Source organism: Coregonus lavaretus, assembly GCF_964263955.1.
Source record: "Coregonus lavaretus genome assembly, chromosome: 17".
NCBI classification, from domain to species: Eukaryota; Metazoa; Chordata; class Actinopteri; order Salmoniformes; family Salmonidae; genus Coregonus; species Coregonus lavaretus.
Window position 1 is genome coordinate 14599770 of NC_140004.1, and position 72089 is coordinate 14671858.

The 72089-nt window shown below is 42.7% G+C and overlaps 2 protein-coding genes across 2 annotated transcripts; one reads left to right on the plus strand and one right to left on the minus strand.

Moving 5' to 3' along the window:
• Positions 1-1412: 1412 nt before the first annotated feature.
• On the minus strand, positions 1413-4558 carry LOC311144642 (LIM/homeobox protein Lhx6-like; the record flags this gene model as incomplete). Its single annotated transcript, XM_084180691.1, has 7 exons — positions 1413-1495; positions 1722-1902; positions 2072-2167; positions 2364-2464; positions 2747-2967; positions 3956-4077; positions 4346-4558. 7 exons carry the CDS (start codon positions 4556-4558, stop codon positions 1413-1415), a joined length of 1017 nt encoding a protein of 338 aa, XP_084036817.1.
• Positions 4559-19884: 15326 nt separating this feature from the next.
• LOC311144229 (prostaglandin G/H synthase 1-like) lies at positions 19885-44374 on the plus strand. The gene is made up of 11 exons (XM_084180235.1): positions 19885-20081; positions 20177-20266; positions 23845-23961; positions 30363-30503; positions 33194-33337; positions 33483-33664; positions 35562-35645; positions 38619-38865; positions 39455-39741; positions 42537-42684; positions 43886-44374. The coding sequence occupies exons 1-11, from the start codon at positions 19988-19990 to the stop codon at positions 44233-44235; spliced, it is 1884 nt and encodes a 627-aa protein (XP_084036361.1). The 5' UTR covers positions 19885-19987; the 3' UTR covers positions 44236-44374.
• The last annotated feature ends 27715 nt before the right edge of the window (positions 44375-72089 follow it).

The following is a 72089-nucleotide window of genomic DNA, read 5'->3' on the forward strand; positions in this document are numbered from 1 at the left end:
TTCACTTCAATTTTATAAGGCAAAGAATAACAGGTAGTATAACATGTTGAAGCATTGTTCTGCTTTTTATCAAGGTGCCATTAGCTGAATTTTTCTCTCATTTTGTCAAATTCTAAGATATCAAGGAAAACTGACCGTCGACCTTCTTGAAGAGAGCATTAAATTGGAAAGGTGGGAATTGATCCAGTCAAAGTGTTAAAACAGATAACTGACTGGGGTCCCTAACAAAGGAAACGGTCAGGACTATATTTTCCTGAGATTATTATTCCGTTTTTTGCCACAAATGCAGCTTGAGTGCTGCCAATCAATACAACAATTTCAGATTATCACAGTTAAATTGATTTACGGAATTAAACAGAGTGCTAGATCAATACTATCCACAGAGTTAAACGATTTAAATGGTTCTTGCCATCAGATTGATTGTTGCGGCCGTTAAACACATAGGGAGTAAATTGGGGACCCTCAACCTGTAGCTTCATCATTACATACCTATGAATATTGGTGTTAAATATAGGTTATAAAGGATACTTGGCCTTTACCGGGTGTCCTAATGGATTTAATGTTGTTCAATGAGTGTAAGGTGCTTCTATCAGCGGGGTGAGTGGGTGGGTGTGTGGATGTGTGCACGTGCGTTAGTGAAATAATAAGTTAAAATGTGTATTTTATTTTCAGCACAGCATTCTCCCTATTACACAAGAGTATGGGATTTAAATCCTTCATGTCTGGCTGAAAAAACAGTGTTTTATTTCTATGTGAATTTATGTGAAATTATCTATTTTTCAACAGATCTATTTTTCCAACACTCTTTTAGGCACATTTTATTACATCGGTAAAATATATACAATTTACAATAAATGAATTCTTTAATTTGAAAGCATTTTTAAAAGTGCTTCTAGGTGAAGTATCTTTTTGAATAAATAAAGTGACACAAGCTGTCCATTTTACAAGCAAAATAAGTAAATACAACACACAAAACCGTCTCTCTCTAAACACACAAGATCAGAAGAGTGTTCATCCTCACCTCACACAGAAATACGTAGTCCATGCATGGGAGGGTTTTATACAGGAAAACAAGCAGAAAAAAGTCATATTTAAAACGATTGGAAGAGTCTTCCTGTTCCTCACCCTGGTCCTGGAGATCCAACTCATGGATGGGTGGTGTAATCTGGTCCTGATGATTACCACATTTGTATTGAACTGGGATGTTTTTCCACCTAAAGTCTAGCTGTGTTTATAAAACCGTCAATCCATTTGAATATGTGATATCTCCACCTCTGCAGACTATGGAGACAGTAAAAGTCCTCTTGTATAGTTAAATGGAAGAGACAAATGTTGAAATGTTCTCAAATTTTTGGGATGGAAAGGTCCGCGAGAGAGACGGCTTGTGGAGGAGGTGGTCTCAGGGGCATTACTTAGTGGCTGATGGGTAACTGTGGTAAGGTCATGCCTGGGTGGATGAGGTGGTTAGGGGACGACAGCATTGAGAAGGGATGACCTGTGCACAGGAAGCAACAGAAAAAATAATAATATATTAAACGCAATAACACTAAATACATCCCACAAGAAGCCATAGGGGATTTGAAATTGAAATCCACTATGGGCAGAATCATATATTTGATAATGTTCATTGGTAGAGTAAAAAAGTAGAAAATTCTGTTAGAGCCAAAGTCACCTCAATGTACATGTATGTTTTGTCCATCGAGAGGGAGGAACCAACTCACTGTCTATATATCCATGCAGAGCCAGCAGGTGTGGTCTGTCAGGACTGCTGAAGGGGGAGTAGAGGTTGTCTGGCAGTGAGGGGGGCAATCTGGAGTGGGGGTAAGGGGCGCCCTGGAGGTGACCGTTGTGCTGGGGTGGAGGGTGCTTTTTATGCCTTGCTCTGCAGTTTTGAAACCAAACCTATTGAAAATGTAACGTTACTAAAGATCGTTGAATGGTGTATGCAAGAAGTAATCTGGTAAAGATTAATTATTTTATTATATCATATTATCTATTTTATTACATCTTACATTCATTTTCAATATGTCTAACAACATTACACCCACTAGTTTGATATTATCATACATACTTGAATGACCCGTCTGCTCAGTCCTGTCATGTCTGCCAGCTTCTGTAGGGTCTGGGTATCAGGGTTGTTGTCTTGGTAAAACTGAGACTGCATCACCTGCGAACACACAGAGCAAACTCAGTCATGAAGCTACATATTCATCTGAATATTCACTGAATCAAGCGAATTCAGTCAGACAGTCACATTCATCTAAAACTACCATTCACCCTGTCACTCCGTCTCTCTCCGTCACACACAAATACTGTGGATACTTTCACAGACACTCACACACATAAACACACACCTACCGTACCTGTAGTTGCTCAGCGCTGAAGGAAGTGCGTGCTCTCTTGGCTGGTTTGGGTTGGCCATCCTGATCAGAGGGCAAGGCTCCCTCCAAAGTGAGACCTGTCCCTAAGTCCCAGGAACAAGAAGGAAAGAAACATCACCACACAGTGTAATATTGTTCATTTTATAACTAACCTGAAAGAGATCATACACATGCAATTTGTGCAGGTGCTGGATATCAAAACATAAATTCCTAGGGGTAAGACATGTATGACACAAATTATGTCTGAATTCTTCCCCAATACAGTTTCCCTCAGGGACGAATCCGGACTTGAGAATCGCATACATGGCTCATATTTGGGTTCCTTACTCCCTGACATTGTCTGAGACACCCGTCTGAAGACGTACCGTTCTCTGCCGCTCTCTGGAGGTTCTCCACCATGGTGTCGTAGTGGACTCGACACAGCACCCTGCCCTCCACCAGACCAAACTCCTCCCCTGTGGACAGCTGCCTCTTACAGGTGTAGCAGGCGAAGCAGGCCAGGTGGTACACACTGCCCCGTGCCCGCCGCACCCAGTCACTGGCAAACACATGGCGCCCGCACTGGCTACACTTGGTGCCAAACCTACTGTGATGAGACAGAGAGGAGAAGGGTGCATTGTTAGTAGTCTTTCACTGCTACTAGTTAAAGTAAATGTGTAATCCACGGAAATGTTTTGCAGGCCAGAAATAGAAAGAAACTCTTATTGTAAAAGATTACCTACAGCATTGCTTTTCCAAACTAATTTCACTTTAGTCAAATATAATTGAGCCTACTGTTCATTAAAACAATAACAGCAACAGCAATATGATAACAATAAATATATAATTATAGAATAATTATAATATAACAATAAATAGCGTTTAATTAGTTGACATTCTACAAATAGCCTATGTATAACGAAAATGTGAACTTTCTGTGAGTGAGAAAACTAGCCCTTCATAAATTAAACAATATTTTAGCAATGGCCCTGGTCGAAGGAGGGAATGATGTATTGATAAATGAAGAACAACGAAAACGAATGGCTTAAATTTAGTGATCTCAAAGTTGTAAGAATCATGATTGAGAGTAAACATTTTGATAATGTCCACCACATTATCAGTAAAGACAATTATTTAAATATATCTAAAGAAGAGAAAAACATTCCGAAGTAACTTTGACAAAAAATGGGTATTGGGTGTAAAAGTATGCATATTTATGATGTTATAAATGGGCTATGGGTTTATTCGGTTAGCTTCGTTAACAGATTTGCATTTGTTTTTGCTTTAATAAAGGTCATGCGTGTCATTGAATTTATGTGATTTAGATGTTACAACGACAAAAAAATGTACAGTCCAATCCTGTTAAATTGCCCCAAGACATAACGAAAGATTTGTCTTGACACAATGTATTTTTTGTAAAATAAAATCTATATACCAACGGAACAGAATATGAATAGGATAGGCTCAATATGGTCAATCTTGAAAGATCTCCCTGCAATATGATGTGATAAGTAATCAATTGTTTGTGAACATTAGAGCCAAACATAGAACATAGCCTACATTTTAAGGAAAACAAATAGCAAAATTTACCCTACCTGAAATAATCCAATTTGCAAAAGATTTCTTTGTTTTTGATGTAGCAGCTATTGTGCTGACGTAATGATACTCTGCAGACTGAACACTCCAGACATCCCACGTGCCAATTCAAATTGTTTACCTGCCATGAGAAATAAATACTCGTAGTAATGATAATAATAATAATAATAATAATAATAATAATAATAATAATAATAATAATAATAATAATAATAATAATAATAATAATAATAATAATAATTTGTTCGGGGTACTTATTCTATAAAGTGGAAATAATGTGAAAGATTATGCAAATATGCATCCAACTTGTGAGGAAGAAATAGGGTTGAAATTGAATCGTAAATGATACTTGATTTGACCGGTGTAATAAAAGGCATTATAATGCTCACCTTCAGTAGATATCTGTCTTGGATCTCTGTGCCGCAGCTGGCACACTGGTTTTTCCCGGTGGACCGAACCGGCGTCGGGGAGTCCAGGGTCGGAGGCGAGCACATTGACGGTGTTACCGGAGGACTGGGCAGGAGAGGAGCCTCGACTTTCACATCCTCGTGAGGCTCCCCGTCCGAGTGAGACTGAGGTTTGGGATAGATTTTTCTTGTCATAATCTTATAGCGCCCGGGATGCAAGGTAAAAGGCCTATAGATTCGTATGAATTACATGACAAGCCCTCGTAGGATACAAGAAAACAAACATTGTATAAAGTAGGCCTAAATGCAAAAAAATGGCTTTCTACAACATTATGCTACTGAAAACAAAACTTTAAATGCCTGTCACAAAAGTAAACTATGAAAATGGGGTTGGGAAATTAAAAAAGGTAGTCCAAGTTCGGCCAAGTCTCCTATGATCATGTCGAAGTTCCTATTTTGATTCAATAAAATCATTGATGGCTTATGTTTTAATAACTCACCATTATTAAGCTATTCTGTTTGTGGAGAAACAGCCCTGCAGATGAAGCCTGGAGCTGCGCCTGAAGTCTGCTCTGAGCGCTGCTCTGCTTTGCGCATTAGGCTACGCATCCCTACCAACCCATACCGCAAGCTATATCCGGTGCAAAACAATGAATAATACTTTCTCCGGCATTTAAATCCTGGCAACAAAAGATAATTTTGATGAAGCAATTAGAATTAGGATTTCTTTTTCCCTTTATGCACAACCCGAAGGCTACCTCCTAAAATAATCGCATAGCCTAATAGATCCCATGCAATCGAAAGTACTGAAAAGATGGACTACCTGCAATTAGTGATGGCTTCAAATGCTCGAGATTAGAAGTAGCCAGAGTGTCAATTTCAACTGTCAATCAGAGAAGGCATCGCGCCACCAGAATAATTGCATATTTTTATTTTAATAGCCGTAATCGAAAATCGAATTTCTGTACACAAGACTAGGATGTGAAGAGGCTCTTGAACATCGCACTATTCATAGGAGACAATGTACATAACTTGCAGCTGATCATGAAGCATAAAGGAGCGTGATTGTCTAGGCTTCGTTTATGATAGGCCACTTGAAGCTCTCTTGGTGATTATAACGGTATTCAAGAGTGCCAAAAATCTGGGTTTGGGTGGGATTCAGAATCCATTTTGGCCTTCGTTTAAACGAAATTAGGCTAGCACAAATGTGAAATATGTTTATAATTGTCATTAAACATAGGCTGGAGCGTAGAAAACAAATAGCCAATCGGCTAGGATATTTCAGAGAGCAGCGACAGCAAATAAGTATTCACTTGCAAAGAGTCGATAGCCTACACAGCATAGGCACATTCTCAAATTATATGTCATGTGATTTACCTGCTCAACGAAAACATTGTCTAATAAAACTTTATTCTCCTCCGGGTGTGGGGACAGAGCTTCATTTTTCCAGTACATGCAGGAGACCCGTTAACACTGTTGAGAGACAGGCGGTATCCAAATCGGTCCCGGGATGGGTTCAGTAGCGAATTATGATTTTACTCATGAAAAATTACAAACAGCAAAATGCATTTTCCCTGGCTCCAAACTCCATAAATATAAGTTGTATTATCTAGGACAGTTAGCCTTTTTTGGGTTAGCCTATTGCCACTGCCTGTTGGTGTTTCTTTCCAAGATACAGTCCTTTGCATTATGTTGTTGAAGCTGCAGCCACTTTCTCTGAATTAGCCCAAATCCAGTGAGCCGTGGCGTGCGATATATCCGCATGCGCTGAGTTGGGTAGGCCTATCCCGCGCGCTCTGCACGGTGTCAGTCGGTGCGTTCAACAAATTCTGCGACCCGTGTCCATTCAAGAAAGCTCTTGAGCGGCTGGAAACGGGCAATCACTAGTCCTTCTGGCACTCCCCCTCCACCTCTTCAAAATGGAAGTTACTCCCCGTCTGCTTTGAGAAGAATATGAATAGGTGGGTGGCAAAAAGAGCAGAATTCAGAATTTTTGGCATGCAACAGATGCATAAATATGAGATATACAGTTGATTAAATAAATACCATAATGTAAAATATAAAAATGTGGGTTTAGAAAAACGTAGAACATGTTTTTTCACATTCACATTGTCTGCAGTATGCATACTTGGGATGATTTGAGGATTGAATCAGCTGAATGCATACATTCTTGCTAACCCAAAAGATACTGAAAATGTTCAAATACACATAATATCAAACAAAAAAATTTGGTCTACTTATTTGGTCTGGTTTCTTAAATTTAAAAAATCCCTCAATATAAGTGGACATGTCAGAAGTGTGTGTGTTCCATCAAAGGATGCCTCCCCATAAAACCATGCCTCCCACCTTTCATGTAGAGAGAACACACTGCAAACAGTGTTCAAAGTGTTTGTGAGGACATTGAGTGTTCCTTGGAGGTATCATGTGTTGCACATTGGGATCGTTTCAGGAACCTCCATTGATTTAGGCCTGCTTACTTGTTCTGAAAACAAATAAACAAAGGTGATTAAGTATGAACTGGAGGAGCGTCATTGTCCAGAGTGTTAAAACAATCTATTCAACTGTTTCCCAGTGGTGTTTCAATTCAGGGGAGTGTCACTTTCCCAGACTCAACCTGCAAGCCATCCATGCAGCTCTGTAATGGCACAGCATGGGATTGTCAGTAACAGGCTTTTGCTGTCTCCTTCAGTCCTTCTATATTATGAAGTAGAATATTCATGCAATTAACTGTAACCTATGATCTTACTGTAATACATTCAAATAGAATAGATGACTCTCTCTTCTCTGTTTAGTCATTCTGTAGTCTCGGAAATCCCAGACCTATGCTGGAACATTGTTCACATTGTGGGAGGCAACCCGTATGCCTAAAGAGACTAGTCATTCTGCACTGCATCCATTTCTTCGATTTTGCTTCTTCAGCTGCTGCTCTAAGGACTTACTGTAAATCAACGAAATCATGAAGTGTGTTAAAAGATTGGCTGTAACCTCAGATAATAGGAAAGGTCACTGATGGGGATGTGTCACCTGCTGCATCATGTGCTGTTCTGTGGATGTGAGAGATGAGGTGCAGTGACATGACCGTGTTCCTGTAGAATATATCTGTCCATGTTCCACATAGAAAATAAGTATTCAGTCCCCCACCTCAAAAACAACAACCTGCATAACACATGCTGAAGCCATCACAGTCACTGAACAGGCCCCAGTGGACAGTCCATGGGTCAGTACGTCGACGATGGATTACATGTGTCGTTGGCTCTGTGTGAACGCATGCGTAAGATGAAGAGGGGTTATTTGAGGACGATATTTATTTGTGCGTTCAGTGCTTAGAGGGAAATTATCAGCATTAAGGAGGCGTTCTATTGTTGCTCTTGGAAAATAAGTAAGCTTGAACAACATGTTCTAATCTGTCAGTCTTTCAGTATGTAACAGGTAAACTAGGTTCTTGTTGAAGCGGTACATCATTATTTGAGGTGACAGGGGAGAGATGAGATTCAGACCTTTATGTGAAGATATTACAGATCCTCTCATCAAGATAGCTATTTTCTCTAATGCCCATTCCTGTAGGCTACGGTATATGCTTTGTTCTGAGTGGGTGAAACAAACAGCCCCATCTCCTGGTTAATACCAGATATCACAGATTGCCACTGCACAATCAATGTATTACTAGTGTAGTCCAAAACTGTTATACTAGTCTAGTACAGGATTTGCAATAGCTTTCAGCTCAGGTTTACTGAAAAGTATCTAATTAAAGTTGGCCTCTATATCAAGAAATGTTTCAGCAGTTTTTGACCGGATGTCTATGTGGATGTCTATGTCCCCAGCATAATGTGGAACAAGGCTCACTAAAGTATGTTGATGTTTCCTGTGCAGTTGAGGTAAACTCAGACCCCTCTGTAACGTTCGAGGTTTTTCCCCCTGATGGTGTCGATTACAAACGTCCTGCACACACACACACACACACACACACACACACACACACACACACACACACACACACACACACACACACACACACACACACACACACACACACACACACACACACACACACACACACAGCCTAAAGCCAAGTGACAGAATGACAGATGCTCTGCTTGGCATGTTTGCTGAAAGAAAATGTTCTGGGAAGGAGGCAGCGAAGCCCAAACCCAACACTGGACCCTTATCTTGTTTCTGTAGTACCTCTGCCACTGTGGGCTTGTTTCACCATACAACACACTGAAAACATTATGGAAATGGAAATGATGGGTGAACCAATGGGTGTTGGCAGTTGTATTATGTTCATATTTTAATTGGTCAGTTATTGTAGAGCAAAAAAATACACGTTTGTTCTTGCTTACTTTACATTTTTTGAATTCAATATATTTCAGTCAGCCCCCTTTTGGGTACTTTTTTGGGTAAGCACCGCAGCTCATATCCAGCTTTTTCTATATTTTTGGTTTGGTGCGGAGATTTCTGAACTTTATTGTAATGGAAATTACTCAAAACTGATCTCTGATAAGTAAGCTAACTAATGAGTGGACACTTGTTGCCTTTATAATGACATATTGAATTGTGTCCTGGTACAGATGCTGGCCCATGGTTGTCCATGGCCAGTAATAAGGTTAGTTGGGTCGTTGAAACATCCCCATGAGGAGTTTACTGTAACACTGGGCTGGCGCTGCTCTCAGAATAAAAAACCTCTAGATGAGGTCCTGCATGCGGCCAACCTTTCAACAAACGAAGGAAATAACACTTTACACCAACTCTCTCTCTGAAGCATTGTTGTACTGTAAGTGGACAAAAATACTCTCCAGTCATTAGACAAGTTTATTTGAACGACAGACCAGGATAAATGGTGGGTTTTTCAGCACTTGGGCTCCATATGACAGCAATTTAAGGGCATTGTGTATCTTGGCCCGAGTCGGGAGCCCATGATGGATGACAGCAGAGAAAATCACCAGCCGCTGGCTCCAACACAGACATGCAAATTGCTTTCAGCTGATTGCTTTATTTCAGTTTATATTTATCAAGTGTATTACAGTATGCCTCCGTGTTTATGACTAGGAGGCAGCCGATAGGTTGGAGCTGAGCTATAAGGAGAGTTCATGTTTTTTATCTGAAGGATGTAAAATATACAGGCTGTAAGTGGACTCTGTAAATATGGTAATAATTTGTCCACTCGTTTTGGGGGTCCTGTGCAGGTGTCCAGGTGACTAACTGATGGACTGACTGACTGTCAACCGCTGTGGTAAACATTGACACAGTTATTGTATTGCAGAAATCCTGCCTTTGGTAAACATACAAGCCCTAACCCCAGCCCCAGTCCTAACCACAGCCCTAACCCCAGCCCCGGCCCCAGTCCTAACCTCAGCCCCAGCCTCAGATATGTGTGGAGTGGGGTTGGGGTCAGGGGTCAGCTACTTACACAATCAGGTAACTAGCTTCAGGAGGAAAATTGTTTCCTTCCGACACTTACCTACGGTGACCTGAGCAATTCACAGTGAAACAAGCCCTAATCAGAAGAAAAAACCCTTGGGTCCACACGCAGCATGTCCAGAATACACCCTGGCACTGAGCAATCCCCCTCAAAACAGGGCGTCTTTGAGTTCAAGTGTTTAAACTGTCAGATCATATCGGCTCAACTTGGAGATTATTTGTGCAGCAGGCCATTGTATGTTTGTTTTAATGCCGGCTGCAATATCCTGCTCCTCCTGTTGATCCTAACAACTCAGAGTGTATCAAATCTAGCACTGTCAAGGAGAGGTGGCCGAGGCTTGACACTCTTACACTCTAAACAACCAGAGGGAATACTCAAGGTGGGACAGGAAGAGAGGAGTGTTTATAAGAGTGGGACTGGATAGAGTCTGTAACCTGGACCACAATCAGAGTCATTTCTCCTCCACAGCAGTTGAGTCCCCCTGGTCATTTGCCACTGTTGAGAAGGAGATGAAACATGTGATACCAGTCTACACCCTTCAACTGCCCAGCACAGGAATAGTTATAGGCAATTGGACATTTATCAGGGACTGAGGGGCAAAGACGTTAATTGACAGGCCATACACTCTCTGTGTAGAATTTTGGACACACATCATGAAGTGATATAACCCACAGAGTAGACAACCAAAGTGCTACAGCAAATGAGCAACTCATGTTCTTCTGTGTGTATTGTGTTTTGATGCACACTGAGCAGAGACAATCCCTAAATGACTGCTTCACTCATTTCCTTTGAACGCCTTACCCCAGGCTCTTACGGCACGGCCTTCCTCTTGGAGCTCACATTGACTACATTATAATGAGGGGCCTCTGTGTTTTCTTACAGTGAAGTGTGCCAACTATCGGACAGATGATAAATGCGCACAATACTGGCTCCCCATTCAGCCTACAGATCATTACACACTACACACCGCAGGACTGGGTGGGGGATGCTCCTACTAGCAGCACTATATTTTGTTTGGTGACGATATACTCTTAGGCTATACGTTGACTAGACTTCCTGTCTTTATAAGACATTTTGAATTGTCACTTGTGTTGTAGACATCATTATATATGTCAACCTAAACTGAGTGCACAAAACATTAGGAACATCTTCCTAATATTGAGCTGCACCCCCTTTTGCCCTAAGAACAGCCTAAATTCGTCGGGGCATGGACTCTACGATGTGTTCAAAGGCACTTAAATATTTAGTCTTGCCCATTCACCCTCGGAATGGTACACATACACAATCCATGTCTCAATTGTCTCCAGGTTTAAAAATCCTTTTTTAACCTGTCTCCTCACCTTCATCTACACTGATGGAAGTGGAATTAACAGGTGACATCAATAAGGGATCATAGCTTTCACCTGGAATCACCTGGCCAGTTTTCTACACTCAGTGTATATAAAGCATGTAAACCTATATAAACTCAAGTTGATCCTCTTACAAACTCACAAAGTATCAAAATGGGGAGAGGGCACCTTATGAAGTCGGGGACCACCTACTACACTAGAAATCCCACACCACTTCTCCAAAGAGGGCCATCAATGTACTTCTGTCCTCCCCCCAAAAAAGAGAAGAAATAATTTCGAATCAGCTGCTTCTCCTCACAGTTGTTACAAATGAGACTCGGAGGGCCTCTTAGAGCACCAGCGCAGTGTGGCTCTGTCGTAAACCCCATCTGAGATAATACATGATGCTCCCCACCACCACCAGAAACCATCAGTTAAAACTGAAGAGTCAGTCCACTCCGTTCGCTCACCAACTGGACAGGAAGTCTGCTAATCTGAAATCTGATCCAGGGGGAAGGAAGGGCTCAGGAACCAGCCTTCAGTGCTTTCACCAATCATATTCATCACCAGACCAGGCCGCCCGGGTCCAGACTCATTAAGCTACGCTGCTGCTCTTAACTAAACATCTATTCCATAAAATAAATGCTTCCAGGTTACTCAGTCACAGTCAGAGCCCAGGTCGGAGACGTATCACGCATCTGATCTCAATTACTGCTGCCTGGGAGACCTATAGGAGCTTTTATATGAGCCAAATAGTGCAGTGTGGCCATTTTAACCAATAGAGAGAGTATAGCCCTATTCAGATACGGTATGAGCATTTTTTTCATGCATCTTGAAAAGGGGGAAATTATTATTTGATAATTGGTTCCCGGTGCTTTTCATTCCTTTTTATATCCATCACGAGATGATTGTCATTTTGCTGCTGCGAGCTCAATTTGGAGAAACATCAGACATAGTCAAGTTCAGACTGATTGTTCTGAGGTGAATAGAATAGAAACATTCTAATTCTATGGTGTGCACTATACAATCACAAACAGTCCAGAGGGAACTGTATTGGCACAGTTTATTTGGAAATCAATTAGTTTCACTCGCAATACTCCAGTGGTCAGATTTTAAATTCCCATTTTGTGATAAGCCTAAGAAAGAGAAAAGCTGCGTAACATGTGTCTCTTCTCCCTGATGGAGAGCCAGTCATTTTCAGAATGGATGTATTACTGACACAGTCTTGGACATGAAGGATACAGGACCAGCTGGGTCTCCTCTTTCTCCTGCAGTCTCTGGGCTGAAGAGTGACGCAGCTCCCCCTTTCTCTCTCTCGCTCCCCCTTTCGCTCTCTCCCCTTTCTCTCTCTCCCCTTTCTCTCTCTCCCCTTCTCTCTCTCTCTCTCTCTCTCTCTCTCTCTCTCTCTCTCTCTCTCTCTCTCTCTCTCTCTCTCTCAGAACATACCAAATTAATTTGGCAGACTCAGAGGGTTGGGATTGGCTCATGCTTGGGCTCCATTGAAAGACCATAGAGTTAGATAGAGGACTATATATGGATAAAACTCGTTTTGGCATGGACATTGCCATTGAGGGCTTCCACTATTTTAAAGTAGTCAACTGGGTGGTTCTTCCTATGGGTTAAGGAAGGATCACATTATTACATCCGGTCATCAGGAGGGATCAGGCAATTAATTATACCCGTGAACAAACTGTAGGTGGCAGCTCAGTTGGTAGAGCATGGCGCTTGCAACGCCAGGGTTGTGGGTTCGTTTCCCACGGGGGCCAGTATGAAAAAATAAAATAATGTATGCACTCACTAACTGTATGTCGCTCTGGATAAGAGTGTCTGCTAAATGACTAAAATGTAATGTAAATTGCCAACCTTGGCTTTATACCTGTTGAAACAACACACTCTACGTGGCAGTATGCACCCTTTCATAGAAGTTGTTGAAGAAGAAAATTGACCACTTCAAAATGGAGATTGCCTCAATGATGCTGCCCTTGCGTTCACAGACACCATACTGGGACATATATAAAGATGCTCTCTCGATCATTCTCGACTATGCTGATGATGACTTTTTAAAGTATTGAAAGACCACGACTCCCTCTATTGGATTATTGTAGTTTATCTAGGGATACATTTTAATAGTCTAAAGTATTTTTGTCTCATTTTCTTAACATGCACTGATGTGAAATAACTTCCCGAAGCAACTATATACACACACAAGTCATTTTCATTCATGTCTATCTCAGTTGCATTATGCCGACACACATTAAATAACATGTTTGTAATACTTATCTGTGTATTTGTTAGCACTGCTCACATAATCCATGCATCCCTGCACTTTATTCCATGATCATATAGCAGAAGTTTGTAGTAGGGAAAGGCCTCCCGACACATTCATTTTGCCAGCACATCTTAATGCATATCATTGTTATGTATTATCATTGCATATGTATCATATGTATGTGTGTATATACAAACTATTTCAAAGAAATACATATTTATATAAGCTAATTATGTTATCTTTATAGTAAATATTTACTATAAATATTTCCATTGTAAATTCCCACCCTAAATGGTGACTCCGTAAGTACCTGCTGCCTCCGTTCCAATCCTGGGCCACCTTACAATGAAGACGAAAACGACGATAATGAGGAAGATGATAATGAATTTTGGGGTGTGTAATTTGCAACATTCAGGGATATTGCAATTGCGAGAAAAGCAAGTATCCATACTTGCATGAAGTATCTACGAAGGGTAAGGCTCTTAGAACAACCAATAGATGGAGCCAGTAAGCTACATTGCACACTAGCCAAGGTGTTGAGTAGGCTGCACCAGAGACACTATATAATGATGAGAAGGGCTTGTCTCCGTCCTAACAACGGGAGTCATTGTCCCAAAGGCGGGAAGGCAGGCGTTCTGCTTATCAGTCTGCATATCGGTCTCGTTATCGCCAGTCTGCCCCCTCAGATTTGTCGTGTTTAAAAAATATTTAGTATATAGAAAATAAAAATAAAACATTAAAAAAAAACATGTATATATTTATTTATATATTCTATTTGGTTCCCAATCTCCCAACCACATAACTAGCTACCAATAATCAATTTCAGGCTTTCAATCAAGTTAGAGTTGCTAGCTTGTATGAATATCTTAGCTGGCATGCCTGCTGGCAAGGATGGTAGACTTTAGAAAAGCAAGCAAAAACAAAATGCACTGAATAAGACTCACATTTTAGCAGATATGCAGAGAAGCATATTTGGTTTCTTTAAAAAAAGAACCAGTCATGAGGAAACAGGCAGCTCAAGAGGTATGCTTACATGTGCAGAAAAATATACACATTTTTTACATAGAATTAGGCATAATGATTACAGCTCTAGATTGCAGGAAAAAGCTGCTTGAGAAATGCAACATTCTCCAATTTAAGGATATGGGGCCTAGACCACCCCTCAGCCATCCTCACATATTTTATTCCCACTCGGATTTTTGGGGTGCATGATGCCCCTACTTATCGCTGTATTTTCGCGTGGACAGATTTTGACGGGAGTGGACCCTCTCGCTCCGCCTCTTCCTCTCTGGAGTCGTTGTTGCAAAGGCAGAAAGGCAGGCAAGATCAGGTGGGAACATTCTAGCCAATCAGAGGGCAGATACGCATGTGCGAATTTTTTTCTCTCAAAGTTGCGGAGATGCCATGTGCGTCCACTTATATCAGTACATTTGTAACAACCTAAACATTACGTCATTTCTATTCGATCAAATAAGCCTCTCTTAACAAATTACCAATCACATTTTTTGTAGACCAAATTCAAAACTCTCTCATAGACCGCCATACAAAAAATCTCCACTTGGTCTGCTTATTGTTATATTCTCATATAGGAAGATTTTTAAGGGAGTGGAGCCTCTTGTTTCGCCTCTCCCTCTCTGTCTGCATTTATATATGGTCCTCCCAGACCGTTGGCCTGGAGTAGGATTAGATAGGGTTAATGAAATAGAGGAATGGGGTGGTGTTCTTTCAGGTGTTTTGTTGTTGTGAGAGCTAATAGTTGGTAGGGTAATTTTCCTTTTCCTTTTTCCCAATTTTGTATTACCGGAAAGTAATGTAGGTAGGCCGTGACTGGCCTCACACTCCAGTACAGTAGGAGGCGGTGTAAGCACCTAAAAGTTGGATGCGATCTGCAAACCCAATCCCAAAGAAGAAGAAGAAGAAGAAGAAGAAGAAGTCCCATGTGTCATACTGACCTAACGCTCTATTTCGTGTGGGAGACCTTGCTTTGCGGGCCGGCTAGGCTGATGCGTAGATGTTCGGATGGAAAAAAGATGGCGGAAGCGGATGATGAAGTGGATTCTGAATCTAATGGTGGTAGAATCAAGGAGAATTAGGAAAACGGAGCAAAGTAGAGTACAGTGATGAGAATGTCACTTCGTATCTTGTAGAAGTACGGTTTGTAAATGAGGAGCAGCTGATAGAATTACCAATCTTGAGGATTCCATTTGAGATATCCAAACTGGTGGAGAGAGTGCTGGGTAAAGTGAAGGCTGTGAGGATCACGAGAGGCAGGCTGGTTTTGATTTTTTGTGGTTCTGAGGATCAGAAGAAACGTGTGTTGCGTCTCACCCGATTTGATAAGTGTGAAATGTCGTGTGTGTCTCCTAGGAACAGGGCACCCCTCAAGGGGGTTATATCTGGAGTCTCGTGTGAAGTAGTTGTTGAAGAGATGAAAAATATTCCTGGAGTGATTGATGCACGTCGGATGACTCGTGTGGTGAATGAAGAAAAAGTGAAGAGTCTATCTGTTCTTTTGTTTTTTGATATGGAGTCTCTCCCTACTGAAGTGCAGTTAGGGTATATTAACTACAGAGTCAGAGCATTTATCCCAAGGCCAATGCAGTGTGATCATTGTAAAGCTTTTGGTCATGTTTAAAGTGTTTGCAGAAGCGAGATGTCGAGATGTCCAAGTTGTGTAAAAGATCATATGATGTGTTATAAAAGTGATGAAAATTGTGACATGTTGCAATTGTGGTGGGAACCATGAAGCCACATCTTTTGAATGCCCCACAAGGGTGAAAGAGAATGAGGTGGCCAAAGTCAGGGCTATCCAGAGCATATCATATGCAGCAGCTGTTAAAAGGGTTAAGGGTTTGAATGGTGCACTTGAAGAGTCCATGGTTGGATAGGCCTTCACTGCAGGCTGCAGGGGTTGCCTTTCACCAGCAGGACCCTGATATTTTAAAGGTTAAGAAGGTGGACTTGGTGGCCTTTATAGCTATGGTGATAAATGGCACTGCCAAGGTGGAGAGGTCCAGGAAGATAGAAACCATTGTGGAAGCGGCAGAGCGGTTCCTGGGGCTGAAAGATTTCTCAGCGAAGGAGTTACATGGAATATTGTCACAAGCCGTACCACCCTATCAGGCCCTAGAGCCTGAGAAGGGAGATATGGAGAATTGAAAGAAGGAAGAAGTGGGAGTTTTGTTTTGTTTTGTCAATGTACTATTTTTATTTGGGTGGATTAAGTTATGGCGCCGGAGGAGATGGCTGCCGTTTTACGTGCTCCTAACCAATTGTGCTATTGTGTGTGTTTTCTCGTGTTATTTGTAACTTATTTTGTACATAATGTTTCTGCCAATGTCTCTTATGACCGAAAGGAGCTTCTGGATATCAGGACAGCAATTACTCACCTCGTACTGGATGAAGATTTTTTATTTAACGAGTCGGACGCGAAGGATTTTCTTCAGACAAACGACAAGGCCCAAATCCCCGTCATTCGCATGAGAAAGAGACGGAGATATCGGGGACGTAGGTCGGGGTGCCTTGTAAGGATCCGACAGCGAGTGGGTAATCTCCCTCTACCATCAGTCCTATTAGCCAATGTTCAATCATCGGATAACAAAATAGACAAACTACGATCACGGATATCCTACCAACGGGACATAAAAAGCGGTAATATCTTATGTTTGACCGAGTCGTGGCTGAATGACGACATGGATAACATACAGCTGGCGGGATATATGCTGCATCGGCAAGATAGAACAAGCTGCCTCCAGTAAGACAAGGGGTGGCGGTCTGTTTATATTTGTAAACAACAGCTGGTGCACGAAATCTAATATTAAGGAAGTCTCAAGGTTTTGCTCACCTGAGGTAGAGTATCTCATGATAAGTTGTAAGAGTTTTCATCTATATTTTTCGTAGCTGTCTACTTACCACCACAAACGGATGCTGGCACTAAGGCCACACTAAATGAGCTGTATAAGGCCATAAGCAAACAGGAAAACGCTCATCCAGAGGCAGCGCTCCTAGTGGCCAGGGACTTTAATGCAGGGAAACTTAAATCTGTTTGACCTCATTTCTACCAGCATGTTAAATGTGCAACCAGAGGAAAAAAAAACTCCAGACCACCTTTACTCCACACACAGAGACGCATACAAAGCTCTCCCTTGCCCTCCATTTGGAAAATCTGACCACAACTCTATCCTCCTGATTCCTGCTTTTAAGCAAAAACTAAAGCAGGAAGCACCATTGACTCGGTGCTAAGCTACAGGACTGTTTTGCTAGCACAGACTGGAATATGTTCCAGGATTCTTCCGATGTCATTGAGGAGTACACCACATCAGTCACTGGCTTCATCATGAAGTGCATCGATGACGTCGTCCCCACAGTGACCGTACGTACATACCTCAACCAGAAGCCATGGATTACAGGCAACATCCGCACTGAGCTAAAGGGTAGAGCTGCCGCTTTCAAGGAGCGGGACTCTAATCCGGATGCTTATAAGACATCCCGCTATGCCCTCTGACGAACCATCAAACAGGCAATACAGGACTAAGATTCAATCGTACTACACCGGCTCTGATGCTCGTCGGATGTGGCAGGGCTTGAAAACTATTACAGACTACAAAGGGAAGCACAGCCGCGAGCTGCACAGTGACACAAGCCTATCAGACGAGCCCCTCAGCCTACCAGACGAGCCCCTCAGGGGTGCGTGCTCAGTCCCCTCCTGTACTTCCTGTTCACCCATGACTGCATGGCCAGGCATGACTCCAACACCATCATTAAGTTTGCCGACGACACAACAGTGGTAGGCCTGATCACCGACAATGATGGGAGGAGGTCAGAGACCTGGCCGTGTGGTGCCAGGCTAACAACCTCTCCCTCAAAGACAAAGAAGATGATTGTGGACTACCGTGTAGCTCAGTTGGTAGAGCATGGCGCTTGCAACGCCAGGGTTGTGGGTTCGATTCCCACGGGGGGCCAGTATGAAAAAAAAATTTATGCACTCACTAACTGTAAGTCGCTCTGGATAAGAGCGTCTGCTAATGACTAAAAATGTAAAAAATGTACAGGAAAAAGAAGAGGACCGAGCACACCCCCATTCTCATCGACAGGGCTGTAGTGGAGCAGGTTGAGAGTGTAGTGTCTGAGGAATTATGACTTTGCTAACGTTTCAAAGTGGAACCTGAGAGGATGTTTATTCAGTTTTAGAGGGAGCAGTTTTGTGGGGACACACCATAGAACAGAAGAAGTCTGTTGTGTGGAGACAGGTGATTGGTCTGTAGGGGAACACCCATATCAGATTACATAGAATATATACCACAGTTAGGACAGAGGAGAAGCAGAATAATCATATTAGAGATGGGGCGATTATTCTCCGGGTATCTGCAGGTATCTGTAAATCGACGCTGTAACCCTTTGCTATGAATAAACCTTATGATGAAAATACAGCGTCAGCGGTTCTCCTTGTTATCACAGCATAATTAGCAACGCTTGCTCGACACAACAAGAGCTTCAAGTTCCTTGGTGTCCACATCACCAACAAACTATCATGGTCCAAACACACCAAGACAGTCGTGAAGAGGACACGACAAATCCTATTCCCCCTCAGGAGACTGAAAAGATTTGGCATGTGTCCTCAGATCCTCAAAAAGTTATACAGCTGCACCATCGAGAGCATCCTGACTGGTTGCATCACTGCCTGGTATGGCAACTGCTCGGCCTCCGACCGCAAGGCACTACAGAGGGTACTGCGTACGGCCCAGTACATCACTGGGGCCAAGCTTCCTGCCATCCAGGACCGCTACACCAGGCAGTGTCAGAGGAAGGCCCTAAAATTGTCAAAGACTCCAGCCACCCTAGTCATAGACTGTTCTCTCTGCTACCGCACGGCAAGCGGTACCGGAGCGCCAAGTCTAGGTCCAAAAGGCTTCTTAACAGCTTCTACCCCCAAGCCATAAGACTACTGAACAGCTAATCAAATGGCTACCTGGACTATTTGCATTGTCTCTCTCTCCCTCCAACACACCCATCTTTTACGCTGCTGCTACTCTCTGTTTATTATCTATGCATAGTCACTTTAACTCAACCTACATGTACATATTACCTCAATTACCTCGACTAACCTGTGCCCCCGCACATTGAGTACCCCCTGTATATTGCCTCGCTATTTTTTAGTTCTCTTTTTTTTTACTTAACACTTATTTTTCTTCAAACTGCATTGTTGGTTAAGGGCTTGTAAGTAAGCATTTCACTGTAAGGTCTACACGTGTTGTATTCGGCGCATGCGACAAATACAATTTGATTTGATTTATCAGGTATGCATTTTTTTATTTTTTTTACCTTGTTTTGGTTTCAACCGTCCAGTTGGTGGCGGCAATACACCTTTTTGAGGTTGTAGTCCACCATAAAACCCACAGAAGAAGAAAAAGAACGTGTCTTACTGAAGTGAACCAGGAGATGGGGAGGATGCTTACAATTTGTTTCGTCCCTACATAAATGAACTTTCACAACTACTGTCGCGCAGTCACAAAGTCAAGTATGCAATTCTGTGTGACTTGTTTTTTTTAGATGGTATCCAAAGCCTTTCCAACCAGAAAATACATCGTATTGGTTATGTGTATTTCTTTATGATTGCAGCCTATACATATATTATTTTGTGCTTCTGTGCTGGGAAGAGCGCGCGCGCTGAATGTGCTTATGCAGTAAATCTTACAATGAGAGGTGAGTTTTTGACAAAATGTTTTTTTTACAATGGCACCAAACCTTCAGATTATTTTTGTCTTTGTCATTAATTCACGTTAATAATTGTGTTTTAGAGTGCCTCGTGTTCGTCTGGGCATGTATCCTGCTGCTAAGGTTACCAACATGTCGCGGGGAGGAAGTCAAAGACGCCAGTGCAAATGTTGGTAGGTGTCTAGTACCTTATATTATTTCAACCTATAGCAGGGATGGGCAACTGGTGGAATTTGCTTTAAAAATGCATTTAATGGTTTCTACGCTCCACGGCAAAATGTGTAAATTGCAGGAAATTTATCTGCTGTCAAGAGTGGGGCGGCTAAATTGTTTTGCTCGCAGGGTGGGGGGGCAAAAGGCTAGGCCGACTCCGACAAAAGACCTGGGCCGACTACATTGGTATGGATATAGGTAACCCCATCAAAGTTGCCCATCCCTGACCTATAGTGTCATTACTATCTAGTATCAATATGTTGAAATTCTATCAACTTGATTATATGAGAGGTATACAATTATTTAAAACTGCTGAAAATAATATCCAAAACATCTCTAAAGAGCACATCGTATCCAGTGGCGGCTCCTGAAAAAAAAAAAATTATCAGGGGGGGCAATTTTTCTGATGATTTAGGTGACCTACACACATTTAAAAAAAGATATGTCCAGCAACAACATGAAGACAGGGGCAGCATATAAGTCAATACCAGAAGCATTTATTGACTGATCTCAAAAGTGTTGGCTTACAAAAGCAAAATAAGTTATCACAGTAAAAATAATCAAGGGTGTTCTTTCACATTCCTCAACACTGCATAAACAATATGCATTTCCATAAAACACCTCATCTAATTGTGCCACAAAGTTGACAAGTCCAAGAAAAATACCAGGGTTGGTGGAGCCCTCAGTTTCATCTTTGCCTCGCAAAGCTAACTCAAACACTCCGCAAAACTTCACACACTGGATTAGCCGGCTGAGGATGTGGCGGTTCTTGCTAACCTCATCGTTGTGGCGGCGGACAGCTAGCCTGTATCCCTCATCCAGTTGAGTGGCAATGTTCACTCTCCCCAAAGCAGACAATCTCAAACAGCTATCCATGTGGGTCTTTGACAGCTCATGTTTCTTAATCTTTTCTGAAAGATGGTGCATGTCCGTTACACCAGTCGCTGTCCAAGCGGTGCTGTCTGCCGTGCCGCCTTCAGGGTGAAAGAGTAAGCAGGGGTAGCAGAAGACTGCATTAGCTACATCGCAGCCTGCTAGCCAGGTTTTTCGTTCGTACCAATTTTTGGAAAATCCTCGGGTGTAGGACTTTCCCCCTTTAGTAGAAACCTGTTGAATTATTAAATTTGGTCTGGGAGGTCCTAATTGTTTCGTTGCCAATTTATCTTGATTTGTTCGCCGACAAAAAGGAACTTCTTTCAAAGAGACAATCGAGTTGCACTGAACACTAGCCATCTTGACAGTAGTACGTGAATTGATTGACGCTGCTACCCGCTCTTTTCTTAGTTACGTTCATGGTTATGTTACGTATGACGAAAGCGCGTAAGTGCAAGCCCTCCCGGAACCCATAGAGATTGTATTGAAAGCTCTGATATTTGAAAAAAAAAGATTTTACATGAGAGTCTATGAGAGACTTCTGGGGCGATTTTCAACCTGACTGAAATCGGGGTTGCGGGGCCATTTGAAGCACGACTTTAGCCTGATTGGACATTTAGTGGCAGATCAGATGTCTAGATTAGAACACTGATAACTACTGTTGCCGTGACATAATTGATTAGAAAAAAAATCCCTTCCTTTTCCCGTTTGGCAGTGCGTCGCCCATATCGCCCTAATGAACACACCGCCCCTGATCGTATCTTTACATTTTCCAAAGTATACACCATTAATATGAAGCTAAAATGAACAGGCGTCCAGACTTATTTGTTTGTATGGCAACACAGATGACACAAGTAACGTGTCGTGGTTGATGCTTATTTACAAAACCCTCTTAGGCCTCACTCCCCCCTATCTGAGATACCTACTGCAGCCCTCATCCTCCACATACAACACCCGTTCTGCCAGTCACATTCTGTTAAATGTCCCCAAAGAACACACATCCCTGGGTCGCTCCTCTTTCCAGTTCGCTGCAGCTAGCGACTGGAACGAGCTGCAAAAAACACTGAAACTGGACAGTTTATCTCCATCTCTTCATTCAGACTCAATCATGGACACTCTTACTGACAGTTGTGGCTGCTTCGGGTGATGTATTGTTGTCTCTACCTTCTTGCCCTTTGTGCTGTTGTCTGTGCCCAATAATGTTTGTACTATGTCTTGTGCTGCTACCATGTTGTTTTGATGTTGGGTTGCTACCTTGCTGTGTTGTCATGTGTTGCTGCCATGCTATGTTGTCTTAGGTCTCTCTTTATGTAGTGTTGTCTCTCTTGTTGATGTGTGTTTGGTCCATTTTATTTATTTATATATATTATTATTATTATTTTATTATTTTATTTTTTTATTATTATTGTATCCCAGCCCCTGTCCCCGCAGGAGGCCTTTTGGTAGGCCGTCATTGTAAAAAAGAATTTGTTCTTAACTGACTTGCCTAGTTAAATAAAGGTTAAATAAAATAAATAAAAAAACCTATTTGCAAGTGGAGGAAGCCAGTTTGAAATAAGTGATTTGCAGTGAAGGATCATGCAATTTATTTGTACAAATAAATTGACATATCCCTAACTGTACAAATCTTAAACTTCCGTTGTTTGGTCATTTTAAAGGGTTGGGGGGAACACCATGGTGTTAATACACATTTTATATTATAAATATTCTCCCCAATATCTGTGCTGTCGGTTGAATGCGTTGACTACTAGCACAGTATAGGGCTATGTTTCCTATCAAGAAGCCAGAGTTTCCTCTAGGCAGAAAGAGACTGAAAGACTCCAGTTATCTAAATGACATGACTGAAGAATCCTCTAAATTAGGAAGGATCTGCTGAACTACTGCCACTCATACATCCACTCTTCATTTTGAAAATGATAAATGCTATTTATGATCATCTCAATGGATATGTGTCTGTCTGTGAGGGAAGGCCAGGAAGCTGTAACATGATAGAGATGGCAGGGCCAAGGATGTGAGAGTTGGCATCTTGCTTGTCTCATGGCAGCAGACATTTCTGTTACCACAGCCCTCCGACCCCAGTCTGACTCTCAGTAGTCCTAACACTCTACTTTCCTGGTTTGCTAGTTTATAGGCTGAATCTTAATTTGAGATGATTCAACCTACTGTATATGCACTTGTGCATTGCTGCAAGTGGGAGATTTGTGTGAAAATAGTAGGTTAGGTTGTGCACACCTCGAGTTTGGATTTGTCCCTGACTAAGATAACATGCTCAGAGCTAAATTAGCTGTGGTTCTGGTGAGTGTCCTCGCCAGGTGACGTCACATAATTACTGTAATAAATATCTTCCCTACCTCATCAAGCAAAAGGGAGTAGGGCAACACATAAAGTTCCAGCCTGAGATTATTGTTCTGCTTATGCTATAAGCACAGTTTTCAGGCTGGCACCCAAGCTAGAGAGACATTCAACAAATGGACACCATCTATTGTGTCTTGGCAATTTTTACTGTAGCTGACAAATTTATGACAATGATGCACTATGCTGATCAGGAAAAAGTATGCGTCCTACTAGGAAAAACTCTGCTATTCCTGGTAAGGTCACATGGTCAGAAAAAGCTCAGTGCCTAAACTATACTTTAATTGACATGTGTATGTTTTATAATTTGCAGTGAATCCCTGTTGCTATTACCCCTGTCAGAACTGGGGCGTGTGTGTCAGGTTTGGCACTGACCGCTATGAATGTGACTGCACTCGCACCGGCTTCTATGGACAGAATTGCACTATCCGTAAGTGAAATGTTTTGTTTCTACATTCTTCTGATTTCAAGTTGTATTTTCAATTTTCCTCTCTGGTTTATCAAAACATGGTTATCCTTTCCTCATGTGCAGAAGGGTTTGTAACAAGATGAAAAGGAAAAAGTACAATGTGTGTGTTTAACTAGTTCCACAGCCTTTGTTAGTGAAGATGCCCAAATAATAATTTCTAGTTGAATGAACATATGAGACAAGTTGAGCAAACACATCATTTTAAGTTGACTGAATTTCTGCCAAAGTTGGAGCTAAGTTTGGGCCAACTAAACATTTTAAGTTCAGGTAACACTTTGACCGAAATGGATATACTCGGAGTACATATCCCAAATGAAATAAATGATCTCACTGAATACATTTTTATAGAATGTTAGCAAAAATAGATAAGATCTTCCTACCATGGAAAGGTAAATACCTGTCTATTTGTGGAAAAATCACCCTGATTAACTCTTTAGTATTATCCCAGTTTACCTATTTGCTTATGGTCTTGCCTATGCCTAGCGACTGTTTTTTTAAATTATATGAGAAAAAAATATTTCATTTTATTTGGAATGGCAAGCCAGGCAAAATTAAACGGGTCCATTTATATAATTAATATGAATTCGGAGGACAGAAATGATTAAATATTAAAGCTTTAGACCTATCACTAAAAGCTTCAGTCATATAAAAGTTATACTTAAATCCGAACTGGTTCTCTAGCAAATTAGTAAGATTGTCTCACCCCATGTTCAAGAATGGCCTTTTTCCCTTTATTCAGATTACAACCTCTCACTTTCAGTTATTTTAATAGGAAATCATCTCCCAAATATAACTATTTCTAAAACAAGCCATAGAAAGGTGGTTGCAATTTCAATTGAATCCTCCAGAAACGACAGAACAAATAATGTAACAAATATTGTGGTTAAACTCAAATATACTAATTGATAGAAAACCATAATTTTTTGAAAAAAAATAAAAATAAGATATAATCTTCTTAAATGATATCATAGGTAGGACTGGTGGAGTTATGTCGCACGTGCAACTAACAAAAACATATGGAAATGTCTGCTCTACCCAAAATTACAACCAAATAATTGCAGCATTACCGCTAAAATGGAAGAGGAAAGTGAAAGGGGGGAAAAGTAAGGAACTTGTCTGTCGGCCCTGCATTAAAGAACATAATTGGTTAAAGAAAATTGTGATAAATAAAAAAGTATTCCAGTTTCATTTAAGGACCAAAGGATTGACAGCCGTCCCATATAGATTGCAAAATAGTTGGGAAGAGATTTTTTATGTACGGATTCCATGGCATAGTGTTTATGAACTGATACGCAAAACGAGACCGGATTCAAAATGTAGATTTTTTTAAATTTAAATTATACAAAATTCTTGCTACCAATAGAATGTTATTTATATGGGGGATACAATCTTCCCAGCTCTGCAGATTTTGCTGCCAAGAGACAGAATCATTAGATAATTTGTTTTGGTACTGTCCATTTGTAGCTTGTTTTTGGTCACAGGTCCAGGAATGGCTGAAGGATTGCAATATTTACCTGGAGCTATCCCTGCAGATAGCATTACTGGGTGATCTGAAAAGTCATAGTCAATCGATCAATAATATAATAATACTTTTAGCAAAAAAATGTACTTTCATTTACAATCTGTAGAAACAATGAGAATAGAAGGGTTCAGAACTTTTGTGAAACATATTATGGCAAATAGAAATCCAATATGGATGGTGTTGAGAGATAGATGGGAGGTGTTGAATGGAGCTGAAGGATGGGACTAATAACAACTAACAACAAGATAACTAATGTAAAGCATACGGTGTCCATAATAAGTATATAGGTTATAGGTTGAGAGCTTTTGTAAAGAGCACAGTTAGAAAGATATGGCATATAGAAGCAAACCGGATGGACATCATGAAAATGTTTGGAGAGGTTGAGGGTAGAAGAAGTTCATGAGTAAAAACAAACAAAATATAATTATTGTAAAATTGACTGTCCATAAAATGTATATAGTGTATATATAAACTGGAAGTAGAGGCCTAAGCGTTGTTGTTCACTAGTTTACTCCAATTAGGGGAGGGGTGGTGGGGTTGGAGGGTAATAAAGGGAAATATATTTAAAAAAGGGATATGTATTTATGTGTGTGTGTGTATGTATGTGTATATACATACAGTTGGGAAAACAAGTATTTAGTCAGCCACCAATTGTGCAAGTTCTCCCACTTAAAAAGATGAGAGGCCTGTAATTTTCATCATAGGTACACGTCAACTATGACAGACAAAATGAGAATTTTTTTTCCAGAAAATCACATTGTAGGATTTTTAATGAATTTATTTGCAAATTATGGTGGAAAATAAGTATTTGGTCAATAACAAAAGTTTCTCAATACTTTGTTATATACCCTTTGTTGGCAATGACACAGGTCAAACGTTTTCTGTAAGTCTTCACAAGGTTTTCACACACTGTTGCTGGTATTTTGGCCCATTCCTCCATGCAGATCTCCTCTAGAGCAGTGATGTTTTGGGGCTGTCGCTGGGCAACACAGACTTTCAACTCCCTCCAAAGATTTTCTATGGGGTTGAGATCTGGAGACTGGCTAGGCCACTCCAGGACCTTGAAATGCTTCTTACGAAGCCACTCCTTCGTTGCCCGGGCGGTGTGTTTGGGATCATTGTCATGCTGAAAGACCCAGCCACGTTTCATCTTCAATGCCCTTGCTCACTCAAAATCTCACGATACATGGCCCCATTCATTCTTTCCTTTACACGGATCAGTCGTCCTGGTCCCTTTGCAGAAAAACAGCCCCAAAGCATGATGTTTCCACCCCCAAAGCATGATGTTTCCACCCCCATGCTTCACAGTAGATATGGTGTTCTTTGGATTCAACTCAGCATTCTTTGTCCTCCAAACACGACGAGTTGAGTTTTTACCAAAAAGTTATATTTTGGTTTCATCTGACCATATGACATTCTCCCAATCCTCTTCTGGATCATCCAAATGCACTCTAGCAAACTTCAGACGGGCCTGGACATGTACTGGCTTAAGCAGGGGGACACGTCTCGCACTGCAGGATTTGAGTCCCTGGCGGCGTAGTGTGTTACTGATGGTAGGCTTTGTTACTTTGGTCCCAGCTTTCTGCAGGTCATTCACTAGGTCCCCCCGTGTGGTTCTGGGATTTTTGCTCACCGTTCATGTGATCATTTTGACCCCACGGGGTGAGATCTTGCGTGGAGCCCCAGATCGAGGGAGATTATGAGTGGTCTTGTATGTTTTCCATTTCCTAATAATTGCTCCCACAGTTGATTTCTTCAAACCAAGCTGCTTACCTATTGCAGATTCAGTCTTCCCAGCCTGGTGCTGGTCTACAATTTTGTTTCTGGTGTCCTTTGACAGCTCTTTGGTCTTGGCCATAGTGGAGTTTGGAGTGTGACTGTTTGAGGTTGTGGACAGGTGTCTTTTATACTGATAACAAGTTCAAACAGGTGCCATTAATACAGGTAACGAGTGGAGGACAGAGGAGCCTCTAAAAGAAGAAGTTACAGGTCTGTGAGAGCCAGAAATCTTGCTTGTTTGTAGGTGACCAATACTTATTTTCCACCATAATTTGCAAATAAATTCATTTAAAATCCTACAATGTGATTTTCTGGAGAAAAAAAATCTGAATTTGTCTGTCATAGTTGACGTGTACCTATGATGAAAATTACAGGCCTCTCATCTTTTTAAGTGGGAGAACTTGCACAATTGGTGGCTGACTAAATACTTTTTTCCCCCACTGTACATACATACAGAAATACGCATGTCAAAAATTGTATAAATAGATTTGCATTTTATTTTATTGACGTTTGGCAACTCGAACCTTCAGCTCCCTCCACAGACTTTCTATGGGATTAAGGTCTGGAGACTGGCTAGGCCACTCCAGGACCTTAATGTGCTTCTTCTTGAGCCACTCCTTTGTTGCCTTGGCCGTGTGTTTTGAGTCATTGTCATGCTGGAATACCCATCCACGACCCATTTTCAATGCCCTGGCTGAGGGAAGGAGGTTCTCACCCAAGATTTGACTGTACATGGCCCCGCCCATCGTCCCTTTGATGCGGTGAAGTTGTCCTGTCCCCTTAGCAGAAGAACACCCCCAAAGCATCATGTTTCCACCTCCATGTTTGACGGTGGGGATGGTGTTCTTGGGGTCATAGGCAGCATTCCTCCTCCTCCAAACAGGGCGAGTTGAGCATTGCAACTCCACGAGGTGAGATCTTGCATGGAGCCCCAGGCCGAGGGAGATTGACAGTTCTTTTGTGTTTCTTCCATTTGCGAATAATCGCACCAACTGTTGTCACCTTCTCACCAAGCTGCTTGGCGATGGTCTTGTAGCCCATTCCAGCCTTGTGTAGGTCTACAATCTTGTCCCTGACATCCTAGGAGAGGTCTTTGGTCTTGGCCATGGTGGAGAGTTTGGAATCTGATTGCTTCTGTGGACAGGTGTCTTTTTACACAGGTAACAAACTGAGATTAGGAGCACTCCCTTTAAGAGTGTGCTCCTAATCTCAGCTCGTTACCTGTATAAAAGACACCTGGGAGCCAGAAATCTTTCTGATTGAGAGGGGGTCAAATACTTATTTCCCTAATTAAAATGCAAATCAATTTATAACATTTTTTACATGCGTTTTTCAGGATTTTTTTGTTGTTATTCTGTCTCTCACTATTCAAATAAACCTACCATTAAAATTAGACGGATCATGTCTTTGTCAGTGGGAAAACGTACAAAATCAGCAGGGGATCAAATACTTTTTTCCCTCACTGTATTTATGTGTATGTATATACGTGTGTGTGTGTATATGTATGTATGTATGTATGTATGTATGTATGTATGTATGTATGTATGTGTTTGTGTGTATACAGTTGAAGTCGGAAGTTTACATACACTTACGTTGTATGTAAACCACTCCACAAATTTCTTGTTAACAAACTATAGTTTTGGCAAGTCGGTTAGGACATCTACTTTGTGCGTGACACAAGTAATTTTTCCAACAATTGTTTACAGACAGATTATTTCACTTATAATTCACTGTATTACAGTTCCAGTGGGTCAAAAGTTTACATACACTATGTTGTCTGTTACTTTTAAACAGCTTGGAAAATTCCAGAAAATTATGTCATGGCTTTAGAAGCTTCTGATATGCTAATTGACATCATTTGAGTCAATTGGAGGTGTACCTGTGGATGTATTTCAAGGCCTACCTTCCAACTCAGTGCCTCTTTGCTTGACATCATGGGAAAATCAAAAGAAATCAGCTAAAACCTCAGAAAGAAGTGTGTAGACCGCCACAAGTCTGGTTCATCCTTTGGAGCAATTTCCAAACAATAGTATGCAAGTATAAACACCATGGGACCACGCAGCCGTCATACCGCTCAGGAATGAGCGAACGTAGAGATGAACGTACTTTGGTGCGAAAAGTTCAAATCAATCCCAGAACAACAGCAAAGGACCTTGTGAAGATGCTGGAGGAAACTGGTACAAAAGTATCTATATCCATAGTAAAACGAGTCCTATATTGACATAACCTGAAAGGCCGCTCAGCAAGGAAGAAGCCACTGCTCCAAAACCACCATTTAAAAAAAGAACGACTACGGTTTGCAACTGCACATGGGGACAAAGATCGTACTTTTTGGAGAAATGTCCTCTGGTCTGATGAAACAAAAATAGAACTGTTTGGCCATAACGACCATTCTTATATTTGGAGGAAAAAGGGGTCTGCTTGCAAGCCGAAGAACACCATCCGATCCGTGAAGCACGGGGGTGGCAGCATCATGCTGTGGGGTTGCTTTGCTGCAGGAGGGAATGGTGCACTTCACAAAATGTATGGCATCATGAGGAAGGAAAATTATGTGGGTATATTGAAGCAACATCTCAAGACATTAGTCAGGAAGTTAAAGCTTGGTCGCAAATGGGTCTTCCAATTGGACAATGACCCCAAGCATACTTCCAAAGTTGTGGCAAAATGGCTTAAGGACAACAAAGTCAAGGTATTGGAGTGGCAATCACAAAGCCCTGACCTCAATCCTATAGAAAATGTGTAGGCAGAACTGAAAAAGCGTGTGCGAGCAAGGAGGCCTACAAACCTGACTCAGTTACACCTGCTCTGTCAGGAGGAATGGGACAAAATTCACCCAACTTATTGTGGGAAGCTTGTGGAAGGCTACCCGGAACGTTTGACCCAAGTTAAACAATTTAAAGGCAATGCTACCAAATACTAATTGAGTGTATGTAAACTTCTGACCCACTAGGAATGTGATGAAAAAAATAAAAGCTGAAATAAATCATTCTCTCTACTATTATTCTGACATTTCACATTCTTAAAATAAATTGGTGATTTGTCTGCTCTCTCTGTGTTTTAGCTGAGTTCTGGACGAGGGTCCACCAGCTGCTGAAGCCGAGCCCTGACGTGGTCCACTACATCCTCACACACTTCCACTGGATGTGGAACCTCATCAACAGGACCTTCATGCGGGACTGGCTAATGAGGGTGGTCCTCACAGGTTAGTCGCCTGACATTCAATGCAGTCATGAGCATTCGGGCACAAAATGGTTGCTATAGTGGGCACTGCGTATAATGGGTGGAAGGGCTAACTTAGTCCCATAAAATGTACAATGCTTTGCAACGAGGTGAAACATGCTATGATGATGGAAATGCATGCATGGATCCATTGTGGTGTTGGAACAGTTGAAAATGCATAAATGCTCTCCAAAGTGCTTCTAGAATTGCATCCTTACCCCATTATCACTGCTCAGACCCATACATATTCATATCTACTCTTATGGCACTGTGTTAAGAGAAGAGTTTGTCTTCCCTACCAATGCACTCATTGGATAGTTTGCTTACAACTTGTCCATTTGCTTAATGGTTTCTCTGTTATGTTCTCAGCATGTAAATATTTGGATAACACACATTGGCCCATGGTGTCATCACCATCCTCTGAGTTCTCCCATCTAACTCGCTAGAGCTGCAGACAGTTTTAGGCATATTTACAAGGTTTAAAATCTGAGGGGCATGGCGAGGTATTAAAAGTGATGTTGTCAGCTAGCTAGCTAGCTCTGGTATAACGTTAAGCCGGTTCAGAACTTTATTTTGCTGGTCAGAACAGTGGAACGGAACGAAAAAAACAATTGGAAAATAATTTTGGTTCCAACCCCTGGCTAAAATGCAAGCAAAACCTGACTTGTGTCAAATAATAAAGATAAAGAGCCCACAGGTTTATTTTGCTTTGCATGTGAATGACATAAAGTTACAGTATAGTTTATTGATATTTTGTACTATAATGTGAATTGCTTTTCAGTTACATCACATTGATACTTTCAAACCTCGAATGTTTGCTTGAGGCTTTGCAAATCAAGCAACACTTCTAATTAATTAAATAATATTTTTCGGTCTGCATGTTTCTCAACTTTAACTGAACGTTTCTTCATTTTATTTGGGATTAAATCCGAGGTGTGTTATAGTGCGGGGCACTAGACAACATTGCCCCTTTTAAAGGTAACTTACGCTTGAGCCGACATCCGCAGCATTTACCTTGAGTGCAATCTCTGTGAACGGCGAGGAAATTGTCTTTAACCTCTACGGGATTGGTGTGTCCCGTATACGGGACGGTTGAGCTAACGTGCGCTGATGTGACATGACTGTTGTAAGTAACAGCAAACCTTCCAGGACATAGACATGTCTTATATGGGCAGAAAGTTTACATTCTTGTTAATCTAACTGCACGGTCCAATTTACAGTAGCTATTACAGTGAAAAATTACCATGCTATTGTTTCAGGAGAGTGCACAACAACAAAAAACTTATCATGGCAACTGGTTTGATACATTCACCTCTGAAGGTAAATAATGTACTTACATTCAGTAATCTTGCTCTGATTTGTCTTCCTAAGGGCCCCAGAGATAAAATGTAGCATAGTTTTGTTTGATAAAATCCATTTTTATATTCAAATGTAGTAACTGGGTTCTACAGTTTGAACCCCTGCTGTCTCTGGCTCCACACCCACCCCGCACGGCCATCTAGATGTGTAAAAGTTAGTGTATAAGCTAATGATCCATCAAGTATGACTTTTCCTGGGAGTGTGTAAACTTACATTTTGTATTACCATATCAATTATGTATGTTCTCTATAGTTATGTACTTGAAAATGTATCAATTGACCAATTCTGCACCATTGGGCAGACCTGATACAAAATAGTCCAGAATTGCAACGCTTCACTGGATCAGTCTGAAACTTTGCACCCACACTGCTAAATTGCGCCTAAACTGCAAAATTATATTGTGGCCTTTTTCTTGCATTTCAAAGATGATGAAAATAAAAATGTATAGACAACGCATGTTTTTTTGTTTGTATTATCTTTTACCAGATCTAATGTCTTATATTCTCCTACATTGATTTCACATTTCCACATACTTCAAAGTGTTTCCTTTCAAATGGTATCAAGAATATGCACATCCGTGCTTCAGGTCCTGAGCTACAGGCAGTTAGATTTGGGTATGTCATTTTAGTCGAAAATTGGGGAAAAAAGGGTCCGATCCTTAAGAGGTTAAAAGGCGTATTAGGTGAGACGTCTACTGCACTGATTTATAATGGCCTTGGATTGAGTCCTGGTCTTAAACTGAAAGTTGATCATGTTTCTCAACTTCAATTGAAAGTTTCTTCAACTCACTAAAATCTGAAGGTTCTTCACAGTTGAGAATGTGTCTGAACTCTGCGGAAAGTTGCAGTTTTAAAAGATGATTATCATCATCATGTATGAGAGAAGTGACATCTCTTCATCTAAAATGTGTGACACACACAGGCTTGTTTTACTATCCTTGTGGGGACCAAACAATTGATTCCCATTCAAAATCCTATTTTTCCCCAACCCCTAAATCTAAACCTTAACCCTAACCTTAATCCCAGACCCTAATTCTAACCCTAACCCTAATTCTAACCCTAAACCTAACCCCTAAGACTAAAATAGCCTTTTCATTGTGGGGACTTGCGAAATGTCCCCATTTGTCCGAATTTTCCTTGTTTTACTATCCTTGTGAGGACTTCTGGTCCCCACAAGGATAGTAAAACCACACACACACACACACACCTATCTCATGGGTTGTATTTCCTCCTAACATTGTTAGTGCATTTTCAGTAAAACTTCAGGCCTATAATGATCAATGTGTCAAACAATTCTGTTTTCTCCTTCCCAAAGCCAGATCCAACCTTATTCCTAGTCCTCCTACCTTCAACTCCAAGTATGGATACCTCAGCTGGGAGTCCTACTCCAATGTTTCCTATTACACCCGTATCCTACCCCCTGTGCCTGAAGACTGCCCCACCCCTATGGGTGCCAAAGGTGAGATGGAGGGCATCCAACGTTCCTATCAGAAAATAGGATGAAGGGATCCCTCAAAGACTTTACTGGAGATTACTCATTCAAATACATCTTCCCAACCGCAACATGCATAGCTAACATACTTCCTTTCCTCTCTTTTCTCCAGGAAAGTCTGTCCTCCCAGACCCAAAGCTTGTGGTGGAGAAGTTTCTTCTGAGGAGGCAATTCAGGCGGGATCCAAAGGGAACCAACCTGATGTTTGCATTCTTCGCTCAGCACTTCACCCATCAGTTCTTCAAGACCCAAAACAGCATGGGCTTGGGCTTCACCAGGGCTCTGGGGCATGGGGTGAGTCAGTTGGTACTCCCTGTACTGTACAGTGCATTCGAAAAGTATTCAGACCCCTTGACTTTTTCCACATTTTGTTATGTTACAGCCTTATTCTAAAATAAAGAAAGAAAGAAATTGTTCTCCTCATCAATCTACACACAATACCTCATAATGACGAAGCCAAAACTGGTTTTTAGACATTTTTGCAAATTTATAAAAAATACAAAACAGAAATATTTTATTTACATAAGTATTCAGACCCTTTCCTATGAGACTCAAAATTGAGCTCAGGAGCATCCTGTTTCCATTGATCATCCTTCAGATGTTTCTACAACTTGATTGGAGTCCACCTGTGGTAAATTCAATTGATTGGACTTGGAAAGGCACACACCTGTCTATATCAATCCCACAGTTGACAGTGCATGTCAGAGCAAAAACCAAGCCATGAGGTTGAAGGAATTGTCTTTAGATCTCCGAGACAGGATTGTGTCGAGGCACAGATCTGGGGAAGGGTACCACATTTTTTTCCGCAGCATTGAAGGTCCCAGTGGACTCCATCATTCTTAAATGGAAGAAGTTTGGAACCACCAAGACTCTTCCTAGAGCTGGCCGCCTGGCCAAACGGACCAATCGGGGGAGAAGGGCCTTGGTCAGGGAGGTGACCAAGAACCCGATGGTCACTCTGACAGAGCTCCAGAGTTCCTCTGTGGAGATGGGAGAACCTTCCAGAAGGACAACCATCTCTGCAGCACTCCACCAATCAGGCCTTTATGGTAGAGTGGCCAGATGGAAGCCACTCCTCAATAAAAGGCATATGACAGCCAGCTTGGAGTTTGCCAAAAGGCACCTAAAGGACTCTCAGACCATGAGAAACAAGATTCTCTGGTCTGATGAAACCAAGATTGAACACTTTGGCGTGAATGCAAAGCGTCACAACTGGAGGAAACCTGGCACTATCCCTGCTGTGAGGCATGGTGGAGGCAGCATCATGCTGTGGGGATGTCTTTCAGCGGCAGGGACTGGGAGACTAGTCAGGATTGAGGCAAAGATGAACGAAGCAAAGTACAGAGAGATCCTTGATGAAAACCTGCTCCAGAGCGCTCAGGACCTCAGACTAGGGTGAAGGTTCACCTTCCAACAGGACAACGACCCTAAGCACATAGCCAAGACAACGCAGGAGTGGCTTCAGGACAAGTCTCTGAATATCCTTGAGTGGCCCAGCCAGACCCTGGACTTGAACCCGATCGAACATCTCTGGAGAGACCTGAAAATAGCTGTGCAACGATGCTCTCCATCCAACCTGACAGAGCTTGAGAGGATCTGCAGAGAAGAATGGGTGAAAATCCCCAAATACAGTTGTGCCAAGCTTGTAGTGTCATACCCAAGAAGACTCGAGGCTGTAATCGCTGCCAAAGGTGCTTCAAGAAAGTATTGGGTAAAGGGTCTGAATACTTATGTAAATGTGACATTGTGTGTTGATTGATGAGAAAAAAACACAATTTAATCAATTTCAGAATAAGGCTTTAACGTAACAAAATGTGGAAAAAGTCAAGGGGTCTGAATACTATTATATTATATTTAGGGGAGGATGACCGGTAGGTGATGTATTTAGGTTTTAGCAGGGGTGAGGAGGTGGACAACTCCAATCCTTAGAGCATAAAAATTAATAAAAAAGAATTAGCAGACGCTCTTATCCAGAGCAATTTACAGTAGTGAGCGAATACATTTCCATACTCCCCCCCCCCCCCCCCCCCCTATACTATTCCAACACCCACAATATAATCTTGTACCTGGCTGGAACAAAATCTTGCACACTCAGAGAGCGAGAGAGATTCATCTCAATCTCTTGCATGCATCATGTTTCACGAATGTAAATCTCTTTTTAATCTCATATTTTATGTTAATCTCTAACCAGGTGGATGCCGGCCATGTCTACGGAGATAATCTGGTGCGTCAACTAAACCTTCGGCTTCTTAAAGATGGAAAGATGAAATACCAGGTATGTAGAGTAAGGCATAACTCCACTCCAGCTGTGCGAAGGCATGGACAAGTCTCCACTGGAATGTTACTGTAGACATGGTACCACTCTGTGGTCCACTTTGAGGTACATGTGCTTTTAACCCTTTACACTTTTGTGGTTAAATATATTTTTTTTAAAGGTGGAACCAACATAAATTGCATTTAAAGAAAAATCTAAAAACGGTTTTGATCTACCACCGGTACTATATACAGGTTTAAAATGGCAGATTTGGGCACTGATAAACACCTACATTGGAACACTGTGGCTGTACAGTAACATGCTATAAATGACGTTAGAGGTCTGGAACTGCGCTTCACAGCGCTGTATGTGTTTTGACTGAGCCATTCGGAAGTTGAGCACCTCATGCGACAAGAATTTGCCCTCATCCCTCCCGCTAATTGGGCAGCTTTTGCATATTATTTGTTGTCTGAGGGAAGGAAATGCTGTAGATTAAGAGGACTCAATGTATTTTGAAAAATGAGAAGTTGAGGATTATAATAAATACCGCTTTGATGTCATACAAGCAAGTCAAACACCTGTGAGTCGAAATGTGAACTTCACGTTTCCATATCATAAAACTCATGTCATATACAGTGTCAACGTTTATGATCACTATGTTTTATGTACACTTACAAGATGACATGGTGTCATACTCTGGGTTTTTCTGAACAGAATGAGCTTATGTTTGTCTATTGTGAAGAAAATGGATTGCGTAAACAACAGTAATTGTATGATGGCGGAGATGCATGGTTGTGTTCCAAACAAAACAACTACCAAAGTGCTTGCTCTAATTCCTCAACAGCACAGCTAGGAGAGCTAAAAAAAAGCACCTTATAGTTGAAGACTCTTCTTTGAGTCATTAAAGTGAATTTAAATTACTTAGAAACTGTGTACACTTTGGAGAGGTGTGTGTGTGTGTGTGTGGCCACTTGGAGACACCAGTTAGTCCTCTCACTCAAACCCTTGTAATGTTTTTGTCTTATTTTGCACCTACCCCACATTTTCCAGGAATATTCTTATCATGTTACTGAATGTATACAGAGTATTTTCAGATTTTGTTATCAACAAATGGAAACATCCGCTTTCTGCCGGAGAGTGTCACATCACTAGCATTAAAGAATACACCTCTCGAGGCAGTGGTGTAAAGTACTTAAGTAGTACTTTAAAGTATTTTTACTAAAGTAGTTTTGGGGTATCTGTACTTTACTTTACTTTTGCTCCAATACATCCCTGAAGAAAATGATGTACTTTTTACTCCATACAAAAGATACATTTAGAATGCTTAGCAGAACAGGAAAATAGTCCAATTCACGCACTTATCAAGAGAATTTCCCTGGTCAAGCCTACTGCCTCTGATCTTAACCTGGTCTCAGAGCATTTTGTATTATTCTGTACGTAAATCCGAGGGACTCCATTTAGTATGATATGTTACATTTCATATGGTATGTATTAATTTGTGGAAGTCCATCACCCATTTCGTATGTTAGGTTACGAATTACAATTCGTATTATGTTACAAATTTGCAAAACGTATGATATGTTACAAATTCTAGCTAACGTTAGCTAGTCTAGGGTTAAGGTTAGGCTTAAGTTTAAGTTTAGAAGTTAGCTAACCCTTCCCCTAACCCTTTAACCTAACATGCTAAGTAGTTGCAGAGTAGCTAAGTAGTTGAAAAGTTGCTTATTAGCAAAAAATGCTAAAGTTGTCTGTGATGAGATTCGAACTCGCAACCTTTGGGTTGCTAGACGTTCACGTTGCCTTAAGCAACCATCTGTCTTATGTAACCATACCAAATGTAACATCATACTAATTTTTGTATCCCGGATTTACGTTTACTATGTTACGTCCAGGCTGCTGATCTGGCGGACTCACTAAACACAAATGCTTTGTTTGTAAATGATGTATGAGTGTTGGAGTGTGCCCCTGACTATCCATAAATTAAAATAACAAGAAAATTGTGCCATCTGGTTTGCTTAATATAAGGAATGTGAAATGATTTATACTTTTACTTTTTATACTTAAGTATATTTTTGCAATTACATTTACTTTTGATACTTAAGTATATATAAAACCAAATACTTTACTCAAATAGTATTTTACTTGGTGACTTTCACTTTTACTTTAGTCATTTTCTATTAAGGTATCTTTACTTTGACTCAAGTATGACAATTGGGTACTTCTCCCACCACTGCACAGAGGTAGCAGGTAACAGCATAGCCAATGTTCAGTGACCAGGTGCCAGTTAGTGTATTGTTTGAGTGACCTAAAATCCTGACTCATGTCAGGATAAAGAAGTACACCCATGAGGCCCATTGGCTTTATCTGTTGAATAAGCTGAATTCTACACAAAGAAGGACGTTTGGGAATGGTATCGGTTTTTGGGAAAAAGGTGTTGGTTCAGAGTCAGGGAGCGCTTGTGTTGTAAGAACCCTATTGATTGTCTCTTTCGGCAGTGGTATGCATGTGAAACTCAGGATGAGATGGCTGAGCAACTGTTAGTTATATATGGGTGGAGTTCAGGTAATCATTATTTACAGTAGTGTTTCCAAAATGTTGGGGTCATGGGCCATTCTTCCACTGCTCAAGACTGGGCTCTGGCAAGACATATTCATTGATTGGTTTGGCAGGTTGCTGGGGAAATTGAGTCACAGCATAAAGACATTGGTGAACAACTAACTTACTGTCGGCATAAGTTCTGTATAAAGGCCACATAATAAAATTCACATAATCTAACTCAGAGGTTCAGTCCTGACAGTGACTCACTTGAAGCCTTTCAAATGGCTTTTCCACAAAACCCCAAAGGGGACGCCACATAATAGTTTTTTTAATAATGTACACCAATTCGTAAAGCATGCTCACAAGTTACTACATTGTGCTAATGAATCAGTAAGGCTCTTAAGGGCTCCATAGTCTACAATGTAAAAGGGAAAGTAATACTATCTTCTCTTCCAGGTGGTTAAAGGTGAGGTGTACCCTCCTACTGTGGCCGAGGCGCCAGTGAATATGAGCTACCCTCAAAGGACTCCCGTGGGGCAGCGTATGGCCATCGGGCAGGAGGTGTTTGGGCTGTTGCCAGGCCTCACCATGTACGCCACCCTGTGGCTGAGAGAACACAACCGTGTCTGTGACATCCTGAAGGCAGAGCACCCCACCTGGGGGGACGAGCAGCTCTTCCAGACTGCCAGGCTCATCGTAATAGGTAAGTACATACTTGACTGGACAGAGATCTCTCTCTAGCCTTTCATACCACCAGGTACTGCCCATTTTAGACACTCAAGTGCTTTAGGGGGAATATTCATTTCAAGGAAACATTTTCATGTGCTTGGTTGCATGCTCCAGGCATAAGCAACATATGCAGTTGCTTAGGGCCCCAGGTCGCTAGGGGGCCCTGTCAGGAACTCAGTCGGGATCTCAACTTACTGTTGAGAGCTAGAATAGTAGGTGCAAGTTCCAAATTTGGTTGTACATAAGCAATATTTCTCTTGTTATGTCAGTCACTGACAGTCACTCAATTAGCCATGTCAGCTAACAATTGTTTTATACCCGGCTATCTAAACTTGTAGTAATCATGGCCGAATACCGACCGGTCACGCAGGGCAAGTTTCCAGGGGCCCTGACCTTCAGGAGGTCCCCAACCAAATCTCGCTTAGGGCCCCCAAAAGACTAGAGCTGGCCCTGCTTGATTGATTGAATAGTTGGGGGGGAATAAGAATCAACACACTGCTCCAGTAGATTCTCCCCAAAATGGATTTTCTGGGGTGTAGATCCATATTAGGTTTATATTCCAGGTGAGACCATCCGGATAGTGATCGAGGAGTACGTGCAGCACCTGAGTGGCTACCTGTTGGATCTGAAGTTTGACCCGGTCCTGCTCTTCAAGTCCCAGTTCCAGTACAGGAACCGCATCGCTGTGGAGTTCAAACAGCTGTACCACTGGCACCCCCTGATGCCAGACAGCTTCCACATAGACGGAGACGTGGTGCCCTACTCCCAGTTCATTTTCAACACCTCCATCGTCACACACTATGGGGTGGAGAAACTGGTGGACGCTTTCTCACGGCAGTATGCTGGACAGGTATGGGCTGTGTGGTGACACGGGATTTCATATGCAGTGTTGTAATGATGAACACTGGTCTCAAAATTGTTGTCATGCCATACATAAAAAGTCGGGGTTGGGGTCAATGAAAATGTGGGAAAAAAGGAGAAGCTATTTATTTGAAATCTCTTCCAGAATTATTATTATTTATTTATTTGGTCATTTAGCAGACAATAATAATAATAATATGCCATTTAGCAGACGCTTTTATCCAAAGCGACTTACAGTCATGCGTGCATACATTTTTGTGTATGGGTGGTCCCGGGGATCGAACCCACTACCTTGGCGTTACAAGCGCCGTGCTCTACCAGCTGAGCTACAGAGGACCACAATCTTATCCAGAGTGACTTACAGTTAGTGCATTTATCTTAAGATGGTTAGGTGGGACAACCACATATCACAGTCATAGTAAGTACATTTTCCTCAATAAAGTAGTTATCAGCAAAGTCCGAGCTAGTAAGGGGGAAAAGAGTCAAGTGCAATTGTTAGTTAATGAAAGGCTTTTTTTGGGGGGTGAGGAGGGGGTGCGAGGGGGGTTGCTGTGGGATTATTTAAGATTCTCTTTGAAGATGTAGGGTTTCAGATGTTTTCAGAAGATGAGCAGGGACTCTGGTGTCCTAGCTTCAGGGGGAAGGAAGCTGGTTCCACCATTGGGGTGCCAGGACAGAGAAGAACTTGGACTGGGCTGAGCGGGAGCTGCTCTCCCGTAGGGATGGGAGGGTCAAGAGACCAGAGGTGGCAGAACGGAGTGCTCGGGTTGGGGTGTAGGGTTTGAGCAGAGCCTGAATGTAGGGAAGGGCAGTTCCTCTTGCTGCTCCGTAGGCAAGTACCATGGTCTTGTAGTGGATGTGAGCTTCGATTGGAAGCCAGTGGAGTGTGCAGAGGAGCGGGGTGACATGGGAAAATTTGGGAAGGTTGAACATCAGGCGGCGGTAGTGTTCTGGATAAATTGCAGGGGTTTGATGGCACAAGCGGGGAGCCCAGCCAACAGCGAGTTGCAGTAGTCCAGACCGGAGATGACAAGTGCCTGGATTAGGACCTGTGCTGCTTCCTGTGTGAGGTAGGGTCGTACTCTACGGATGTTGTAGAGCATGAACCTGCAGGAGCGAGTCACTGCTTTGATGTTTGCAGCGAACGACAGGGGGTTGTCCAGGGTCATGCCAAGGTTCTTTACACACTGGGAGGGGGACACCGTGGAGTTGTCAACCGTGATGGAGAGGTCTTGGAGCGGGCAGGCCTTCCCCGGGAGGAAGAGCAGCTCCGTCTTGTCGGGGTTGAGCTTGAGGTGGTGGGCCGACATCCAAGTAAAAAGTAGTTGAGTTTCATCCGCATAGCAATGATAGGAGAGACCATGTGAGGATATGACGGAGCCGAGTGACTTAGTATATAGAGAAGAGGAGAAGGCCTAGAACATTGCCCTGGGGGACACCAGTAGTGAGAGTACGTGGTGCAGACACAGATCCTCTCCACGTCACCTGGTGAGTGACTTGAATTAAAATGGACCCATTGACCTTATGTTTGTGTTCTGGTACTTCTTCTTTTGAGCAAGGCAGATGTTGTGTAAGAGAGGAGAAATGGAGGGTGAGGTTGGGAGAGGGGAAATGACAAGGCAAGATTGCCTGATGGTAAATTTGACATTACTTTGTGTAAAGTACATAAATGTGAGCTGTAAAATAGCACATGTTGTAACTGTCACCACAGCCCTGCAAACCTGTTAGTTCTCTGCATACGGTATCTGCAGAATCAACTACAGAGCTGTTTTCTGTCGATTAGAGGCTGTGATAGATCATCACAGGAGGCTTTAAGAAGTTGCTATCTGCCTGATATTAATCTTCTTTCTCTGTGGCTTTTTGATATCAGTATTTCTCAGCAGAGCAGCAGCTATCTATGCAGTATTAGAGAGTAGAAACATGATATCTGATACAGAATCTAGTGCTCTTTGCTGTGCTGAGCAGTTCTCTATGTTATCAGACCTTCCTCTAAACGCTCAGGGTTGATGTTCACACTTGCTTTCCGTACCACTTTCCCACGTCTCACTGGCTTAGTGCATGCACTGTGAAGTCTATTGGGTGTATACTGTACACTGAGTATACAAAACATTAAGAACACCTACTCTTTCCATGACATAGACTGACCAGGTGAATCCAGGTGAAAGCTATGATCCCTTATTGATGTCACTTGTTATATCCACTTCAATCAGTGTAGATGGTTAAATAATGATTTTTAAGCCTTGCGACATAGATTGTGTATGTGTGCCATTCAGAGGGTGAATGGGCAAGACAAAAGATTGAAGTGCCTTTGAACGTGGTATGGTAGTAGGTGCAAGGCGCACCGGTTTGTGTGAAGAACTGCAACGCTGCTGGGGTTTTCACGCTCAACAGTTTCCCATGTGTCAAGAATGGTCCACCTACCAAAGCACATCCAGCCAACTTGACACAACTGTGGAAAGCATTGGAGTCAACATGTGCAAGCATCCCTGTGGAATGCTTTCGACACCTTGTAGAGTCCATGCCCTGACGAATTGAGGCTATTCTGAGGGCAAAGGGGGGGAGGGTGCAACTCATTATTAGGAAGGTGTTCCTAATGTTTGTTATACTCAGTGTATATGGAGTAATACATTTAGGGCCCTTCGTGGGTGGGTCATTCATTATTTTAATTACTTTTTTTAATTTAGTCCTCATGCATCCTATATTTATATAGGGGATGCCTGTTTGATCCGTTCAGATTTAGGGCTCTATTCTGGCTGGTTTTAATCCGGTTTCTCTGTTTCTCAGATAGGAGGCGGTCAAAACATCCACCCAGTGGTGACCAATGTGGCCGAGGGGGTTATTGAAGAGTCCAGGACTCTGCGTCTCCAACCCTTCAACGAGTACAGGAAGAGGTTCAACCTGAAGCCCTATACATCTTTCTCTGATTTCACTGGTAAGACCACATATTTAGAGTTTAGAAATGCCGGCACTACAAAAGGCTTCTATGGAATGGGAATGGGGTACTCTCTAAGCAAGCAGCTGAATGTCTGTTACACCATCACCTTTTCTTTTTTGTAAGACCACATATTTCTATATATGCTCATGGGCCATTACACGGTAACAGAGTGAAGCTGAGACTGATTTTACACTTTTAAAATGTATGCCAAACAAACACCAATGGTTGCAAAGTTGAACAAGCCTTACAACTCAATGTACAAGGACGACTTTTAACAATTTCCACTGAACATTTTATAAAAACACATTTATGTGAGGAACCGTGCAGAAGCAAAGTTTGCTAACAGAATGACTGCACAAACCATCATTCTGTTACCGAACTTTGCATCTGCACTGTTCTTGTGCATATCAAGGCTCAGGATAAGACCCAGATTCAGACAGTTCGAAATAGCAAAATGTTTATTTACAAAAACAGGGGGCAGGCAAATGACAGGTTAATGGCAGGCAGAGGTCAGTAATCCAGAGCAGAGTCCGAAAGGTACAGAAACGGCAGGCAGGCTCAGGGTCAGGGCAGGCAGAATGGTCAAAACCGGGAAAAACTGGAAAACAGGGACTAGAGCAAAACAGGAGTATGGGGAAAAACGCGGGTAAGCTTGACGAGACAAGACGAACTGGCAACAGACAAACAGAAAACACTGGTATAAATACACAGGGGATAATGGGGACAAATGGGAGACACCTGGTGGGGGGTGGAGACAAGCACAAGACAGGTGAAACAGATCAGGGTGTGACAGTGCATTGCGTTGTATGCTTTGTTTAACTTTGCAATCATTGTTTTCTTTGTTTGGCATACATTTTAAAGTGACAAATCTGAGTTTCAGCATCACTCTGTTACCGTGTAATGGCCCTCATGCAAATTGAAAATATCAACATTCTCTCAAAGCAGCTGTCATTCATCATAAAGCATCATCCTGATATGGTTTAGCATCTGTTAAGAAGCCAACTGCAGTCTTTGTGTTGTCCTCTCATCTCAAACCAGTCTTCTCTTTAACGTGATCATGTGTTTCTAATGAACTCTTTTACTCTTCTCTACTGTATTGTATTTGTATTAATTTACTTGAAATGTGCCCTATCTGTGTAGTTTGCTGCAACCGAATTGCCCTTCTGGGACAATAAAGAATTATATAAATTGTCCCCAGGTGAGGAGGAGATAGCCAGGGAGCTGGAGGAGCTCTATGGTGACATCGATGCGCTGGAGTTCTACCCCGCCCTCATGCTGGAGAAGACACGTCCCAATGCCATATTTGGTGAGAGCATGGTGGAGATGGGGGCTCCGTTCTCCCTGAAAGGCCTTCTGGGTAACCCCATCTGTTCCCCTGAGTACTGGAAGCCCAGCACGTTTGGAGGCCAGACAGGCTTTGATATAGTCAACTCAGCCTCGCTGGACAGGCTGGTGTGTCTGAACAGTAAGTGGTGTCCATACGTAGCCTTCAATGTCCCTCCAGCCGAGCATGAGGAGCCGCCAACGAAACAGTCCACTGAACTGTAAGACACAGTGATTACTGTATCCATGGTTACATTAGGTTTTTGGTATGGTGTTACTGTATTGCCCTTGTCCACCTATGATGCCTGTACTGTATACTATGTTTACTGCCAAAATAAAGGAAACGCTTGAGTAAATGAGGGATACAAAGTATACTGAAAGTAGGTGCTTCCACACAGGTGTGGTTCCGGAGTTAATTAACCCCCTAAGGTCGATGTCCGTGCCCCCGCGGAAATCTAATTAACATAATTTAAAAAATCCCCATGAAATCTGTCAATTGAAGCTACTGATTTTTTTGCATTGGATGCGTCTCAATCCACCACATTCGCCTATGTCGCAGTTCCACATCTGCGGTGAAAGGGTGATTGCGCTAGAGAGGTGTTTGTCAGACCATGAGACATTCCAAAAATTGGTTTTCTCACAATCCTCTGTAGTGTCTAAACGGTTTGACCTACAAACTATTATGACCCCTCTATGCAAAGGTGAGACTTTCACGTTTTGCTTTAGGACGCCCACAGGCTACACAAGACTCGTTTGAAGGTCCCCCAATACCAGTTGAAATAATTAATGGAAGTATATATCGAGATGGTATAGCGCCAAAAAGAAGGTTTTAAATACATGTGAAATATTTTTTACAAATGTTTCCTGATCTTTCTTATCTCTCAGATATAGGACAGACACTTCAGAACAAAGTTCCTTTAGATTTTTTGGGGGGGACAATTTGTTGTTCCATGTAGTGAATCAGTTATTCTATGCTTTTTGTATGGGCTATTAGCAGTAAGGCCAAAAATAATTTTTCATCAAATAATTTTTTTAAATATATTTTTTGGTACTTCAAGGGGTCTTAAATTCAAAATCAAAATGATCCTTGGTATGACCTTCTTAAAACGATTCCATAAAGCTTAGTAGAACAAGGGCCAACTCATAAAATAATTATAGACAATGGAATAGTCTCTTTTTTGTAACCTTTATTTAAGCAGGAAGAAACCCATTGAGACACAGGGTATATTTTGCAAGGGAGACCTGGCCAAGAAAGCAGCAGTAGTCAATACAACATTACACAATTTACAATACAAACAGCACAATGTCATGAAGAGCTCATCCAGCCTACAGAAAACATTTACACTCCTCAACAGAGTTTTGGGCCAGAGTTTTAAACTCACTAAGGGGCACTAGTACATCTAGGTGAAGGATATTTTGCAGACTGTTCCATGCAGTTGTAGTCGGTTACGTTTAAGATGAGGGAGGACGATCATTATTTTTATTACAGCATATTGGATGACTGTTATTCATATTCCATTCACCCAGCTCAATGTAACATCGATAGGTTTAGGCTACTACATGATACTCGAATTTCCCTATACCCATCATGAGGTTGCTAAAACCTAGCCTATGAATAAAAGTTTACAACGTAGGTGCACAGTTTGAGAGACAAATGTGCGTAATCAAGGTGACACAGTGACACATTCAATACCGCCTCGCACACTCTTGCCTGCATCTAGCTGATATAGGGTGTAATCATTAGTGCAACAGTTGCAAACAAGAGTTTCTATTGGAGAAATTCAGGTATGTTTATCCCTGTTTCATTCCGTTTGCTTCCGTTTAAGAAACGTTTTTCAAAAGAATCGGCGGAATGAATATTCCCCTAATCACACGCAAACATAGTTCACTTTCATAGCAGCCATAAACAAACAGCATGATAATTTTGTTTGTTGTATAATTCCTTCTACACGCTCTCCTCTCACCTTTTTCCCTTTGCTTGTGGACTTGAGTGTACAACACATCAGCTGTCTGTGACCAAGCAAAAAAACTTTTCCAAGCCAAACCTTCGTATCATAACCGCTAACCGCTAAACATAGCCTACATCGTTGTCACTATATTAGCTAATATCATAGTTAACATAGCTACTAGAACTAACGCGTTAGTTAACCCGCTACAATCATGCAGTACAGTGTACAATAAGAAAGCAGGTTAGCAGTTACACCAACGAGCCCCAGTGGCAATATATTAATAAAACTAAAAGCTTTCCTTGGCTTGGAAGAGCTCCAGTGTTGGATAGCCATAGCCAGCTAGCTTAAACTAGCATCCCTCACTGTTTGAGTAGGATAAACTAGCTAGCCGCTTTCTCTAGCTAAGTGAACGTGAAAAAAATAGAATGAAATATCTCTCTTCTACATTTTTAAAGAAATTAATTTGTTAAACTGTTCAACTATTCTTTCTCTCTTTGAGTCAACTACTCACCACATTTTATGCACTGCAGTGCTATCTAGCCGTAGCTTATGCTTTCAGTACTAGATTGTCAGTTCATGCTGCAAGATCTCTGATAGGTTGGAGGTAGTCCTCCGGAAGATGTCATTACTGTGTAAGTCTATGGAAGGGGGTGAGAACTATGAGCCTCCTAGGTTTTGGATTGAAGTCAACTAAACTAGCTGTCCTCCGGCTACACCATGGTGCTACCCTACAGAGTGCTGTTGAGGCTACTTTAAACCTTCATTGCAAAACAGTGTGTTTTAATCAATTATTTGGTGACGTGAATATCTAAAAAGGAAAACTTTTGTTTCAATATTTAAATTTTTATGAAATTCACTGAGGAGGATGGTCCTACCCTTCCTCCTCTGAGGAGCCTCCACGGGTTCCATGCCTCTGGTGCACAATAGGAAAAGGCAGTCTTGCCTAGCTCCCCTGTGTATTACATTTATTATCCAGAGCGACTTACAAATTGGGATTATTAGAAAGTGGGATCCATCCGTAACCATCCACTCTGTAATAAGGTTTAGTTGACATTGATTTAGGTCTACATTACAGTACATCTATATTGATCTAGCTATGATAATTGATTTAACAGTATTTTTGTAGAAGCTACCAAACAAAAACCACATTGTGGAAATTGTATAATACAAATTCTCACAAAGAAATACAGCAGTATTATTTTCCCTTTCTCTTTTTGGCCATTGAGTAAATAAAAAAGTACTGTATCAAATAGATTTTAATTTTTTTATCACAGTATGTGAATGTTAGATCTGTGTCAAATAACTTAATATTTTTAGTTGCCATTTCATCACCCAGACAAAGGTAACAAGATCACTGAATGACTTTTTTTATACACTGATATAAATATGTAAGAAACTTTTTTTTTACAATAACTTTTGTTGACAACAATTGATACATGTTATTGAAACATGAGAAATACTGGAAAAACTGAGAATTCAAAATTGTAACACAGCAATGTCTGAGTGATGAATTCTTGGCAGTAGCAAAGGAAAAGGAAATTCATGAAATTTAGACATTTCACTGATCATAAAGTGAACTGATCCAGATAATGAAAACACAATCAGTCATGTCAATTTCAGGTCAGCTGGGTCTCAATTGGGACTTACAGTAAATTAAGCCCTGTCGTCATAACATCTTCCTTTGGTTTCAGCACAGAAGTAATGGTTGGTTTATGGCGCAACAGAGTGTCACGTTACCGATGTGGATGTGGTGGAGGAGTCAGGCGCAGGACACTGAGGTAAAGTCCAACAGTATATTTAATAGTCCAAAGAAACTGGAAAACCTCTGACCTCAAAAACACAAAGAGGCGAGGGAGAATTACGCACACGCGTAAACACAAAACAAACAGGGAGCAAAGACGTAGCTCCGACACTGTGGCAGTAAAAATAACAACACACAATAATACTAACACAAAACAAGGAACTTATAGGGCACGCAATCAACACACAAATGGCCACAGGTGATACAGACAGACAAAAGCAATCGACTGACGAAACAGAGCGCTGGCAGCTAGTACTCCGGGGACGGCGCTCGCCGAAGCCTGCCCGAACCAGGAGGAGGAGCAGTCTCGGCCGAAACCGTGACACAGAGGGAGTGTGGGATACCTGAATAGCAAGTGTAAAGTAACAAAGATTGCAATATTTTGTGCAAAGCTGTTTTCCCCTTGGCTTTTTCATTGTACAATATGCGACTGATAAAAATGTATTTGACACAAACAAGTTTATAAAGTATACAGTGGGGAAAAAAAGTATTTAGTCAGCCACCAATTGTGCAAGTTCTCCCACTTAAAAAGATGAGAGAGGCCTGTAATTTTCATCATAGGTACACGTCAACTATGACAGACAAATTGAGGAAAAAAAATCCAGAAAATCACATTGTAGGATTTTTTATGAATTTATTTGCAAATTATGGTGGAAAATAAGTATTTGGTCACCCACAAACAAGCAAGATTTCTGGCTCTCACAGACCTGTAACTTCTTCTTTAAGAGGCTCCTCTGTCTTCCACTCGTTACCTGTATTAATGGCAGTTGTTTGAACTTGTTATCAGTATAAAAGACACCTGTCCACAACCTCAAACAGTCACACTCCAAACTCCACTATGGCCAAGACCAAAGAGCTGTCAAAGGACACCAGAAACAAAATTGTAGACCTGCACCAGGCTGGGAAGACTGAATCTGCAATAGGTAAGCAGCTTGGTTTGAAGAAATCAACTGTGGGAGCAATTATTAGGAAATGGAAGACATACAAGACCACTGATAATCTCCCTCGATCTGGGGCTCCACGCAAGATCTCACCCCGTGGGGTCAAAATGATCACAAGAACGGTGAGCAAAAATCCCAGAACCACACGGGGGGACCTAGTGAATGACCTGCAGAGAGCTGGGACCAAAGAAACAAAGCCTACCATCAGTAACACACTACGCCGCCAGGGACTCAATTCCTGCACTGCCAGACGTGTCCCCCTGCTTAAGCCAGTACATGTCCAGGCCCGTCTGAAGTTTGCTAGAGTGCATTTGGATGATCCAGAAGAGGATTGGGAGAATGTCATATGGTCAGATGAAACCAAAATAGAACTTTTTGGTAAAAACTCAACTCGTCGTGTTTGGAGGACAAAGAATGCTGAGTTGCATCCAAAGAACACCATACCTACTGTGAAGCATGGGGGTGGAAACATCATGCTTTGGGGCTGTTTTTCTGCAAAGGGACCAGGACGACTGATCCGTGTAAAGGAAAGAATGAATGGGGCCATGTATCGTGAGATTTTGAGTGAAAACCTCCTTCCATCAGCAAGGGCATTGAAGATGAAACGTGGCTGGGTCTTTCAGCATGACAATGATCCCAAACACACCGCCCGGGCAACGAAGGAGTGGCTTCGTAAGAAGCATTTCAAGGTCCTGGAGTGGCCTAGCCAGTCTCCAGATCTCAACCCCATAGAAAATCTTTGGAGGGAGTTGAAAGTCCGTGTTGCCCAGCGACAGCCCCAAAACATCACTGCTCTAGAGGAGATCTGCATGGAGGAATGGGCCAAAATACCAGCAACAGTGTGTGAAAACCTTGTGAAGACTTACAGAAAACGTTTGACCTGTGTCATTGCCAACAAAGGGTATATAACAATGTATTGAGAAACTTTTGTTATTGACCAAATACTTATTTTCCACCCACCATAATTTGCTAATAAATTCATTAAAAATCCTACAATGTGATTTTCTGGATTTTTTTTCTCATTTTGTCTGTCATAGTTGACGTGTACCTATGATGAAAATTACAGGCCTCTCTCATCTTTTTAAGTGGGAGAACTTGCACAATTGGTGGCTGACTAAATACTTTTTTTCCCCACTGTATATAAATATAATGGACGTGTATAGGGCAGTATATAGGGCTATATATATTATATATATATTCAGTCAAGTCAGAGAAACATTGGCATGTAAAAGAAGATTATGAAAGCAGTTATACATATTCTAGTTTTTGCTTCCTATAAATTCATTATTTTAGGCCTAAAGCTTCATTATGTAACTGACATTTGTAATACACAATGAAGCCATAATAATATACATTGTTTTTCCTATTCAAAGACTTAAAGGGTAAGAAAAAGGAAAACTGATAATCTCATGACTTTTCTTTGCGAAGGACAGAAACAGAATACATTGACATTATGAAGTTGACACATTTGTAGCTGACTGTGGTACAGTATGTGTAGAGCATTTAGGTGTTATTATAGGCATCAGAGTAAAGGCTGTTGTCCTATAGTCTTCAGTGGATGCTTCCAACACAAACACATTCTCCACACCAGCATCGGAACAAGGCAGAGGAAGCAGGCTGATAAACACAGAGACACGTGAAGATGACCAACAATCCAGCTGAACTGTCCAAAGTGGAGACTAATGTCAACATCTGTGTTGGAACAAATTCTCCATCCAGCATTTCCTCTATCTAGTTATTTACTCTGGCACATGCTGGGAGCCGATTGGTCATGCTCCTGACTGTGGGTCAACCCGGAGCTGAGCTGGGGCCCTGGAGTAGCAGCAGTGGCGGTAGCATTAATCTGTGTGGTGGCTGTCACGGTCGCCATGGCAGTGGTGGCTGACGCAAGGGCTGCTGGGTAGAAGTGAACATCAACGGCGACTGTGGTGAGGCCTAGGGAGACGCAGTGGGAGAGGAGGAGGGAGGCGTTACCTTGGGAGATGCTGGGCTCAGCGGTCTGGAGTGTCGGGGAGGAGCGCAGGCTTTCCTCACGCACAGGGGGAGGGGGAGCGGAAAGGTGAAGGAGAGAGAGAGGGGGGCTCGGGGAGAATGTCCTGGCCCTGGCATTGTCCATATTCTACTCCTCCGTCCCCCCAGTCCTCCACACACTGGAGCTGGATGCTGGGGTGAGACAGGCTGCAGTCCTCTTCATCCAGGAAGGGGTCAACCTGAGGTGGAGAGGATCCAGACAGCTGCTACTCCCGAATTTGTATTATCTTGGCATGGCAATGTGTGGGAAATGTTGGACTTGATTTTACATACACACATGCGCATACACATGCATACACGTACACACACACACACACACACACACACACTGACCTGTGTGTCTTCGTTGGGCTCAGGGTAGGTCTCTGCTATGACTGAGTGATCTGGAGTGGGCCGGGGCTGTGTCTCCTGAGTCTCATCAGAGGCAGGGTCTATCGTCACAGTGATTGGGCTGGGGGCAGGAGGCCTGGCGCGTGTATCTGACGTGTTGGGGCTTTGTTCAATCACAGCCACCAAATCATCATCCTCAAACGCCCTTTCAGAACAGAGGATACATATACTGTACATTAGCCATTAGGGGAAGTATAGTCCTATTTTCATAGAGATATCCTTTACAACAACAACAACAACAACAACAATAATAGTGCTAACAACAATCACCTGTTCTCATAAGTCCTCCTAGTGGCCAGGCGTTCAGCATGTCTGCAGGGGACACCCAGGTTCCTGGGAACTGTGGAAGACAAGGCTAATGGGATTCAATAGTAATATACTGAACAAAAATATAAACGCAACATGCTACAATTTCAATGACTTTACTGAGTTACAGTTCATATAAGGAATCAGTCAATTGATAAATGCATTACGCCCTAATCTATGGATTTCGCATGACTGGGCAGGGGCGCAGCCATGGGTGGGCCTGGGAGGGCATAGGCCCACCCACTTGGGAGCCAGGCTCACCCACTGGGGAGCCAGGCCCAGCCAATCAGAATGAGGTTTTCACCACAAAAGGGCTTTATTACAGACATAAATACTCCTCAGTTTCATCAGCTGTCCAGGTGGCTGGTCTCAGACAATCCCGCAGGTGAATAAACTGGATGTGGAAGTCCTGGGTTGGATTTGCGGTTGTGAGGCCGGTTGGGCGTACTGCCAAATTCTCTAAAAACGAAGTTGGAGGCGGCTTATGGTAGAGAAATGAACATTCAATTATCTGGCAACAGCTCTAGTAGACATTCCTGCAGTCAGCATGCCAATTGCATACCCCCTCAAAACTGTGGCATTGTGTTGGGTGAAAAAACTGCACATTTTAGAGTGGTCTTTTATTGTCCCCAGCACAAGGTGCACCTGTGTAAAGATCATGCTGTTTAATCAGCTTCTTGATATGCCACACCTGTCAGGTGGATGCATTATCTTGGAAAAGGAGAAAGGCTCACTAACATGGATGTAAACGAATTTGTGCACAAAATTTAAGATAAATAAGCTTTTTGTGCGTATGGAAAATGTCAGAGATCTTTAATGATTGTAGGGGTGCCAACATTAATAGGCGGTGTCCTGGTTTTTTACGAGTGTCCTTCCCCTGAGTAATTTGAACCATGAAAACAGTATGCTAAAACTTAGGCAAAAGAGATGAGATCCGGTAGAGATTGAGCTGGCCAGCCCCACTGACCTCTGATAGCGGTGGCAGGCTCGTTCTTCTGGACCAGGGAGTAGAAGGCCATGGTGATGAAGATGAAGGCCAGAGACACGCCCACTCCCACCACGATGGGGATGTCATGTTTCTCCAGCACTGGGAGCCATGGAGATGGAAGCTTTACTCTGGGGGAGAGAGGGAATGAGAGAGAGATTGTTCCATTGTTCTCATTCTTAATGGTGATCATTATTATGTCCAAATGCAGCATCTAGTTGAAGTAGCTCCAAATACAATATGTAAAAGACAGACTTTGGATATTAGGAGGTTCAGTTGTGATGAACATTTCCCTTGCAACATTATCCAATCAAAAGATTTAGGAGTAAAACAAACATATGGCGTCGTCGTGTAAAAATGTAGGTCATTACAGCCAACAGAATAATACGCCCACATGTATGTCGCAACTGTGCATCACCGCCTGGTATGGCAACTGCTTGGCCTCTGACCGCAAGGCACTACAGAGGGTAGTGCGTACGGCCCAGTACATCACTGGGGCAAAGCTCCCTGCCATCCAGGACCTCTATACCAGGCGGTGTCAGAGGAAGGCCCTCAAAATTGTCAAAGACTCCAGTCACCCTAGTCATAGACTGTTCTCTCTGCTACCGCACGGCAAGCGGTACCGGAGTGCCAAGTCTAGGTCCAAAAGACTTCTCAACAGCTTCTACCCCCAAGCCATAAGACTCCTGAACAGCTAATCATGGCTACCCGGACTATTTGCACTGCCCCCCCACCCCATCCTTTTTACGCTGCTGCTACTCTGTTAAGTATTTATGCATAGTCACTTTAACTCTACCCACATGTACATATTACCTCAACTAGCCGGTGCCCCCGCACATTGACTATGCAACGGTACCCCCCTGTATATATAGCCTCCCTACTGTCACTTTATTCTATTGTGTATATATAGCCTCCCTACTGTCACTTTATTTTTTACTTCTGCTCTTTTTTTTCTCAACACTTTTTTTGTTGTTGTTTTATTCTTACTTTTTTGTTTAAAATAAATGCACTGTTGGTTAAGGGCTGTAAGTAAGCATTTCACTGTAATGTCTGCACCTGTTGTATTCGGCGCATGTGACCAATAAAATTTGATTTGATTTGATTTGATTTGATTTGATAAGCAAGATCAAGGGCTCTATTCAATCTGTAATGTTGAAGCGTTACAGATTCCACAACAGAAATGTAAAGGTAATTTCCGATTGAGCCGACATATGCAACATTTACCGTGAATGCAGTCTCCGCTAAAGCAGGAACATTGTCTTAAAATTTCAATCATGCTGTAAAGCTGAACTTCCGTGATGCAAATTGAATAGAGCCCCAAGTGTGATAGCAGCTGTGGTGGAGTTGCAGTTTTATATGGAGTCTTGTCAGCAGTTTAAGCCTGTGAGCCCTATATAGAAAGTAATAGATTATCTCTTAGGTCCTGATACAACCCCTCAGATTCACAGAAAGCCACATACCGGTATTCAGGTCTTGAAAGTTCTTCCATTGATTAAGCCTTACTGTTGCATTCCCCCTATCCCCCATTGTCCACATAGCACACAATCACTCAAAATATTTAGTATTATATTTTGCTTTGCAAAGAATGCATGCACACTGTAAGCAGATACAGAGGAAACTATCTATGCTGTAAGCAGACAGGACTGGGAGGATTTCAAAATATAAGTCAGCTCTGTCTCCCGCCTCCTGCCCCTGTACCGCATGGTGCTCTACCTGGGGTCCTGACTGGTCCTCATGGGGGACTGAGAGGTGTTCCTCTTCAGCCACTCTGTGGGCTCTGTGTCATTGGGCCTGGTTGGTTTGGCTTGATGAGCTGGCTTAGCAGGCTGACTCATGTTCTGCTGCAGGAGGTCAGGGGTGGAGGTCCGGGGGGCACTAGGGCCCTTGGGGTCAGGGGTGCGGGGTATGGTGCTCAGGTCAGGAGGATGTGTGTTTGAGACTGAAGGCTGGGTCAGGAGATGTGTAGGCTGGGTTTGTTGAGGTTTAGGCTGGGTGTTGGGGGGTTGAGGCTGGGTTTGTGTCGGTTCAGGTTGAGCTTGTGTAGGTTCAGGCTGGGTTTGTGTAGATTCAGGCTGGGTTTGTGTAGGTTCAGGCTGGGTTTGTGATGGTTGAGGCTGAGTTGTGGGTGGTTCAGGCTGGGTTTGTGTAGGTTTAGGCTGGGTTTGTGTAGGTTCAGGCTGGGTTTGTGTAGGTTCAGGCTGGGTTTGTGTAGGTTCAGGCTGGGTTTGTGTAGGTTCAGGCTGAGTTGTGGGTGGTTCAGGCTGGGTTTGTGTAGGTTCAGGCTGAGCTTGTGTAGGTTCATACTGGGTTTGTGTAGGTTCCGGCTGGGTTTGTCTGACTAAAAACAGGGTGATGGGGCTAGGATGCTGTATATGTGGGTATGAAGGATTACTTTGCGTTACGGGACGGTGGGTTTGAGTGATTGAATCAGGAGGATGCAGGGTTTGCATGAGTTGAGACTGAGTCACAGATTCTCTCGGCTGGGTAAGAGAATCAGGACGTTGGGTAGAGTGGTCTGAAAGGTGGGTGGGAGAGTCTGGATAAGGCTGCGAGAGTGAGACCAGAGACTGGGTAAGACTGGCGATGGGCTTTAGGGGCTTAATTGGTTGGTCAGTGACTTGATGCTGGATATGCATGACTGATGGCTGGTTGTGGATGTTTTGGGATACGGACTGTGTTAATTGAGATTGGCTATGTGGGACTAAAACCTGGCGTTGTGGATTGTGTGCTAATGTTGGCTGGGTATGTATTATTGGAAGCTGGGTGAGTGAGAGTGAGAGGACTCTATGAGTTACTGAAGGCTGGGTGAGTAGGTCTAAGGGTTGATATAGAGGTGGGGGTTGTAGTACTGGAGGCTGGATCTGTGTGATTGTGGGCTGGGTTGGTTTGGCCGAGGCCTGATCCAATGGGAGCTGAGAGTGAAGGTCAGGTGGTACCATCAATCCTGTCTGTCCTCTGTTGAGACCTGTTAGTCTTAAAGCTGTCTGCCTGAGAGACGAGAGCAGTCGTAAAGTGTCAGGAGTAGACACTTGGGTGATGTCGTTGCGCGAGTCTCTTAGAGATGCTTGGACTGAAACTAGAAAATAATGAAAATAATGGTATCAAACAAAACAATGCATGCTAGTCGAAAAACAAGAATACCACTGCTTTCTGTGGGTTTCTAGGCACAATAGTTAGTTTTTTATTTCAATCACTTTGGCATATTTTTCAGTGGTAAATTCTCTAAGTACAAAACTCTAAACTGATAACACTTGTAATGTCCCAAAACTTAACTGAACCATTCAGAATTAATGCCTAAACAATGTGGGGTGCAGCTGCAGCAGGAGGAGAAACCAATGGTGTCCAAAACACCTCGAAATTTGATGCTTGGAGCAACTTCGAAATTAGACATTTAGAGAAACGTGGACAAACGTCGGAAAATGAAGTTAAATTAGTACAACCGTGAGATCTTGTTGATCAGAAATAGGGGTAATGTAAAGCAGTTAGCTACTGTAAAATATATAGCACAGTGTTGTATGCAATTTCTGCACTATGTAACATTGTACAAGACCACCTTTTCTTCATGACTTGTCGGTCTCTCTGCTTGAAATTCATCAGCTTACAATGTATCAATGAAATTCAGATAATGAGGGAAATATATTGTTTTTTAAACCGCGTGGTTCAATCCCTGAATGCAGATTGTCTGAAAGCCGTGGTGTATTAGGGCAAATACTGTACCACAGGTATGACAATTATTTTGTTGGTAACCAGTTTATAATAGCAATAAGGCACCTCAGGGTTTGTGGTATGTGGCCAATATACGATGGCTAAGGGCTGTATCCAGGCAATCTGGTTGCGTCGTGCCTAAGAACAGCTCTTAGCCGTGGTATATTGGCTATATTACTTAAGTATACGACCCAGGTATTTCAGCAGTACATTGTACACTACACTATAATTCCAAGTGGTAGCACATAGTGACAATTTCCACTTTAGAGCCTGGATGATGGAGAATGATGATGTAGTATTTACAGCCACATCCATATATGATTTGGTTTTGCCTTCCAACATAAATTGATGTAAAATTGTTACATTTATGAGGTAAAAAAATATAAATGTACGGCTGAATGAGTTCTGCTCTGTATCAGAGAATTCTACAGGAGACGTCTGTGAACTGCAGCTGGGTCATGCAGCAAGACAATGATGCAAAACACACAAGCAAGTCTATATCAGAATGGCTGAAAAGCAACACATTTCAAGTTTTGGAATGGCATAGTCAAAGTCCACACCTAAACCCGATTGTGGCAGGACCTGAAACAAGCAGTTTATTCTCGCAAACCCACAAATGTCACTGAGTTAAAGCAGTTGTGCATGGAAAAGTGGGCCAAAATTCCTCCACAGCGATGTGAGAGACTGATCAACAACTATAGGAAGTGTTAGGTTGCAGTCATTGCAGCTAAAGGTGGCACAACCAGTTATCGAGTGTAAGGGGGCAATTACTTTTTCACACAGGGGCATTGGGTGTTGCATAACTTTGTTTATTCAATAAATGAAATAAGTATCACATATGTGTTATTTGTTCACTCAGGTTCCCTTTATCTAATATTAGGTTCTGATAGCATTCAGTGTAAAGAATATGCAAAAAAATTGAAAATCAGCAAGGGGGCACATTCTTTTTCACAGCACTATACGTTAACTAGGCACTACATAATTTTGGCTCAGTAGTTATCCGTTTCGAGGAGTTTGATGAAGTGATAGTTCATTGTATTGTTAACAAATTACAAGAAAATCAAATCAAAAGTAATGTGAATAAAGCATTTTGAAAAGCAGATACTTCGATTGAATATGTATACACATTGAAATAGTTATTTGGTGTAGTGAAAAATTAACTTTGTGAATTTGTTTGTTGTACTCAGTCAATTTAAAATGTGCTTAGAGTTTTGAAACACAAGCCATTTTGATGATCTGTTTAGATTTTTGTGCTTAGAGTTGTGACGATGTACCACATAATTGTGAAAATCGCACCAAAGCCCACATGAAAAACTACTATACTGTATGCTATGGTAGGAATACTATAGTATTCACTGTAGTGTTTTTATGGACTTACTGTAATATTTACCGTTTACTATAGTATAAATACTATAGTAAAAAAAATAGTAGTATATACTATAGTAATTACTGTAGTGTTTTTGCGGACTGTAGTATATTGTAGTACTTACTGTAATGTTTTTGAGGACTGTAGTATACTGTAGTATTTACTGTAGTGTTTTTGCGGACTGTAGTATGGTATACTGTAGTATTTGCTGTAGTGTTTTTGCAGACTGTAGTATACTGTAGTATTTACTTTAGTGTTTTTGGGGACATTACTGTTTTATTATCTTTGACATAAAAGTGTGGGGGGGGGGGGGGGGGGGTTCTCTTTGAGGAAACCTACTGGAGAAATACTAAAGAAGCAAATGTTCCATAACCTGTGAGTAAGTAGGAATGGGTTCTGAATGGAGAGTTCAGAGCTTCTGCTCTTTTCTATAACCTGTAGGGAACACAATATCTGGTCTATACTTGGCATGTAGGTTTCTCACTTACGGGTGGCACAAATTGGGATATGGGAGATGGGAATGTGCAGGGTATATGCAAATTAAATACTGTAGTATTTACTATAGTAAAAAAAAAGTGATTTTGTGGAATTTAGTGTTTTTGCAGACATTTCTGTAGTATTTATTACAGTGTTAAAAAAATAATAATACTGTAGTATTTACTATAGTATTCTACAGGAAACTCCAAAATTCTATACTAAGTACTACACATGATCGAGGGCTACTACAGTGTGTAGTATAGTATACTACAGTTTACTACAAAATTCTATAGTAAGTATTGTTGTATTCTATAGTAAACTGTAGTCTTTTTTATGTGTGAGTGATTGGAAAAAAACTAAGTTGACTGTATAAAGTTTGCTTTCAAAGAGTGTTCTAAATCTAAAGCATGCATATTACATAACACATCACATTACAATATTGTCACAGCCTTGTAAATACTGCAAAAGGTTGTTAGTACAAGGATTTGCATGCACTGCATACTATGATTTAAGTTTTTGGCTGTACACACCTGTACTTCCTGCCTGTAATTGGATCATCTCAGAACGCTGAACTAGACTCAGGTCACTGGACAGGGGTGTTGTCTGCTCTGCTTCAATGTTTGGAACCTGCAATTTGTGAAAATATGTTTGTCAAATTCATGAAATATGGCATTGTCAGAAATGCATACCAACTGAACCACTGAAAGCCGTTAGAAATAAACACAGAACTGGAGAGAGCAACAAAGATGTGACTCATGATGTTAAACATTGGTAAACAATTCAGCAGACAAGCGATAGAGACTTTCACATCAACCTCATTATTACTCACTGCAGACACAATCTGTCTATGCTGCTTGTCTCTATCAGCTGGGTCATCTTCAGCTTAAGATAGAGAAGACAATGATGAGCATAGAAAGTTTGACTGTGTGTGTGTGTGTGTGTGTGTGTGAGAGAGAGAGCACCACATCAGACAATCATTATCATCACCTCAATACATTAATTCAGGTAATAAGCACCTTAATCACACGCCTGAGCTTCACTTCCAGGTAATGTTGATGAAGTTAACATCGTTGTCCATACCTGGGATATAGGCCAATATTTTCAGCATCATCAAACTTCGCCCAAGTTTTTTGGACTTCATCAATTATACTGAACAAAAATATAAACTCAACATGCAACAATTTTGTTGATTTTACAGAGTTACAGTTCATATGAGGAAATCAGTCAATTGAAATAGGCCCTAATAAAATAAGTAGGCCCTAATCAATGGATATCACATGACTGGGAATACAGATATGTAAGGGTTGGTGTGAGGTGTGACCCAGGTGCGGTGCAGGATAGACTGTAGGCAGAGATGGTGAAACAAGGATCTTTACTGGTGGTCCCGAAACCAGGATACAAAATAACGGACTTGTCACGATAAAATAAAGGAGGAGCAAATTGGTCTCCAAAAACAGTCTGACAGCAAAAATACGAAATACTAACTACGACTGAAAACAACAATGAAACAGGGAGAACAGTTCTCAAGCACCTACAGTGGGGAGAACAAGTACTTGATACACTGCCGATTTTGCAGGTTTTCCTACTTACAAAGCATGTAGAGGTCTGTCATTTTTATCATAGGTACACTTCAACTGTGAGAGACGGAATCTAAAACAAAAGTCCAGAAAATCACATTGTATGATTTTTAAGTAGTTAATTTGCATTTTATTGCATGACATAAGTATTTGATCACCTACCAACCAGTAAGATTTCCGGCTCTCACAGACCTGTTAGTTTTTCTTTAAGAAGCCCTCCTGTTCTCCACTCATTACCTGTATTAACTGCACCTGTTTGAACTCGTTACCTGTATAAAAGACACCTGTCCACACACTCAATCAAACAGACTCCAACCTCTCCACAATGGCCAAGACCAGAGAGCTGTGTAAGGACATCAGGGATAAAATTGTAGACCTGCACAAGGCTGGGATGGGCTACAGGACAATAGGCAAGCAGCTTGGTGAGAAGGCAACAACTGTTGGCGCAATTATTAGAAAATGGAAGAAGCTCAAGATGACAGTCAATCACCCTCGGTCTGGGGCTCCATGCAAGATCTCACCTCGTGGGGCATCAATGATCATGAGGAAGGTGAGGGATCAGCCCAGAACTACACGGCAGGACCTGGTCAATGACCTGAAGAGAGCTGGGACCACAGTCTCAAAGAAAACCATTAGTAACACACTATGCCATCATGGATTAAAATCCTGCAGCGCACGCAAGGTCCCCCTGCTCAAGCCAGCGCATGTCCAGGCCCGTCTGAAGTTTGCCAATGACCATCTGGATGATCCAGAGGAGGAATGGGAGAAGGTCATGTGGTCTGATGAGACAAAAATAGAGCTTTTTGGTCTAAACTCCACTCGCCGTGTTTGGAGGAAGAAGAAGGATGAGTACAACCCCAAGAACACCATCCCAACCGTGAAGCATGGAGGTGGAAACATCATTCTTTGGGGATGCTTTTCTGCAAAGGGGACAGGATGACTGCACCGTATTGAGGGGAGGATGGATGGGGCCATGTATCGCGAGATCTTGGCCAACAACCTCCTTCCCTCAGTAAGAGCATTGAAGATGGGTCGTGGCTGGGTCTTCCAGCATGACAACGACCCGAAACACACAGCCAGGGCAACTAAGGAGTGGCTCCGTAAGAAGCATCTCAAAGTCCTGGAGTGGCCTAGTCAGTTTCCAGACCTGAACCCAATAGAAAATCTTTGGACGGAGCTGAAAGTCCGTATTGCCCAGCGACAGCCCCGAAACCTGAAGGATCTGGAGAAGGTCTGTATGGAGGAGTGGGCCAAAATCCCTGCTGCAGTGTGTGCAAACCTGGTCAAGACCTACAAGAAACGTATGATCTCTGTAATTGCAAACAAAGGTTTCTGTACCAAATATTAAGTTCTGCTTTTCTGATGTATCAAATACTTATGTCATGCAATAAAATGCATATTAATTACTTTAAAATCATACAATGTGATTTTCAGGATTTTTGTTTTAGATTCCGTCTCTCACAGTTGAAGTGTACCTATGATAAAAAATTACAGACCTCTACATGCTTTGTAAGTAGGAAAACCTGCAAAATCGGCAGTGTATGAAATACTTGTTCTCCCCACTGTACGTCTCACGATCAGACACTGATTCGTACTGCTTGGCATTGAGAAACTAGCAGAGAAAACTGAGCAAGGGAACACAGGGAAGTGAGGGCATAAATACACAGGTGAACAGGTAGACACAGGTGACACCAATAGGATCATGATTAGTCCAGACTTTGAGTGAGGAGGTGCCTAATGTTGTTGGAGGAGTACACCTAGTGGATCGCTCCGGAACTGCGACCCCGTCCTGTAACACAGATATGCTGTTGGTCACAGATACAGTACCTTAAAAAAAATGGGCCTCACAATGGGCCTCAGGATGTCGTTACGGTATTTTTGTGCATTCAAATTGCCATCGATAAAATGCAATTGTGTTCGTTGCCCGTAGCTTATGCCTGCCTATACTATAAATGGGGCCACCATGGGGCACTCTGTTAACTTCTCTAAAACGACATTGGAGGTGGCGTATGGTAGAGAAATTAACATTAAATTATCTGGTGACAGCTCTGGTGGACATTCCTGCAGTCAGCATGCCAATTGCATGCTCCCTCAAAACTTGAGACATCTGTGGCATTGTTGTGTGACAAAACTGCTCATTTTAGATAGGCCTTTTATTGTCCCCAGCACAAGGTGCACCTGTGTAATGATCAAGCTGTTTAATCAGATTCTTGATATGCCACACCTGTCAGGTGGATGGATTATCTTTGGAAAGGAGAAATGCTCACCAACAGGGATGTAAACAAATGTGTGCACAACATTTGAGAGAAATAAGCTTTTTGTGCGTATAGAACATTTCTGGGATCTTTTATTTCAGCTCATATAACATGGGATCAACACTTTACATGTTGCGTTTATATCTTTGTTCAGTGTACATATGGTAATGAATTTAGTCACTTCCTGTGAGAGTTGGGATACACACCTGTTTGTCCACCACTATTCTTTGCCACCCTGATGAAGGCTGTTGTAGCCGAAACACGTCAGTGTTTTTAAAATTAAAACAATAAAGACTTTTACATTTTTCCACTACATTAGAGTTTCTTGATTACTTCTGGAAGTTTGTTTTGCACAAAGGCTTTTCAGGCATTGTTCACTATCCAGCATCAAATTATTTTTGTTCTATAGTATTTCATTCCATTATCAAAGAGCACCTTGTGGATTAACTATAAACCAAAGAAGCACTCCTCTCCTTTGTCTCTACATTAGTCAGCTCTATTTGGCATCCAGACATGCATGATACACGCAGTACTATAGTCTAACATCAAACCGAATGTGTGTGCTGTACTGGGTGAGGGAAGTTACCAGCGACACGTAAAGTAGCTGTGCTCCGCTCACGCCCCACAGTGTTGGAGGCTTCACAGGTGTAAGTGCCCTCGTCATAGCTCCTGACAGACAGGATGTAGAGGGTAGCGTTTCTCACCCTGAGAACAGAGAAGTTGATCGGTCATTATCACAGAAAGGGAAGTGGTCTCCTGTCCTTGTCATGCTAAAGGTTCCTGACAGAAGATTGGTTGATGATGTCAAAAATGTTTTCTAGTGTACAGTAACACAATACTGTGTTGACCCACTGAGCTAAAGCCTCACAGAACCACTTATGTTACACTGAACGTACCCCACAGCGATCTTGCCACCAGTCTGCATAGAGCGTCCCTGTTTGGACCAGACGATGAAGGGGAGGGGGTTTCCCCAGACCTGGCAGTGGAACACCACCTGGGCCCCCACAGGGACCATCACCACTGGGGGCCACAGCCTCACCGAGGGAGGGGCTGGCAGGACAAGAGGGGATCAGGGGGAGGAGGAAGAGTAGGCTGAACTTGTTACTTCTGTACCAGTATATCTCAGACAATGAACTGTGTCTCAGATGATGATTGCGATTGTATATGCGTACTGAATGTAAACATGCTTTATCAATATCTCCTATACAGACACAGAATAGAACATCTCCTATACAGACATAAGGCTAGTGAATAATAAGCCTACGTCATGTGTGATGTCTTACCCAGAATGGTCAGTCTGGCTGTTCTAGAGGTCACAGATCTGTACAGATGGACGTTGGACGCTCTGCAGAAGTACACTCCACTGTCTGTGTCATGGACACTGGAGAAACAAGCCGTTAAATACGGCTTACACTGGCTGTTACAGGATGACTACCATCATACAGTACATTAATATAGTCACGCACGCACACACACACACACATACCTATGGAAGATGAGGTCTCCATTAGGCCCAACAGTGAAGTGTGTCTTGGGAATGAGGAGGCGGTTGTTCTTGAACCAGGACACCATGGCTGGAGGCCTGCTGTAGGGGGGTCTGCAGACTAGAGTAACAGAGTCTCCCATCCTCACTGTCTGGTTGGTGGGCTGCTGGACAAAGCTCCATTCCATCTCTGTGGAGAGGAAGGGAGGTGCTGTATATCAGTTAAGGTGAAAGTATTGATATTTAAGTTGGATTAATAACAACCAGAGCATGGTATACAATACCTGCTGGGAGGAGATAGGCAGGCTGAGACCTGACAGTCTCCCTCTCATTCCTGGCCTCACAGTGGTAGGAACCCTCATCTTCCTCAGACACATTCCTGGGAATGAGGAGTACAGATGCGTTTTACATTGGATTTAAAGATAAAAAACTATGATAATGTCATAATGTCCTCAAGATCTCCTCACTTGAACACAAGCAGCTGTCCCTTGTTCTGCAAACTCAAGCCGGAGCTGTTCACCAGGAGATGGCTGTCTTTGAACCATTGCACTGTGGGAGCTGGGAAGCCTCGGGCAGCACAGCGCATGGAGACCTCTGTCTCTATGGCGATGGTGAGGTTGTCAGGGCCCTGAGTGATCTGCAGCCTTGTAGGGACTCCTGCAGAGAAATAGATACAGTACATGAAGGGGGTGGGTGGGTGGGGTGGGTTGTCTCAACCCTACACAGGCTTCCTGTGTAAAGTTCAACAGAGGAACAGAGAAACATTGGGGTGTGTCTCAACACCCTACAGTGTCTTCCTGTCAGTGTTGGGGAACCTACTCTGAAAATATAGTTTACCAAGCTACCAATTATTTCACACTGGAAGAAGTTAAGCTACACTAAAGCTACCCTTAAGAAAAATATAGTTCACTTAACTATTTACTTTGAAAACTTTTTCAACTACTTACTGAAAAATTATCATCTGTAAATGTCATAGACTACACAATTCATGAACAGATCACTTTGGTGTCATAATGTTAACAGAATGTATAATTTTGCGTATTAAACACAAACACAATGTTTCAAATGAGAATTAGGCAGTAGTGTGTAGTTCTAGTAGTTAGCTACACTGCTAAAGAAATTAACTATTGAAAACACTACCTAGATTTGAATTTAGTTCAACTACCACCAAGCTACTGCAAAATGTAGTTAAATGACTAGTTGAACTACAGTACATGTAGTTCACTACTCCCCAACACTGCTTCCTGTGTAATGTTCAACAGAGGAACAGAGAAACATGGGGATGTGCTTCAATTCTCTACAGTGGCTTCCTTTCCTATGTTCAGTTTCCTCATGTTTAGTTGCCCTACTTTAGTCAATCCTGATTAAGGATACAGTATATGAGTTGGCTGAGTTACAGGGATGAGGTATAGATCAAGTTCAAGTTTGTCCCTGGTTCCCACGGACACAGCAATATTTTTACTGAGCCTGTGTGACTAGGATGTGAAATCTGAAACCACTTGAAGCTGGGATGTCCCTCCTACCATTTAATTCGCTCTTCCGAATGTCCATCAACTCTTGGCTGAACCCTACATCACAGCCACTAGCGCAGCAGGAGAGAGCGGTTTCATCACAGTAGCACATTCAGAGATTTCTGTTTGTCGGAGGCGAGTTCATAGCGAGTTCAGGAATTCAAGCTAGAGTTCTGTGAGACGTTCACAGTGATGGTTGCAGATGTTTTGATCAAGAGACCTTTAGAAAATATGCACATTTTCTCTAACACTAAACATACAAATATGCATTTTACAGTTATAAGGAAGGTGAAATCTTATAGTTAGTCATTTTATAATTTGATTATGCTATATTCAGAAAGCGTATAAGTCATTTCAAACCTTATTCAAACAGTTTTGTTGAATAGGAGATACGTCATATGAAATACTTCATATCTTCATATTTGTATCATATTTCTACTGTGTTATTGAACTTGTGTCCTAAAAAGTGACTACACCTCAGCAATATAAACATTTTCACCAGAAAGGTGAGATTTTAACCTTTCTTTGAATATGCAGCATTACTAGTTATTGTTTATGGCCCTCTCATGATAAATAATTACTTTTGGGGATTACGTAGATTACATTTTAAATTACATTGAGTTACAGTTAACTGGTTAAGGTGCAAGGAGTCAGTGCAAGAGACTGTTGTTGTGCCGACGGTCAGTCCATGTTCAAGAGTTCAGTAGTCTGATGGCTTGTGGGTAAAAACTGTCTCTGAGCCTGGAGGTACGGGACCCGATGCTCTGGTACCGTATGCCAGACGGTAACGGAGTGAATAGTCCATGGCTGGGGTGAGCGAGGTCCTTTGATGTTGCGGGCCTTCCTCAAGAGTAGATGTCCCGTATGGTGGGGAGCACGGCTCCAGTGATGTACTGGGCTGTATTCAACACATGCTGAAGGGCTTTGCGGTTGTGAACAGAGCAGTTTCCGTACCAGGCCGTGTTACAGCCGATCAGGAAGCTCTCGATCATGCTGCGGTAGAATTTGGAGAACCGCCGGAGAAAGTAGAGGTGCTGTTGCGCATTTTTGACCAGGGTGGTGGTGTTGTCGGTCCATGTGATCTTCTCGGTGATGTGGACGCAGAGGAACCTGAAGCTTCTGACTCTTTCCATTACAGCCTTGTGTGTTAGACGCCCCGATGTGGATCGGGGCGTGTCCTCCTCCATGCTTCCTGAAGTTGACAATCAAATCCTTCGTTTTGCTGACGTTGAGGGAGAAGTTGTTGTTTTGGCACCACACTGTCAGGTCTCTGACCTCCTCCCTGTAGGCTGAGTCGTCCTTGTCAGTGATGAGGATTACAACCGCGGTGTCGTCAGCAAACTTGAAGATGGAGTTGGTGTTGTGCTTCGCCACGCAGTACAGCAGTACAGCAGAGTACAGCAGATATACAGTGCCTTCAGAAAGTATTAACCCCTTGACTTTTTCCACATGTTGATGTGTTGCAGCCTGAATTTAAAATTGATTAAATTGAAATTTTGTGTCACTGGCCTACACACAATACCCCATAATGTCAAAGTGGAATTATGTTTTTAGACATTTTTACAAATTAATTAAAAATGAAAATCTGAAATGTCTTGAGTCAGTAAGTATTCAACCCCTTTGTTATGGCAAGCCTAAATAACTTCAGGAGTAAAAATGTGCTTAGCAAGTCACATAATAAATTGCATGGACTCTGAGTGCAATAATACTCTTTAACATGATTTATGAATGACTACCTCATCTCTGTACCCCACACAAGCGGTTAATTTCAAACACAGATTCAACCACAAAGACCAGGGAGTTTTTCCAATGCCTCGCAAAGAAGGGCACCTATTGGTAGATGGGTAAAACAATTATAATATCCCATTGAGCATGGCAAAATTATTAATTACACATTGGACGGTGCATCAATACACCCAGTCACTGCAAAGATTCAGGCGTCCTTCCTAACTTAGTTGCCGGATATGAAGCAAACCGCTCAGGGATTTCACCATGAGGCAAATGGTGAATAAAAAATAAGTTATACAGTCGATGTCCGCGCCCCCGCGGAATTCGAATTAGCATAATGAAACAATCTGCATACAAAGTCAGTTTAAGCTAGACATTGGCAATTTTAGTATGTAAATCTTGGTGGGGCAAACATAAAAAAAATGCGGGATGCATGCCAGCAAAGCCACTACACAACACAACACAACACTAAACAACACATTAATTGCACTATAACGGTGACAAACGGTGCCCACAAACTGTTAGGGCCTACATAAAGCTATCCCAACAGCAGAGTCCCAATTGAAATGTACAGCGACAGAATTCAGAACATAGGCCATTCTTACAGTGTTCTCCCTGTACACCAAGTCAGATCCATAGGATAAATAAAGGGGGCATATAAGCAGACAATGAAAGCTCTTACAATATCCAATGATTACATTTCTCTAAAACAGGTTATAGGCTACCTGTGCACTACCAAGTCAGAACAGTAAGCGAAATTAAGAGGGGAAAATAGACCAAATTATTAGGGTGAGGCACATGGGCTACTAACAGCTTACTACACAACATATACTTAGTATTACTTTCTTAGCTACAGTATACATATCTCCCTGGCATTTTACATTATTTATGCAGCAGCATTCAATACAGTTTTGGACTCACATTGTTGTGCTGTGCTCACTTGAACAGGAAGGTGGCGCGACAGTGCTTCGTGGGCAGATTTTGTCATCAAAGTTTGTCTCAAAGTCTGGCATTCTCTGGATTTATGGTGCTTTCAAGACAACTGGGAACTCGAAAAAAAAAAACAAGATTGAATCATGATGATGTTAGTGATCTTCAGGTCGTAGCTCTAGAAAGAGGCCTGAGTTCCGGATTTACAATTCCGAGTTGGATGACCGTTCAAAACGTATTTTCCCAGTCGGAACTCGTTTTTCCCGAGTTCCCAGTTGTCATGAACTCACTAAAGTAAAGTTTTCGCAGTTCTGAGTTAACAGTTGTTTTGAGCGCAGCACAAATCATGCTTCATTGACAGCATGGCCAATGTTGAATGTTTATCCTTTTAAATTTGGAAAAGAGACCCTTAATCCCAGATTTGGGACCACACGGCCACTGAACAGCAGGCTAGTGATTGCTTTGCAATGCTTGCAGTTAGCCACTGATTCCTTCCAAACCACACATTGTTGAAATTGCGATTTCCAACTTGTTGTGTAATGTTTATGTCTAATGGTTGATGAGCACCAATACATTTTATCTATAATTTCTCTTCATTATTTCTCTTCATATGACAAGGATTAAAAAGGATTTGCCAGTAGATTGTCGACTTCATTCATGATGATAACTGCTAGATAAGATTTCGAAAGTATAATGTTGACATCATCAGTCCAATCAAAGCTACTGTAAATATAATGTGATTTGACTTCATTTTATCTGTGTCTAATGACCTTGAGCCTTCTTGGATGGGCACTTCTAATGTAACTCTATGGCAGCACCCAAGGGGCTTGATTGCCAACAAATTTACGAGACAGCCTACAGGGAGGAGGTGAGGGCCCTGCCAGAGTGGTGCCAGGAAAATAACCTCTCCCTCAACATTAACAAAAGGAAGGAGCTGATCGTGGACTTCAGGAAACAGCAGAGGGAGCACACCCCTATCCACATAGTCGGGACCGCAGTGGAGAAGGTGAAAAGCTTCAAGTTCCTCTGCGTACACATCACTGACAATCTGAAATGGTCCACCCACACAGACAATGTGGTGAAGAATGCGCAACAGCACCTCTTCAACCTCAGGAGGCTGAAGAAATACTGCTTGACCCCTAAGACCCTCACAAACCTTTACAAATGCACAATTGAGAGCATCCTGTCAGGGTGTATCACCACCTGGTACGGCAACTGCATCGCCCGCAACCGCAGGGCTCTCCAGAGGGTGGTGCCCAACGCATCACCGTGGGCACACTGCCTGACCTCCAGGACACCTACAACAGCCGATGTCACAGGAAGGCCAAAAAGATCATCAAGGACATCAACCACCCGAGCCACTGCCTCTTCACCCCACTATCATCCAGAAGGCGAGGTCAGCACAGGTGCATCAAAGCTGGGACCTGTAATATTCATATGTGTCAACATACTGAAGTGTAATTGGTTGCATTCTACCGTCGTATCATACTATGGTATGATTGGTTAAACCCACCCAGGTCGTGAGGTCATTTTCAGTTGATCATGGCCGGAGACACGTGAACATGCAAGTTATAACTAGCTAATAAAGAGCTACGTTTAGAAAGATCCTGTCGTACTGCATTTTATTATTTTGTACAAAGCGTGCAAAACAAGACACGGTGTCAGAGTAAAAGGACTAAAAGATGGATTATGCTGGAGTTCCTTCACCTCAAATGGACTGGGGGTCTACAAACTTACCCGATGCATGGCGAAAATTCAAACAGCATGTGGAGCTAATGTTCACAGGTCCTCTGAACGAAAGAGGAGAAGAAGAAAAGTGCAGCTACCTGCTCCTGTGGATCGGTGAAAAAGGGAGAGACATTTACAACACATGGAGACTTACCGAGGCTGAATCAAATATACTGAAAACATACTACGATCGTTCTGAAGCATATGTTGTGCCAAAGACCAATATGATTTTCACTAGGTACAAATTCCATGAGAAAGTACAGGGAGCTAGCAAATCGTTTGAACAGTTTGTGACTGCGTCTGCTTGTGAAAGACTGCGATTATGTAAACAAGGATGAGATGGTCAGGGACCATATCGTAATTGGAATACACTCACCGCGAGTGAGAGAGAAACTTTTGAATGTTGGGTCTGAGCTAACGCTGGACAAAGCTATCGACATATCCTTGACTACTACAACCCCAACAAAGAGCTCAGACTCCAAGTGGACGCGTCAAAGTATGGACTAGGTGCAGTGCTACTGCAAGAAGGAAAGCCCATCGGCTACACTTCCAAATCTCTCACAGACTGTGAAATCAACTACGCTCAAATCGAAAAGGAGCTGTACACCATTCTGTTCGGATGTAAGCGTTTCCATCAGTACGTCTATGGACGACAAGTCATTGTGGAATCCGACCACAAGCCCCTTGAGTCAAACATGAGGAAACTGCTAGCCCCAACCCCACCAAGGCTAGAGAGAATGATCCTTCATGTCACGAACGTTACAGGAAGCGGACCAAGGCGCAGGGTGATAAGCGTACATCTTTTATTAAGTACACCACACGAACAAAACAATAAACCAAACGATACGTGAAGTCCTAGGTTAACACCAAAACAAACCTTACGGAACAAGATCCCACAATAAACTGGTGCCAACAGGCTGCCTAAGTATGGACCCCAATCAGAGACAACGAGCTACAGCTGTCTCTGATTGGGAACCACCCTGGCCAACATAGATCAAAACGATCTAGAACAAAACATAGAAAACTATAACATAGAAAATCCACACCCTGGCTCAACATTTAATAGTCCCCAGAGCCAGGGCGTGACAGTACCCCCCCCCCCCCACCCCCAAAGGCGCGGACTGCGACCGCGCCACACAAACACAAGAGGGTAGGGGCCGGGTGGGCATTCCGCCTCAGAGGCGGATCCGGCTCCGGGCGTGACCACCACTCTCTCTCTACCCCCCTGTAGCGCCCCTGGTCTGGTCTGGCCCCGCTGGCCGGAGCTGGACTGGACACCGGTGGAGCGGATTGCTCTGGCTCCGGAGTGGAGCAGCTGACCGGTGCCGGACCAGGCACCGGTGGAACAGGCACTGACCGTGCCGGACTGACGACGCGCACCACTGGCTTGGTGCGGGGAGCAGGAACGGGCCGGACCGGGCTGACGACGCGCACCACTGGCTTGGTGCGGGGAGCAGTAACGGGCCGGACCGGGCTGACGACGCGCACCACTGGCTTGGTGCGGGGAGCAGGAACGGGCCGGACCGGGCTGGCGACGCGCACCACTGGCTTGGTGCGGGGAGCAGGAACAGGCCGGACCGGGCTGGCGACGCGCACCACTGCCTTGGTGCGGGGAGCAGGAACAGGCCGGACCGGGCTGGCGACGCGCACCACAGGCTTGGTAGAGGGACAGGAACAGGCTGGACCGGGCTGGCGACGGGCACCACAGGCTTGGTGCGAGGGACAGGAACAGGACGGACCGGGCTGGCGACGTGCACCACAGGCTTGGTGCGAGGGACAGGAACAGGCCGGACCGGGCTGGCGACGCGCACCACAGGCTTGGTGCGAGGGACAGGAACAGGCCGGACCGGGCTGGCGACGCGCACCACAGGCTTGGTGCGAGGTACAGGAACAGGCCGGACCGGGCTGGGAACACGCACCATAGGCTTGGTGCGGGGAGCCGGAACGGGCCGGGCTGGACTGGGAACACGCACCATAGGCTTGGTGCGGGGAGCCGGAACGGGCCGGGCCGGACTGTGGAGGCGGACTGGAGGTCTGGAGCGGAGAGCTGACACAACCCGTCCTGGCTGAATGCCTACTTCCACACAATATGTGTGAGGCATCAGCACAGGACGTACAGGGCTGTGCACTCGTACTGGCGCTACAGCATGTGGCACTGGCGCAGGATATCCGGGACCGAGGAGGGGTACTGGAGGCCACGAGCGTTGAGCCGGCACACTCCGTCCTGGCTGCATTCCCACCTTAGCACGACACGTGCGTGGTGCTAGCACAGGACGTACAGGACTGTGCCGGAACACTCGCGGCACAGTATGTGGCTCCGCCAAACACCCTTTTAGCCCCCCCAAAATAAATTATTGGGGCTGTCTCTCGGGCTTCCTCCTCGGCCGGTACCCTCTGCGTTGCCGCTGCTCCTCTCTGTAGCGCGCCTCCACAGTCTCCTCCCAAGGACGGCGATCCATTCCGGCCTGGATCTCTTCCCAAGTCCAGGATCCCTTCCCATCCAGGATCTCCTCCCAAGTCCAGGCTGTCTGTTCCTGGACACGCTGCTTGGTCCTCTTGTGGTGGGATCTTCTGTCACGAACGTTACAGGAAGCGGACCAAGGCGCAGCGTGATAAGCGTACATCTTTTATTAAGTACACCACACGAACAAAACAATAAACCAAACGATACGTGAAGTCCTAGGTTAACACCAAAACAAACCTTACGGAACAAGATCCCACAATAAACTGGTGCCAACAGGCTGCCTAAGTATGGTTCCCAATCAGAGACAGAGAGCTACAGCTGTCTCTGATTGGGAACCACCCTGGCCAACATAGATCAAAATGATCTAGAACAAAACATAGAAAACTATAACATAGAAAATCCACACCCTGGCTCAACATTTAATAGTCCCCAGAGCCAGGGCGTGACACTTC

Excerpts from the sequence above, each read along its gene's own strand:
- LOC311144229 (XM_084180235.1), top strand. The coding sequence starts at position 19,988 with ATGATTGCAGCCTATACATATATTATTTTGTGCTTCTGTGCTGGGAAG. Across the intron at positions 33,338-33,482 it reads CACCCCTATGGGTGCCAAAG|GAAAGTCTGTCCTCCCAGAC; the intron begins GTGAGATGGAGG and ends TCTTTTCTCCAG. Across the intron at positions 39,742-42,536 it reads CACGGCAGTATGCTGGACAG|ATAGGAGGCGGTCAAAACAT; the intron begins GTATGGGCTGTG and ends TCTGTTTCTCAG.